This window comes from Bombina bombina, chromosome 7 (genome assembly GCF_027579735.1).
Source record: "Bombina bombina isolate aBomBom1 chromosome 7, aBomBom1.pri, whole genome shotgun sequence".
NCBI lineage: Eukaryota > Metazoa > Chordata > Amphibia > Anura > Bombinatoridae > Bombina > Bombina bombina.
Window position 1 is genome coordinate 204297512 of NC_069505.1, and position 72089 is coordinate 204369600.

The 72089-nt window shown below is 42.7% G+C and overlaps 1 protein-coding gene across 2 annotated transcripts; it reads right to left on the reverse strand.

The window, feature by feature from the left end:
- Window positions 1-40143: 40143 nt before the first annotated feature.
- On the reverse strand, window positions 40144-58587 carry FGF4 (fibroblast growth factor 4). Of its 2 annotated transcripts, XR_008403208.1 has the most exons (4): window positions 58037-58587; window positions 53072-53175; window positions 44391-44888; window positions 40144-40460 (listed from the first exon to the last, which is right to left on the reverse strand). XR_008403208.1 is itself a non-coding variant. In XM_053720568.1 (3 exons), exons 1-3 carry the CDS (start codon window positions 58332-58334, stop codon window positions 44712-44714), a joined length of 579 nt encoding a protein of 192 aa, XP_053576543.1. In that variant the 5' UTR covers window positions 58335-58587; the 3' UTR covers window positions 42801-44711. The 2 variants fall into 2 exon arrangements, 1 of the variants encoding a protein (XP_053576543.1); XM_053720568.1 differs by lacking the exon at window positions 40144-40460 and having other exon boundaries at window positions 42801-44888.
- Window positions 58588-72089: the final 13502 nt, after the last annotated feature.

The window sequence follows — 72089 nt, forward strand, 5'->3', positions numbered from 1 at the left end:
GCCCTTCTCCTCCCTGTGACTGCAGTTTCACACAAGATAACCTGCAGTCAGTACTTATCAAGCCCTTCTCCTCCCTGTGACTGCAGGTTTGCACAAGAGAACCTGCAGTCAGGATTTATCAAGCCCTTCTCCTTCCTGTGACTGCAGTTTCACACAAGAGAGCCTGCTGTCAGGATTTATCAAGTCCTTCTACTCCCTGTGACTGCAGGTTTGCACAAGAGTACCTGCAGTCAGGATTTTTCAAGCCCTTCTCCGCCCTGTGACTGCAGGTTTGCACAAGAGAACCTGCAGTCAGTACTTATCGAGCCCTTCTCCTCCCAGTGACTGCAGGTTTGCACAAGAGAACCTGCAGTCAGGATTTATCAAGCCCTTCTCCTCCCTGTGACTGCAGGTTTGCACAAGATAACCCGCAGTCAGTACTTACCAAGCCCTTCTCCTCCCTGTGACTGCAGTTTCACACAAGAGAACCTGCAGTCAGTACTTATCAAGCCCTTCTCCTCCCTGTGACTGCAGTTTCACACAAGAGAACCTGCAGTCAGTATATATCAAGCCCTTCTCCTCCCTGTGACTGCAAGTTTGCACAAGAGAACCTGCAGTCAGTACTTATCAAGCCCTTCTCCTCCCTGTGACTACAGTTTCACACAAGAGAACCTGCAGTCAGTACTTATCAAGCCCTTTTCCTCCCTGTGACTGCAGTTTCACACAAGATAACCTGCAGTCAGTACTTCTCAAGCCCTTCTCCTCCCTGTGACTGCAGTTTCACACAAGAGGACCCGCAGTCAGGATTTATCAAGCCCTTCTCCTCCCCGTGACTGCAGGTTTGCACAAGAGAACCTGCAGTCATGATTTATCAAGCCCTTCTCCTCCCTGTGACTGCAAGTTTGCACAAGAGAACCTGCAGTCAGTACTTATCAAGCCCTTCTGCTCCCTGTGACTGCAGGTTTGCACAAGAGAACCTGCAGTCAGTACTTATCAAGCCCTTCTCCTCCCTGTGACTGCAGTTTCACACAAGAGAACCTGCAGTCAGTACTTATCAAGCCCTTCTCCTCCCTGTGAATGCAGTTTCACACAAGAGAACCTGCAGTCAGTATATATCAAGCCCTTCTCCTCCCTGTGACTGCAGGTTTGCACAAGAGAACCTGCAGTCAGTACTTATCAAGCCCTTCTCCTCCCTGTGACTGCAGTTTCACGCAAGAGAACCTGCAGTCAGTACTTATCAAGCCCTTTTCCTCCCTGTGACTGCAGGCTTGCACAAGAGAACCTGCTGTCAGGACTTATCAAGCCCTTCTCCTCCCTAGGACTGCAGGTTTGCACAAGAGAACCTACAGTCAATACTTATCAAGCCCTTCTCCTCCCTAGGATTGCTGTTTGACACAGGAGAACCTGCAGTCAGTACTTATCAAGCCCTTCTCTTCCCTGTGACTGCAGGTTTGCACAAGAGAACCTGCAGTCAGGATTTATCAAGCACTTCTCCTCCCTGTGACTGCAGGTTTGCACAAGATAACCTGCAGTCAGTACTTACCAAGCCCTTCTCCTCCCTGTGACTGCAGTTTCACACAAGAGAACCTGCAGTCAGTACTTATCAAGCCCTTCTCCTCCCTGTGACTGCAGTTTCACACAAGAGAACCTGCATTCAGTATATATCAAGCCCTTCTCCTCCCTGTGACTGCAAGTTTGCACAAGAGAACCTGCAGTCAGTACTTATCAAGCCCTTCTCCTCCCTGTGACTACAGTTTCACACCAGAGAACCTGCAGTCAGTACTTATCAAGCCCTTTTCCTCCCTGTGACTGCAGTTTCACACAAGATAACCTGCAGTCAGTACTTCTCAAGCCCTTCTCCTCCCTGTGACTGCAGTTTCACACAAGAGGACCCGCAGTCAGGATTTATCAAGCCCTTCTCCTCCCCGTGACTGCAGGTTTGCACAAGAGAACCTGCAGTCAGGATTTATCAAGCCCTTCTCCTCCCTGTGACTGTAAGTTTGCACAAGAGAACCTGCAGTCAGTACTTATCAAGCCCTTCTGCTCAATGTGACTGCAGGTTTGCACAAGAGAACCTGCAGTCAGTACTTATCAAGCCCTTCTCCTCCCTGTGACTGCAGTTTCACACAAGAGAACCTGCAGTCAGTACTTATCAAGCCCTTCTCCTCCCTGTGAATGCAGTTTCACACAAGAGAACCTGCAGTCAGTATATATCAAGCCCTTCTCCTCCCTGTGACTGCAGGTTTGCACAAGAGAACCTGCAGTCAGTACTTATCAAGCCCTTCTCCTCCCTGTGACTGCAGTTTCACGCAAGAGAACCTGCAGTCAGTACTTATCAAGCCCTTCTCCTCCCTGTGACTGCAGTTTCACACAAGATAACCTGCTGTCAGGATTTATCAAGCCCTTCTCCTCCCTGTGACTGCAGGTTTGTACAAGAGAACCTGCAGTCAGGATTTATCAAGCCCTTCTCCTCCCTGTGACTGCAGTTTCACACAAGAGAACCTGCAGTCAGTACTTATCAAGCCCTTCTCCTCCCTGTGACTGGAGTTTCACACAAGATAACCTGCTGTCAGGATTTATCAAGCCCTTCTCCTCCCTGTGACTGCAGGTTCACACAAGAGAACCTGCAGTCAGGATAAATCAAGCCCTTCTCCTCCCTGTGACTGCAGGTTTGCAGATGAGAACCTGCAGTCAGTATTTATCAAGCCCTTCTCCTCCCTGTGACTGCAGGTTTGCACAAGAGAACCTGCAGTCAGTACTTATCAAGCCCTTCTCCTCCCTGGTACTGCAGGTTTGCACAAGAGAACCTGCAATCAGTATGTATCAAACCCTTCTCCTCCCTGTGACTGCAGTTTCACACAAGAGAACCTGCAGTCAGTACTTATCAAGCCCTTCTCCTCCCTAGGACTACAGTTTTGCACAAGAGAACCTGCAGTCAGAATTTATCAAGCCTTTCTCCTCCTTATGACTGCAGGTTTGCACAAGAGAACCTGCAGTCAGTATTTATCAAGCCCTTCTCCTCCCTAGGACTACAGTTTTGCACAAGAGAACCTGCAGTCAGTACTTATCAAGCCCTTCTCCTCCCTGTGACTGCAGTTTCACACAAGAGAACCTGCAGTCAATACTTATCAAGCCCTTCTCCTCCCTGTGACTGCAGTTTCACACAAGATAGCCTGCAGTCAGTACTTATCAAGCCCTTCTCCTCCCTGTGACTGCAGGTTTGCACAAGAGAACCTGCAGTCAGGATTTATCAAGCCCTTCTCCTTCCTGTGACTGCAGTTTCACACAAGAGAGCCAAGCCCTTCTACTCCCTGTGACTGCAGGTTTGCACAAGAGTACCTGCAGTCAGGATTTTTCAAGCCCTTCTCCGCCCTGTGACTGCAGGTGTGCACAACAGAACCTGCAGTCAGTACTTATCAAGCTCTTCTCCTCCCTGTGACTGCAGGTTTGCACAAAAGAACCTGCAGTCAGTACTTATCAAGCCCTTCTCCTCCCTGTGACTGCAGGTTTGCACAAGAGAACCTGCAATCAGTATTTATCAAGCCCTTCTCCTGCCTGTGACTGCAGGCTTGCACAAGAGAACCTGCAGTCAGTACTTATCAAGCCCTTCTCCTCCCTGTGACTGCAGGTTTGCACAAGAGAACCTGCAGTCAGTACTTATCAAGCCCTTCTCCTCCCTGTGACTGCAGTTTCACGCAAGAGAACCTGCAGTCAGTACTTATCAAGCCCTTCTCCTCCCTGTGACTGCAGTTTCACACAAGATAACCTGCTGTCAGGATTTATCAAGCCCTTCTCCTCCCTGTGACTGCAGGTTCACACAAGAGAACCTGCAGTCAGGATAAATCAAGCCCTTCTCATCCCTGTGACTGCAGGTTTGCAGATGAGAACCTGCAGTCAGTATTTATCAAGCCCTTCTCCTCCCTGTGACTGCAGGTTTGCACAAGAGAACCTGCAGTCAGTACTTATCAAGCCCTTCTCCTCCCTGGTACTGCAGGTTTGCACAAGAGAACCTGCAATCAGTATGTATCAAACCCTTCTCCTCCCTGTGACTGCAGTTTCACACAAGAGAACCTGCTGTCAGGACCTATCAAGCCCTTCTCCTCCCTAGGACTGCAGGTTTGCACAAGAGAACCTACAGTCAGTACTTATCAAGCCCTTCTCCTCCCTAGGATTGCTGTTTGACACAGGAGAACCTGCAGTCAGTACTTATCAAGCCCTTCTCCTCCCTGTGACTGCAGGTTTGCACAAGAGAACCTGCAGTCAGGATTTATCAAGCCCTTCTCCTCCCTGTGACTGCAGGTTTGCACAAGAGAACCTGCAGTCAGTACTTATCAAGCCCTTCTCCTCCCTGGTACTGCAGGTTTGCACAAGAGAACCTGCAATCAGTATGTATCAAACCCTTCTCCTCCCTGTGACTGCAGTTTCACACAAGAGAACCTGCTGTCAGGACTTATCAAGCCCTTCTCCTCCCTAGGACTGCAGGTTTGCACAAGAGAACCTACAGTCAGTACTTAGCAAGCCCTTCTCCTCCCTAGGATTGCTGTTTGACACAGGAGAACCTGCAGTCAGTACTTATCAAGCCCTTCTCCTCCCTGTGACTGCAGGTTTGCACAAGAGAACCTGCAGTCAGGATTTATCAAGCCCTTCTCCTCCCTGTGACTGCAGGTTTGCACAAGATAACCTGCAGTCAGTACTTACCAAGCCCTTCTCCTCCCTGTGACTGCAGTTTCACACAAGAGAACCTGCAGTCAGTACTTATCAAGCCCTTCTCCTCCCTGTGACTGCAGTTTCACACAAGAGAACCTGCATTCAGTATATATCAAGCCCTTCTCCTCCCTGTGACTGCAAGTTTGCACAAGAGAACCTGCAGTCAGTACTTATCAAGCCCTTCTCCTCCCTGTGACTGCAGTTTCACGCAAGAGAACCTGCAGTCAGTACTTATCAAGCCCTTCTCCTCCCTGTGACTGCAGTTTCACACAAGATAACCTGCTGTCAGGATTTATCAAGCCCTTCTCCTCCCTGTGACTGCAGGTTCACACAAGAGAACCTGCAGTCAGGATAAATCAAGCCCTTCTCATCCCTGTGACTGCAGGTTTGCAGATGAGAACCTGCAGTCAGTATTTATCAAGCCCTTCTCCTCCCTGTGACTGCAGGTTTGCACAAGAGAACCTGCAGTCAGTACTTATCAAGCCCTTCTCCTCCCTGGTACTGCAGGTTTGCACAAGAGAACCTGCAATCAGTATGTATCAAACCCTTCTCCTCCCTGTGACTGCAGTTTCACACAAGAGAACCTGCTGTCAGGACCTATCAAGCCCTTCTCCTCCCTAGGACTGCAGGTTTGCACAAGAGAACCTACAGTCAGTACTTATCAAGCCCTTCTCCTCCCTAGGATTGCTGTTTGACACAGGAGAACCTGCAGTCAGTACTTATCAAGCCCTTCTCCTCCCTGTGACTGCAGGTTTGCACAAGAGAACCTGCAGTCAGGATTTATCAAGCCCTTCTCCTCCCTGTGACTGCAGGTTTGCACAAGAGAACCTGCAGTCAGTACTTATCAAGCCCTTCTCCTCCCTGGTACTGCAGGTTTGCACAAGAGAACCTGCAATCAGTATGTATCAAACCCTTCTCCTCCCTGTGACTGCAGTTTCACACAAGAGAACCTGCTGTCAGGACTTATCAAGCCCTTCTCCTCCCTAGGACTGCAGGTTTGCACAAGAGAACCTACAGTCAGTACTTAGCAAGCCCTTCTCCTCCCTAGGATTGCTGTTTGACACAGGAGAACCTGCAGTCAGTACTTATCAAGCCCTTCTCCTCCCTGTGACTGCAGGTTTGCACAAGAGAACCTGCAGTCAGGATTTATCAAGCCCTTCTCCTCCCTGTGACTGCAGGTTTGCACAAGATAACCTGCAGTCAGTACTTACCAAGCCCTTCTCCTCCCTGTGACTGCAGTTTCACACAAGAGAACCTGCAGTCAGTACTTATCAAGCCCTTCTCCTCCCTGTGACTGCAGTTTCACACAAGAGAACCTGCATTCAGTATATATCGAGCCCTTCTCCTCCCTGTGACTGCAAGTTTGCACAAGAGAACCTGCAGTCAGTACTTATCAAGCCCTTCTCCTCCCTGTGACTACAGTTTCACACCAGAGAACCTGCAGTCAGTACTTATCAAGCCCTTTTCCTCCCTGTGACTGCAGTTTCACACAAGAGGACCCGCAGTCAGGATTTATCAAGCCCTTCTCCTCCCCGTGACTGCAGGTTTGCACAAGAGAACCTGCAGTCAGGATTTATCAAGCCCTTCTCCTCCCTGTGACTGCAAGTTTGCACAAGAGAACCTGCAGTCAGTACTTATCAAGCCCTTCTGCTCCCTGTGACTGCAGGTTCACACAAGAGAACCTGCAGTGAGTACTTATCAAGCCCTTCTCCTCCCTGTGAATGCAGTTTTACACAAGAGAACCTGCAGTCAGTATATATCAAGCCCTTCTCCTCCCTGTGACTGCAGGTTTGCACAAGAGAACCTGCAGTCAGTACTTATCAAGCCCTTCTCCTTCCTGTGATTGCAGTTTCACACAAGATAACCTGCTGTCAGGATTTATCAAGCCCTTCTCCTCCCTGTGACTGCAGGTTTGTACAAGAGAACCTGCAGTCAGGATTTATCAAGCCCTTCTCCTCCCTGTGACTGCAGTTTCACACAAGAGAACCTGCAGTCAGTACTTATCAAGCCCTTCTCCTCCCTGTGACTGCAGGTTCACACAAGAGAACCTGCAGTCAGGATAAATCAAGCCCTTCTCCTCCCTGTGACTGCAGGTTTGCAGATGAGAACCTGCAGTCAGTATTTATCAAGCCCTTCTCCTCCCTGTGACTGCAGGTTTGCACAAGAGAACCTGCAGTCAGTACTTATCAAGCCCTTCTCCTCCCTGGTACTGCAGGTTTGCACAAGAGAACCTGCAATCAGTATGCATCAAACCCTTCTCCTCCCTGTGACTGCAGTTTCACACAAGAGAACCTGCAGTCAGTACTTATCAAGCCCTTCTCCTCCCTAGGACTACAGTTTTGCACAAGAGAACCTGCAGTCAGAATTTATCAAGCCTTTCTCCTCCTTGTGACTGCAGGTTTGCACAAGAGAACCTGCAGTCAGTATTTATCAAGCCCTTCTCCTCCCTAGGACTACAGTTTTGCACAAGAGAACCTGCAGTCAGTACTTATCAAGCCCTTCTCCTCCCTGTGACTGCAGTTTCACACAAGAGAACCTGCAGTCAGTAATTATCAAGCCCTTCTCCTCCCTGTGACTGCAGTTTCACACAAGATAACCTGCAGTCAGTACTTATCAAGCCCTTCTCCTCCCTGTGATTGCAGGTTTGCACAAGAGAACCTGCAGTCAGGATTTATCAAGCCCTTCTCCTTCCTGTGACTGCAGTTTCACACAAGAGAGCCAAGCCCTTCTACTCCCTGTGACTGCAGGTTTGCACAAGAGTACCTGCAGTCAGGATTTTTCAACCCCTTCTCCGCCCTGTGACTGCAGGTGTGCACAAGAGAACCTGCAGTCAGTACTTATCAAGCTCTTCTCCTCCCTGTGACTGCAGGTTTGCACAAGAGAACCTGCAGTCAGTACTTATCAAGCCCTTCTCCTCCCTGTGACTGCAGGTTTGCACAAGAGAACCTGCAATCAGTATTTATCAAGCCCTTCTCCTGCCTGTGACTGCAGGCTTGCACAAGAGAACCTGCAGTCAGTACTTATCAAGCCCTTCTCCTCCCTGTGACTGCAGGTTTGCACAAGAGAACCTGCAGTCAGTACTTATCAAGCCCTTCTCCTCCCTGTGACTGCAGTTTCACGCAAGAGAACCTGCAGTCAGTACTTATCAAGCCCTTCTCCTCCCTGTGACTGCAGTTTCACACAAGATAACCTGCTGTCAGGATTTATCAAGCCCTTCTCCTCCCTGTGACTGCAGGTTCACACAAGAGAACCTGCAGTCAGGATAAATCAAGCCCTTCTCCTCCCTGTGACTGCAGGTTTGCAGATGAGAACCTGCAGTCAGTATTTATCAAGCCCTTCTCCTCCCTGTGACTGCAGGTTTGCACAAGAGAACCTGCAGCCAGTACTTATCAAGCCCTTCTCCTCCCTGGTACTGCAGGTTTGCACAAGAGAACCTGCAATCAGTATGTATCAAACCCTTCTCCTCCCTGTGACTGCAGTTTTACACAAGAGAACCTGCAGTCAGTACTTATCAAGCCCTTCTCCTCCCTAGGACTACAGTTTTGCACAAGAGAACCTGCAGTCAGGATTTATCAAGCCTTTCTCCTTCTTGTGACTGCAGGTTTGCACAAGAGAACCTGCAGTCAGTATTTATCAAGCCCTTCTCCTCCCTAGGACTACAGTTTTGCACAAGAGAACCTGCAGTCAGTACTTATCAAGCCCTTCTCCTCCCTGTGACTGCAGTTTCACACAAGAGAACCTGCAGTCAGTACTTATCAAGCCCTTCTCCTCCCTGTGACTGCAGTTTCACACAAGATAACCTGCAGTCAGTACTTATCAAGCCCTTCTCCTCCCTGTGACTGCAGGTTTGCACAAGAGAACCTGCAGTCAGGATTTATCAAGCCCTTCTCCTTCCTGTGACTGCAGTTTCACACAAGAGAGCCTGCTGTCAGGATTTATCAAGCCCTTCTACTCCCTGTGACTGCAGGTTTGCACAAGAATACCTGCAGTCAGGATTTTTCAAGCCCTTCTCCGCCCTGTGACTGCAGGTGTGCACAAGAGAACCTGCAGTCAGTACTTATCAAGCTCTTCTCCTCCCTGTGACTGCAGGTTTGCACAAGAGAACCTGCAGTCAGTACTTATCAAGCCCTTCTCCTCCCTGTGACTGCAGGTTTGCACAAGAGAACCTGCAGTCAGTACTTCTCAAGCCATTCTCCTCCCTGTGACTGCAGTTTCACACAAGAGGACCCGCAGTCAGGATTTATCAAGCCCTTCTCCTCCCCGTGACTGCAGGTTTGCACAAGAGAACCTGCAGTCAGGATTTATCAAGCCCTTCTCCTCCCTGTGACTGCAAGTTTGCACAAGAGAACCTGCAGTCAGTACTTATCAAGCCCTTCTGCTCCCTGTGACTGCAGGTTTGCACAAGAGAACCTGCAGTCAGTACTTATCAAGCCCTTCTCCTCCCTGTGACTGCAGTTTCACACAAGAGAACCTGCAGTCAGTACTTATCAAGCCCTTCTCCTCCCTGTGACTGCAGTTTCACACAAGAGAACCTGCAGTCAGTATATATCAAGCCCTTCTCCTCCCTGTGACTGCAGGTTTGCACAAGAGAACCTGCAGTCAGTACTTATCAAGCCCTTCTCCTCCCTGTGACTGTAGTTTCACGCAAGAGAACCTGCAGTCAGTACTTATCAAGCCCTTTTCCTCCCTGTGACTGCAGGCTTGCACAAGAGAACCTGCAGTCAGGATTTATCAAGCCCTTCTCCTCCCTGTGACTGCAGTTTCACACAAGAGAACCTGCAGTCAGTACTTATCAAGCCCTTCTCCTCCCTGTGACTGGAGTTTCACACAAGATAACCTGCTGTCAGGATTTATCAAGCCCTTCTCCTCCCTGTGACTGCAGTTTCACACAAGAGAACCTGCAGTCAGTATATATCAAGCCCTTCTCCTCCCTGTGACTGCAAGTTTGCACAAGAGAACCTGCAGTCAGTACTTATCAAGCCCTTCTCCTCCATGTGACTACAGTTTCACACAAGAGAACCTGCAGTCAGTACTTATCAAGCCCTTTTCATCCCTGTGACTGCAGTTTCACACAAGATAACCTGCAGTCAGTATTTCTCAAGCCCTTCTCCTCCCTGTGACTGCAGTTTCACACAAGAGGACCCGCAGTCAGGATTTATCAAGCCCTTCTCCTCCCCGTGACTGCAGGTTTGCACAAGAGAACCTGCAGTCAGGATTTATCAAGCCCTTCTCCTCCCTGTGACTGCAAGTTTGCACAAGAGAACCTGCAGTCAGTACTTATCAAGCCCTTCTGCTCCCTGTGACTGCAGGTTTGCACAAGAGAACCTGCAGTCAGTACTTATCAAGCCCTTCTCCTCCCTGTGACTGCAGTTTCACACAAGAGAACCTGCAGTCAGTACTTATCAAGCCCTTCTCCTCCCTGTGAATGCAGTTTCACACAAGAGAACCTGCAGTCAGTATATATCAAGCCCTTCTCCTCCCTGTGACAGCAGGTTTGCACAAGAGAACCTGCAGTCAGTACTTATCAAGCCCTTCTCCTCCCTGTGACTGCAGTTTCACGCAAGAGAACCTGCAGTCAGTACTTATCAAGCCCTTTTCCTCCCTGTGACTGCAGGCTTGCACAAGAGAACCTGCTGTCAGGACTTATCAAGCCCTTCTCCTCCCTAGGACTGCAGGTTTGCACAAGAGAACCTACAGTCAGTACTTAGCAAGCCCTTCTCCTCCCTAGGATTGCTGTTTGACACAGGAGAACCTGCAGTCAGTACTTATCAAGCCCTTCTCCTCCCTGTGACTGCAGGTTTGCACAAGAGAACCTGCAGTCAGGATTTATCAAGCCCTTCTCCTCCCTGTGACTGCAGGTTTGCACATGATAACCTGCAGTCAGTACTTACCAAGCCCTTCTCCTCCCTGTGACTGCAGTTTCACACAAGAGAACCTGCAGTCAGTACTTATCAAGCCCTTCTCCTCCCTGTGACTGCAGTTTCACACAAGAGAACCTGCAGTCAGTATATATCAAGCCCTTTTCCTCCCTGTGACTGCAAGTTTGCACAAGAGAACCTGCAGTCAGTACTTATCAAGCCCTTCTCCTCCCTGTGACTACAGTTTCTCACAAGAGAACCTGCAGTCAGTACTTATCAAGCCCTTTTCCTCCCTGTGACTGCAGTTTCACACAAGAGGACCCGCAGTCAGGATTTATCAAGCCCTTCTCCTCCCCGTGACTGCAGGTTTGCACAAGAGAACCTGCAGTCAGGATTTATCAAGCCCTTCTCCTCCCTGTGACTGCAAGTTTGCACAAGAGAACCTGCAGTCAGTACTTATCAAGCCCTTCTGCTCCCTGTGACTGCAGGTTTGCACAAGAGAACCTGCAGTCAGTACTTATCAAGCCCTTCTCCTCCCTGTGACTGCAGTTTCACACAAGAGAACCTGCAGTCAGTACTTATCAAGCCCTTCTCCTCCCTGTGAATGCAGTTTCACACAAGAGAACCTGCAGTCAGTATATATCAAGCCCTTCTCCTCCCTGTGACTGCAGGTTTGCACAAGAGAACCTGCAGTCAGTACTTATCATGCCCTTCTCCTCCCTGTGACTGCAGTTTCACGCAAGAGAACCTGCAGTCAGTACTTATCAAGCCCTTCTCCTCCCTGTGACTGCAGTTTCACACAAGATAACCTGCTGTCAGGATGTATCAAGCCCTTCTCCTCCCTGTGACTGCAGGTTTGTACAAGAGAACCTGCAGTCAGGATTTATCAAGCCCTTCTCCTCCCTGTGACTGCAGTTTCACACAAGATAACCTGCTGTCAGGATTTATCAAGCTCTTCTCCTCCCTGTGACTGCAGGTTCACACAAGAGAACCTGCAGTCAGGATAAATCAAGCCCTTCTCCTCCCTGTGACTGCAGGTTTGCAGATGAGAACCTGCAGTCAGTATTTATCAAGCCCTTCTCCTCCCTGTGACTGCAGGTTTGCACAAGAGAACCTGCAATCAGTATGTATCAAACCCTTCTCCTCCCTGTGACTGCAGTTTCACACAAGAGAACCTGCAGTCAGTACTTATCAAGCCCTTCTCCTCCCTAGGACTACAGTTTTGCACAAGAGAACCTGCAGTCAGGATTTATCAAGCCTTTCTCCTCCTTGAGACCGCAGGTTTGCACAAGAGAACCTGCAGTCAGTATTTATCAAGCCCTTCTCCTCCCTAGGACTACAGTTTTGCACAAGAGAACCTGCAGTCAGTACTTATCAAGCCCTTCTCCTCCCTGTGACTGCAGTTTCACACAAGAGAACCTGCAGTCAGTACTTATCAAGCCCTTCTCCTCCCTGTGACTGCAGTTTCACTCAAGATAACCTGCAGTCAGTACTTATCAAGCCCTTCTCCTCCCTGTGACTGCAGGTTTGCACAAGAGAACCTGCAGTCAGGATTTATCAAGCCCTTCTCCTTCCTGTGACTGCAGTTTCACACAAGAGAGCCTGCTGTCAGGATTTATCAAGCCCTTTTACTCCCTGTGACTGCAGGTTTGCACAAGAGTACCTGCAGTCAGGATTTTTCAAGCCCTTCTCCACCCTGTGACTGCAGGCTTGCACAAGAGAACCTGCAGTCAGTACTTATCGAGCTCTTCTTCTCCCCGTGACTGCAGGTTTGCACAAGAGAACCTGCAATCAGTATTTATCAAGCCCTTCTCCTCCCTAGGACTGCAGGTGTGCACAAGAGAACCTGCAGTCAGTACTTATCAAGCTCTTCTCCTCCCTGTGACTGCAGGTTTGCACAAGAGAACCTGCAGTCAGTACTTATCAAGCCCTTCTCCTCCCTGTGACTGCAGGTTTGCACAAGAGAACCTGCAATCAGTATTTATCAAGCCCTTCTCCTCCCTGTGACTGCAGGCTTGCACAAGAGAACCTGCAGTCAGTACTTATCAAGCCCTTCTCCTCCCTGTGACTGCAGGTTTGCACAAGAGAACCTGCAGTCAGGATTTATCAAGCCCTTCTCCTCCCTGTGACTGCAGGTTTGCACAAGATAACCTGCAGTCAGTACTTACCAAGCCCTTCTCCTCCCTGTGACTGCAGTTTCACACAAGAGAACCTGCAGTCAGTATATATCAAGCCCTTCTCCTCCCTGTGACTGCAAGTTTGCACAAGAGAACCTGCAGTCAGTACTTATCAAGCCCTTCTCCTCCCTGTGACTACAGTTTCACACAAGAGAACCTGCAGTCAGTACTTATCAAGCCCTTTTCCTCCCTGTGACTGCAGTTTCACACAAGATAACCTGCAGTCAGTACTTCTCAAGCCCTTCTCCTCCCTGTGACTGCAGTTTCACACAAGACGACCCGCAGTCTGGATTTATCAAGCCCTTCTCCTCCCCGTGACTGCAGGTTTGCACAAGAGAACCTGCAGTCAGGATTTATCAAGCCCTTCTCCTCCCTGTGACTGCAAGTTTGCACAAGAGAACCTGCAGTCAGTACTTATCAAGCCCTTCCGCTCCCTGTGACTGCAGGTTTGCACAAGAGAACCTGCAGTCAGTACTTATCAAGCCCTTCTCCTCCCTGTGACTGCAGTTTCACACAAGAGAACCTGCAGTCAGTACTTATCAAGCCCTTCTCCTCCCTGTGACTGCAGTTTCACACAAGAGAACCTGCAGTCAGTATATATCAAGCCCTTCTCCTCCCTGTGACTGCAGGTTTGCACAAGAGAACCTGCAGTCAGTACTTATCAAGCCCTTCTCCTCCCTGTGACTGCAGTTTCACGCAAGAGAACCTGCAGTCAGTACTTATCAAGCCCTTCTCCTCCCTGTGACTGCAGTTTCACACAAGAGAACCTGCAGTCAGTACTTATCAAGCCCTTCTCCTCCCTGTGACTGGAGTTTCACACAAGATAACCTGCTGTCAGGATTTATCAAGCCCTTCTCCTCCCTGTGACTGCAGGTTTGTACAAGAGAACCTGCAGTCAGGATTTATCAAGCCCTTCTCCTCCCTGTGACTGCAGTTTCACACAAGAGAACATGCAGTCAGTACTTTTCAAGCCCTTTTCCTCCCTATGACTGCAGGTTTGCACAAGAGAACCTGCAGTCAGTACTTATCAAGCCCTTCTGCTCCCTGTGACTGCAGGTTTGCACAAGAGAACCTGCAGTCAGTACTTATCAAGCCCTTCTCCTCCCTGTGACTGCAGTTTCACACAAGAGAACCTGCAGTCAGTACTTATCAAGCCCTTCTCCTCCCTGTGACTGCAGTTTCACACAAGAGAACCTGCAGTCAGTATATATCAAGCCCTTCTCCTCCCTGTGACTGCAGGTTTGCACAAGAGAACCTGCAATCAGTACTTATCAAGCCCTTCTCCTCCCTGTGACTGCAGTTTCACGCAAGAGAACCTGCAGTCAGTACTTATCAAGCCCTTCTCCTCCCTGTGACTGGAGTTTCACACAAGATAACCTGCTGTCAGGATTTATCAAGCCCTTCTCCTCCCTGTGACTGCAGGTTTGCACAAGAGAACCTGCAGTCAGGATTTATCAAGCCCTTCTCCTTCCTGTGACTGCAGTTTCACACAAGAGAGCCTGCTGTCAGGATTTATCAAGCCCTTTTACTCCCTGTGACTGACTGCAGGTTTGCACAAGAGAACCTGCAATCAGTATTTATCAAGCCCTTCTCCCCCCTAGGACTGCAGGTGTGCACAAGAGAACCTGCAGTCAGTACTTATCAAGCTCTTCTCCTCCCTGTGACTGCAGGTTTGCACAAGAGAACCTGCAGTAAGTACTTATCAAGCCCTTCTCCTCCCTGTGACTGCAGGTTTGCACAAGAGAACCTGCAATCAGTATTTATCAAGCCCTTCTCCTCCCTGTGACTGCAGGCTTGCACAAGAGAACCTGCAGTCAGTACTTATCAAGCCCTTCTCCTCCCTGTGACTGCAGGTTTGCACAAGATAACCTGCAGTCAGTACTTACCAAGCCCTTCTCCTCCCTGTGACTGCAGTTTCACACAAGAGAACCTGCAGTCAGTATATATCAAGCCCTTCTCCTCCCTGTGACTGCAAGTTTGCACAAGAGAACCTGCAGTCAGTACTTATCAAGCCCTTCTCGTCCCTGTGACTACAGTTTCACACAAGAGAACCTGCAGTCAGTACTTATCAAGCCCTTTTCCTCCCTGTGACTGCAGGTTTGCACAAGATAACCTGCAGTCAGTACTTATCAAGCCCTTCTCCTTCCTGTGACTGCAGTTTCACACAAGAGAACCTGCAGTCAGTACTTATCAAGCCCTTCTCCTCCCTGTGACTGCAGTTTCACACAAGAGAACCTGCAGTCAGTACTTATCAAGCCCTTCTCCTCCCTGTGACTGCAGTTTCACACAAGAGAACCTGCAGTCAGTACTTATCAAGCCCTTCTCCTCCCTGTGACTGCAGTTTCACACAAGAGAACCTGCAGTCAGTATATATCAAGCCCTTCTCCTCCCTGTGACTGCAGGTTTGCACAAGAGAACCTGCAATCAGTACTTATCAAGCCCTTCTCCTCCCTGTGACTGCAGTTTCACGCAAGAGAACCTGCAGTCAGTACTTATCAAGCCCTTCTCCTCCCTGTGACTGGAGTTTCACACAAGAGAACCTGCAGTCAGGATTTATCAAGCCCTTCTCCTTCCTGTGACTGCAGTTTCACACAAGAGAGCCTGCTGTCAGGATTTATCAAGCCCTTTTACTCCCTGTGACTGACTGCAGGTTTGCACAAGAGAACCTGCAATCAGTATTTATCAAGCCCTTCTCCCCCCTAGGACTGCAGGTGTGCACAAGAGAACCTGCAGTCAGTACTTATCAAGCCCTTCTCCTCCCTGTGACTGGAGTTTCACACAAGAGAACCTGCAGTCAGGATTTATCAAGCCCTTCTCCTCCCTGTGACTGCAGTTTCACGCAAGAGAACCTGCAGTCAGTACTTATCAAGCCCTTCTCCTCCCTGTGACTGGAGTTTCACACAAGAGAACCTGCAGTCAGGATTTATCAAGCCCTTCTCCTTCCTGTGACTGCAGTTTCACACAAGAGAGCCTGCTGTCAGGATTTATCAAGCCCTTTTACTCCCTGTGACTGACTGCAGGTTTGCACAAGAGAACCTGCAATCAGTATTTATCAAGCCCTTCTCCCCCCTAGGACTGCAGGTGTGCACAAGAGAACCTGCAGTCAGTACTTATCAAGCTCTTCTCCTCCCTGTGACTGCAGGTTTGCACAAGAGAACCTGCAGTAAGTACTTATCAAGCCCTTCTCCTCCCTGTGACTGCAGGTTTGCACAAGAGAACCTGCAATCAGTATTTATCAAGCCCTTCTCCTCCCTGTGACTGCAGGCTTGCACAAGAGAACCTGCAGTCAGTACTTATCAAGCCCTTCTCCTCCCTGTGACTGCAGGTTTGCACAAGATAACCTGCAGTCAGTACTTACCAAGCCCTTCTCCTCCCTGTGACTGCAGTTTCACACAAGAGAACCTGCAGTCAGTATATATCAAGCCCTTCTCCTCCCTGTGACTGCAAGTTTGCACAAGAGAACCTGCAGTCAGTACTTATCAAGCCCTTCTCGTCCCTGTGACTACAGTTTCACACAAGAGAACCTGCAGTCAGTACTTATCAAGCCCTTTTCCTCCCTGTGACTGCAGTTTCACACAAGATAACCTGCAGTCAGTACTTCTCAAGCCCTTCTCCTCCCTGTGACTGCAGTTTCACACAAGACGACCCGCAGTCAGGATTTATCAAGCCCTTCTCCTCCCCGTGACTGCAGGTTTGCACAAGATAACCTGCTGTCAGTACTTATCAAGCCCTTCTCCTCCCTGTGACTGCAGGTTTGCACAAGATAACCTGCAGTCAGTACTTATCAAGCCCTTCTCCTTCCTGTGACTGCAGTTTCACACAAGAGAACCTGCAGTCAGTACTTATCAAGCCCTTCTCCTCCCTGTGACTGCAGTTTCACACAAGAGAACCTGCAGTCAGTATATATCAAGCCCTTCTCCTCCCTGTGACTGCAGGTTTGCACAAGAGAACCTGCAGTCAGTACTTTTCAAGCCCTTCTCCTCCCTGTGACTGCAGTTTCACGCAAGAGAACCTGCAGTCAGTACTTATCAAGCCCTTCTCCTCCCTGTGACTGCAGTTTCACACAAGATAACCTGCTGTCAGGATTTATCAAGCCCTTCTCCTCCCTGTGACTGCAGGTTTGTACAAGACAACCTGCAGTCAGGATTTATCAAGCCCTTCTCCTCCCTGTGACTGCAGTTTCACACAAGAGAACCTGCAGTCAGTACTTATCAAGCCCTTCTCCTCCCTGTGACTGGAGTTTCACACAAGATAACCTGCTGTCAGAATTTATCAAGCCCTTCTCCTCCCTGTGACTGCAGGTTCACACAAGAGAACCTGCAGTCAGGATAAATCAAGCCCTTCTCCTCCCTGTGACTGCAGGTTTGCAGATGAGAACCTGCAGTCAGTATTTATCAAGCCCTTCTCCTCCCTGTGACTGCAGGTTTGCACAAGATAACCTGCAGTCAGTACTTATCAAGCCCTTCTCCTTCCTGTGACTGCAGTTTCACACAAGAGAACCTGCAGTCAGTACTTATCAAGCCCTTCTCCTCCCTGTGACTGCAGTTTCACACAAGAGAACCTGCAGTCAGTACTTATCAAGCCCTTCTCCTCCCTGTGACTGCAGTTTCACACAAGAGAACCTGCAGTCAGTACTTATCAAGCCCTTCTCCTCCCTGTGACTGCAGTTTCACACAAGAGAACCTGCAGTCAGTATATATCAAGCCCTTCTCCTCCCTGTGACTGCAGGTTTGCACAAGAGAACCTGCAGTCAGTACTTTTCAAGCCCTTCTCCTCCCTGTGACTGCAGTTTCACGCAAGAGAACCTGCAGTCAGTACTTATCAAGCCCTTCTCCTCCCTGTGACTGCAGTTTCACACAAGATAACCTGCTGTCAGGATTTATCAAGCCCTTCTCCTCCCTGTGACTGCAGGTTTGTACAAGACAACCTGCAGTCAGGATTTATCAAGCCCTTCTCCTCCCTGTGACTGCAGTTTCACACAAGAGAACCTGCAGTCAGTACTTATCAAGCCCTTCTCCTCCCTGTGACTGGAGTTTCACACAAGATAACCTGCTGTCAGGATTTATCAAGCCCTTCTCCTCCCTGTGACTGCAGGTTCACACAAGAGAACCTGCAGTCAGGATAAATCAAGCCCTTCTCCTCCCTGTGACTGCAGGTTTGCAGATGAGAACCTGCAGTCAGTATTTATCAAGCCCTTCTCCTCCCTGTGACTGCAGGTTTGCACAAGAGAACCTGCAGTCAGTACTTATCAAGCCCTTCTCCTCCCTGGTACTGCAGGTTTGCACAAGAGAACCTGCAATCAGTATGTATCAAACCCTTCTCCTCCCTGTGACTGCAGTTTCACACAAGAGAACCTGCAGTCAGTACTTATCAAGCCCTTCTCCTCCCTGTGACTGCAGTTTCACACAAGAGAACCTGCAGTCAGTATATATCAAGCCCTTCTCCTCCCTGTGACTGCAGGTTTGCACAAGAGAACATGCAATCAGTACTTATCAAGCCCTTCTCCTCCCTGTGACTGCAGTTTCACGCAAGAGAACCTGCAGTCAGTACTTATCAAGCCCTTCTCCTCCCTGTGACTGGAGTTTCACACAAGATAACCTGCTGTCAGGATTTATCAAGCCCTTCTCCTCCCTGTGACTGCAGGTTTGCACAAGAGAACCTGCAGTCAGGATTTATCAAGCCCTTCTCCTTCCTGTGACTGCAGTTTCACACAAGAGAGCCTGCTGTCAGGATTTATCAAGCCCTTTTACTCCCTGTGACTGCAGGTTTGCACAAGAGTACGTGCAGTCAGGATTTTTCAAGCCCTTCTCCGCCCTGTGACTGCAGGTTTGCACAAGAGAACCTGCAGTCAGTACTTATCGAGCTCTTCTCCTCCCCGTTACTGCAGGTTTGCACAAGAGAACCTGCAATCAGTATTTATCAAGCCCTTCTCCCCCCTAGGACTGCAGGTGTGCACAAGAGAACCTGCAGTCAGTACTTATCAAGCTCTTCTCCTCCCTGTGACTGCAGGTTTGCACAAGAGAACCTGCAGTAAGTACTTATCAAGCCCTTCTCCTCCCTGTGACTGCAGGTTTGCACAAGAGAACCTGCAATCAGTATTTATCAAGCCCTTCTCCTCCCTGTGACTGCAGGCTTGCACAAGAGAACCTGCAGTCAGTACTTATCAAGCCCTTCTCCTCCCTGTGACTGCAGGTTTGCACAAGATAACCTGCAGTCAGTACTTACCAAGCCCTTCTCCTCCCTGTGACTGCAGTTTCACACAAGAGAACCTGCAGTCAGTATATATCAAGCCCTTCTCCTCCCTGTGACTGCAAGTTTGCACAAGAGAACCTGCAGTCAGTACTTATCAAGCCCTTCTCCTCCCTGTGACTACAGTTTCACACAAGAGAACCTGCAGTCAGTACTTATCAAGCCCTTTTCCTCCCTGTGACTGCAGTTTCACACAAGATAACCTGCAGTCAGTACTTCTCAAGCCCTTCTCCTCCCTGTGACTGCAGTTTCACACAAGACGACCCGCAGTCAGGATTTATCAAGCCCTTCTCCTCCCCGTGACTGCAGGTTTGCACAAGAGAACCTGCAGTCAGGATTTATCAAGCCCTTCTCCTCCCTGTGACTGCAAGTTTGCACAAGAGAACCTGCAGTCAGTACTTATCAAGCCCTTCTGCTCCCTGTGACTGCAGGTTTGCACAAGAGAACCTGCAGTCAGTACTTATCAAGCCCTTCTCCTCCCTGTGACTGCAGTTTCATGCAAGAGAACCTGCAGTCAGTACTTATCAAGCCCTTCTCCTCCCTGTGGCTGCAGTTTCACACAAGATAACCTGCTGTCAGTACTTATCAAGCCCTTCTCCTCCCTGTGACTGCAGGTTTGCACAAGATAACCTGCAGTCAGTACTTATCAAGCCCTTCTCCTTCCTGTGACTGCAGTTTCACACAAGAGAACCTGCAGTCAGTACTTATCAAGCCCTTCTCCTCCCTGTGACTGCAGTTTCACACAAGAGAACCTGCAGTCAGTACTTATCAAGCCCTTCTCCTCCCTGTGACTGCAGTTTCACACAAGAGAACCTGCAGTCAGTACTTATCAAGCCCTTCTCCTCCCTGTGACTGCAGTTTCACACAAGAGAACCTGCAGTCAGTATATATCAAGCCCTTCTCCTCCCTGTGACTGCAGGTTTGCACAAGATAACCTGCAGTCAGTACTTATCAAGCCCTTCTCCTTCCTGTGACTGCAGTTTCACACAAGAGAACCTGCAGTCAGTACTTATCAAGCCCTTCTCCTCCCTGTGACTGCAGTTTCACACAAGAGAACCTGCAGTCAGTACTTATCAAGCCCTTCTCCTCCCTGTGACTGCAGTTTCACACAAGAGAACCTGCAGTCAGTACTTATCAAGCCCTTCTCCTCCCTGTGACTGCAGTTTCACACAAGAGAACCTGCAGTCAGTATATATCAAGCCCTTCTCCTCCCTGTGACTGCAGGTTTGCACAAGAGAACCTGCAGTCAGTACTTATCAAGCCCTTCTCCTCCCTGTGACTGCAGTTTCACGCAAGAGAACCTGCAGTCAGTACTTATCAAGCCCTTCTCCTCCCTGTGACTGCAGTTTCACACAAGATAACCTGCTGTCAGGATTTATCAAGCCCTTCTCCTCCCTGTGACTGCAGGTTTGTACAAGACAACCTGCAGTCAGGATTTATCAAGCCCTTCTCCTCCCTGTGACTGCAGTTTCACACAAGAGAACCTGCAGTCAGTACTTATCAAGCCCTTCTCCTCCCTGTGACTGGAGTTTCACACAAGATAACCTGCTGTCAGGATTTATCAAGCCCTTCTCCTCCCTGTGACTGCAGGTTCACACAAGAGAACCTGCAGTCAGGATAAATCAAGCCCTTCTCCTCCCTGTGACTGCAGGTTTGCAGATGAGAACCTGCAGTCAGTATTTATCAAGCCCTTCTCCTCCCTGTGACTGCAGGTTTGCACAAGAGAACCTGCAGTCAGTACTTATCAAGCCCTTCTCCTCCCTGGTACTGCAGGTTTGCACAAGAGAACCTGCAATCAGTATGTATCAAACCCTTCTCCTCCCTGTGACTGCAGTTTCACACAAGAGAACCTGCAGTCAGTACTTATCAAGCCCTTCTCCTCCCTAGGACTACAGTTTTGCACAAGAGAACCTGCAGTCAGGATTTATCAAGCCTTTCTCCTCCTTGTGACTGCAGGTTTGCACAAGAGAACCTGCAGTCAGTATTTATCAAGCCCTTCTCCTCCCTAGGGCTACAGTTTTGCACAAGAGAACCTGCAGTCAGTACTTATGAAGCCCTTCTCCTCCCTGTGACTGCAGTTTCACACAAGATAACCTGCTGTCAGGATTTATCAAGCCCTTCTCCTCCCTGTGACTGCAGGTTTGTACAAGAGAACCTGCAGTCAGGATTTATCAAGCCCTTCTCCTCCCTGTGACTGCAGTTTCACACAAGAGAACCTGCAGTCAGTACTTATCAAGCCCTTCTCCTCCCTGTGACTGGAGTTTCACACAAGATAACCTGCTGTCAGGATTTATCAAGCCCTTCTCCTCCCTGTGACTGCAGGTTTGTACAAGAGAACCTGCAGTCAGGATTTATCAAGCCCTTCTCCTCCCTGTGACTGCAGTTTCACACAAGAGAACCTGCAGTCAGTACTTATCAAGCCCTTCTCGTCCCCATGACTGCAGGTTTGCACAAGAGAACCTGCAGTCAGTATTTATCAAGCCCTTCTCCTCCCTGTGACTGCAGGTTTGCACAAGAGAACCTGCAGTCAGTACTTATCAAGCCCTTCTCCTCCCTGTGACTGCAGTTTCACGCAAGAGAACCTGCAGTCAGTACTTATCAAGCCCTTCTCCTCCCTGTGACTGCAGTTTCACACAAGATAACCTGCTGTCAGGATTTATCAAGCCCTTCTCCTCCCTGTGACTGCAGGTTTGTACAAGACAACCTGCAGTCAGGATTTATCAAGCCCTTCTCCTCCCTGTGACTGCAGTTTCACACAAGAGAACCTGCAGTCAGTACTTATCAAGCCCTTCTCCTCCCTGTGACTGGAGTTTCACACAAGATAACCTGCTGTCAGGATTTATCAAGCCCTTCTCCGCCCTGTGACTGCAGGTTCACACAAGAGAACCTGCAGTCAGGATAAATAAAGCCCTTCTGCTCCCTGTGACTGCAGGTTTGCAGATGAGAACCTGCAGTCAGTATTTATCAAGCCCTTCTCCTCCCTGTGACTGCAGGTTTGCACAAGAGAACCTGCAGTCAGTACTTATCAAGCCCTTCTCCTCCCTGGTACTGCAGGTTTGCACAAGAGAACCTGCAATCAGTATGTATCAAACCCTTCTCCTCCCTGTGACTGCAGTTTCACACAAGAGAACCTGCAGTCAGTACTTATCAAGCCCTTCTCCTCCCTAGGACTACAGTTTTGCACAAGAGAACCTGCAGTCAGGATTTATCAAGCCTTTCTCCTCCTTGTGACTGCAGGTTTGCACAAGAGAACCTGCAGTCAGTATTTATCAAGCCCTTCTCCTCCCTAGGGCTACAGTTTTGCACAAGAGAACCTGCAGTCAGTACTTATGAAGCCCTTCTCCTCCCTGTGACTGCAGTTTCACACAAGATAACCTGCTGTCAGGATTTTTCAAGCCCTTCTCCTCCCTGTGACTGCAGGTTTGTACAAGAGAACCTGCAGTCAGGATTTATCAAGCCTTTCTCCTCCTTGTGACTGCAGGTTTGCACAAGAGAACCTGCAGTCAGTATTTATCAAGCCCTTCTCCTCCCTAGGGCTACAGTTTTGCACAAGAGAACCTGCAGTCAGTACTTATGAAGCCCTTCTCCTCCCTGTGACTGCAGTTTCACACAAGATAACCTGCTGTCAGGATTTATCAAGCCCTTCTCCTCCCTGTGACTGCAGGTTTGTACAAGAGAACCTGCAGTCAGGATTTATCAAGCCCTTCTCCTCCCTGTGACTGCAGTTTCACACAAGAGAACATGCAGTCAGAACTTTTCAAGCCCTTTTCCTCCCTATGACTGCAGGTTTGCACAAGAGAACCTACAGTCAGTACTTATCAAGCCCTTCTCCTCCCTGTGACTGCAGGTTTGCACAAGAGTCTGCAGTCAGTACTTATCAAGCCCTTCTCCTCCCTGTGACTGCAGGTTTGCACAAGAGAACCTGCAGTCAGTATTTATCAAGCCCTTCTTCTCCCTGTGACTGCATTTTCACACAAGAGAACCTGCAGTCACTATATATCAAGCCCTTCTCCTCCCTGTGACTGAAGGTTTGCACAAGAGAACCTTTAGTCAGTATTTATCAAGCCCTTCTCCTCCCTGTGACTGCAGTTTCACACAAGAGAACCTGCAGTCAGTATTTTTAAGCCCTTTTCCTCCCTATGACTGCAGGTTTGCACAAGAGAACCTACAGTCAGTACTTATCAAGCCCTTCTCCTCCCTGTGACTGCAGGTTTGCACAAGAGTCTGCAGTCAGTACTTATCAAGCCCTTCTCCTCCCTGTGACTGCAGGTTTGCACAAGAGAACCTGCAGTCAGTATTTATCAAGCCCTTCTCCTCCCTGTGACTGCAGTTTCACACAAGAGAACCTGCAGTCAGTACTTATCAAGCCCTTCTCCTCCCTGTGACTGCAGGTTTGCACAAGATAACCTGCAGTCAGGATTTATCAAGCCTGTCTCCTCCCTGTTACTGCAGTTTTACACAAGAGAACCTGCTGTCAGGATTTATCAAGCCCTTCTACTCCCTGTGACTGCAGGTTTGCACAGGAGTACCTGCAGTTAGGATTTTTCAAGCCCTTCTCCTCCCTGTAACTGCAGGTTTGCACAAGAGAACCGGCAGTCAGGATTTATCAAGCCCTTCTCCTCCCTAGGACTGCCGTTTCACATAAGAGAACCTGCAGTCATTACTTATCAAACCCTTCTCCTCCCTGTGACTGCAGGTTCACACAAGAGAACCTGCAGTCAGGATAAATCAAGCCCTTCTCCTCCCTGTGACTGCAGGTTTGCAGATGAGAACCTGCAGTCAGTATTTATCAAGCCCTTCTCCTCCCTGTGACTGCAGGTTTGCACAAGAGAACCTGCAGTCAGTACTTATCAAGCCCTTCTCCTCCCTGGTACTGCAGGTTTGCACAAGAGAACCTGCAATCAGTATGTATCAAACCCTTCTCCTCCCTGTGACTGCAGTTTCACACAAGAGAACCTGCAGTCAGTACTTATCAAGCCCTTCTCCTCCCTAGGACTACAGTTTTGCACAAGAGAACCTGCAGTCAGGATTTATCAAGCCCTTCTCCTCCTTGTGACTGCAGGTTTGCACAAGAGAACCTGCAGTCAGTATTTATCAAGCCCTTCTCCTCCCTAGGACTACAGTTTTGCACAAGAGAACCTGCAGTCAGTACTTATCAAGCCCTTCTCCTCCCTGTGACTGCAGTTTCACACAAGAGAACCTGCAGTCAGTATTTATCAAGCCCTTCTCCTCCCTGTGACTGCAGTTTCACACAAGATAACCTGCAGTCAGTACTTATCAAGCCCTTCTCCTCCCTGTGACTGCAGGTTTGCACAAGAGAACCTGCAGTCAGGATTTATCAAGCCCTTCTCCTTCCTGTGACTGCAGTTTCACACAAGAGAGCCTGCTGTCAGGATTTATCAAGCCCTTCTACTCCCTGTGACTGCAGGTTTGCACAAGAGTACCTGCAGTCAGGATTTTTCAAGCCCTTCTCCGCCCTGTGACTGCAGGTTTGCACAAGAGAACCTGCAGTCAGTACTTATCGAGCTCTTCTCCTCCCCGTGACTGCAGGTTTGCACAAGAGAACCTGCAATCAGTATTTATCAAGCCCTTCTCCTCCCTAGGACTGCAGGTGTGCACAAGAGAACTTGCAGTCAGTACTTATCAAGCTCTTCTCCTCCCTGTGACTGCAGGTTTGCACAAGAGAACCTGCAGTCAGTACTTATCAAGCCCTTCTCCTCCCTGTGACTGCAGGTTTGCACAAGAGAACCTGCAATCAGTATTTATCAAGCCCTTCTCCTCCCTGTGACTGCAGGCTTGCACAAGAGAACCTGCATTCAGTACTTATCAAGCCCTTCTCCTCCCTGTGACTGCAGGTTTGCGCAAGAGAACCTGCAATCAGTATTTATCAAGCCCTTCTCCTCCCTGTGACTGCAGGCTTGAACAAGAGAACCTGCTGTCAGGACTTATCAAGCCCTTCTCCTCCCTAGGACTGCAGGTTTGCACAAGAGAACCTACAGTCAGTACTTATCAAGCCCTTCTCCTCCCTAGGATTGCCGTTTGACACAGGAGAACCTGCAGTCAGTACTTATCAAGCCCTTCTCCTCCCTGTAACTGCAGGTTCACACAAGAGAACCTGCAGTTAGGATTTATCAAGCAATTCTCCTCCCTGTGACTGCAGGTTTGCACAAGAGAACCTGCAGTCAGGATTTATCAAGCCCTTCTCCTCCCTGTGACTGCAGTTTCACACAAGAGAACCTGCAGTCAGTACTTATCAAGCCCTTCTCCTCCCTGTGACTGCAGTTTCACACAAGAGAACCTGCAGTCAGTATATATCAAGCCCTTCTCCTCCCTGTGACTGCAAGTTTGCACAAGAGAACCTGCAGTCAGTACTTCTCAAGCCCTTCTCCTCCCTGTGACTGTAGTTTCACACAAGAGGACCCGCAGTAAGGATTTATCAAGCCCTTCTCCTCCCCGTGACTGCAGGTTTGCACAAGAGAACCTGCAGTCAGGATTTATCAAGCCCTTCTCCTCCCTGTGACTGCAGGTTTGCACAAGAGAACCTGCAGTCAGTACTTATAAAGCCCTTCTGCTCCCTGTGACTGCAGGTTTGCACAAGAGAACCTGCAGTCAGTACTTATCAAGCCCTTCTCCTCCCTGTGACTGCAGTTTCACACAAGAGAACCTGCAGTCAGTACTTATCAAGCCCTTCTCCTCCCTGTGACTGCAGTTTCACGCAAGAGAACCTGCAGTCAGTACTTATCAAGCCCTTCTCCTCCCTGTGACTGCAGTTTCACACAAGATAACCTGCTGTCAGGATTTATCAAGCCCTTCTCCTCCCTATGACTGCAGGTTTGCACAAGATAACCTGCAGTCAGGATTTATCAAGCCCTTCTCCTCACTGTGACTGCAGTTTCACACAAGAGAACCTGCAGTCAGTACTTATCAAGCCCTTCTCCTCCCTGTGACTGCAGTTTCACACGAGATAACCTGCTGTCAGGATTTATCAAGCCCTTCTCCTCCCTGTGACTGCAGGTTTGTACAAGAGAACCTGCAGTCAGGATTTATCAAGCCCTTCTCCTCCCTGTGACTGCAGTTTCACACAAGAGAACCTGCAGTCAGTACTTTTCAAGCCCTTTTCCTCCCTATGAGTGCAGGTTTGCACAAGAGAACCTGCAGTCAGTACTTATCAAGCCCTTCTCCTCCCTGTGACTGCAGGTTTGCACAAGAGAACCTGCAGTCAGTACTTATCAAGCCCTTCTCCTCCCTGTGACTGCAGTTTTCCACAAGAGAACCTGCAGTCAGGATTTATCAAGCCCTTCTCCTCCCTGTGAGTGCAGTTTCACACAAGAGAGCCTGCAGTCAGGATTTTTCAAGCCCTTCTCCGCCCTGTGACTGCAGGTTTGCACAAGAGAACCTGCAGTCAGTACTTATCGAGCTCTTCTCCTCCCCGTGACTGCAGGTTTGCACAAGAGAACCTGCAATCAGTATTTATCAAGCCCTTCTCCTCCCTAGGACTGCAGGTGTGCACAAGAGAACTTGCAGTCAGTACTTATCAAGCTCTTCTCCTCCCTGTGACTGCAGGTTTGCACAAGAGAACCTGCAGTCAGTACTTATCAAGCCCTTCTCCTCCCTGTGACTGCAGGTTTGCACAAGAGAACCTGCAATCAGTATTTATCAAGCCCTTCTCCTCCCTGTGACTGCAGGCTTGCACAAGAGAACCTGCAGTCAGTACTTATCAAGCCCTTCTCCTCCCTGTGACTGCAGGTTTGCGCAAGAGAACCTGCAATCAGTATTTATCAAGCCCTTCTCCTCCCTGTGACTGCAGGCTTGAACAAGAGAACCTGCTGTCAGGACTTATCAAGCCCTTCTCCTCCCTAGGACTGCAGGTTTGCACAAGAGAACCTACAGTCAGTACTTATCAAGCCCTTCTCCTCCCTAGGATTGCCGTTTGACACAGGAGAACCTGCAGTCAGTACTTATCAAGCCCTTCTCCTCCCTGTAACTGCAGGTTCACACAAGAGAACCTGCAGTTAGGATTTATCAAGCAATTCTCCTCCCTGTGACTGCAGGTTTGCACAAGAGAACCTGCAGTCAGGATTTATCAAGCCCTTCTCCTCCCTGTGACTGCAGTTTCACACAAGAGAACCTGCAGTCAGTACTTATCAAGCCCTTCTCCTCCCTGTGACTGCAGTTTCACACAAGAGAACCTGCAGTCAGTATATATCAAGCCCTTCTCCTCCCTGTGACTGCAAGTTTGCACAAGAGAACCTGCAGTCAGTACTTCTCAAGCCCTTCTCCTCCCTGTGACTGTAGTTTCACACAAGAGGACCCGCAGTAAGGATTTATCAAGCCCTTCTCCTCCCCGTGACTGCAGGTTTGCACAAGAGAACCTGCAGTCAGGATTTATCAAGCCCTTCTCCTCCCTGTGACTGCAGGTTTGCACAAGAGAACCTGCAGTCAGTACTTATAAAGCCCTTCTGCTCCCTGTGACTGCAGGTTTGCACAAGAGAACCTGCAGTCAGTACTTATCAAGCCCTTCTCCTCCCTGTGACTGCAGTTTCACACAAGAGAACCTGCAGTCAGTACTTATCAAGCCCTTCTCCTCCCTGTGACTGCAGTTTCACGCAAGAGAACCTGCAGTCAGTACTTATCAAGCCCTTCTCCTCCCTGTGACTGCAGTTTCACACAAGATAACCTGCTGTCAGGATTTATCAAGCCCTTCTCCTCCCTATGACTGCAGGTTTGCACAAGATAACCTGCAGTCAGGATTTATCAAGCCCTTCTCCTCACTGTGACTGCAGTTTCACACAAGAGAACCTGCAGTCAGTACTTATCAAGCCCTTCTCCTCCCTGTGACTGCAGTTTCACACGAGATAACCTGCTGTCAGGATTTATCAAGCCCTTCTCCTCCCTGTGACTGCAGGTTTGTACAAGAGAACCTGCAGTCAGGATTTATCAAGCCCTTCTCCTCCCTGTGACTGCAGTTTCACACAAGAGAACCTGCAGTCAGTACTTTTCAAGCCCTTTTCCTCCCTATGACTGCAGGTTTGCACAAGAGAACCTGCAGTCAGTACTTATCAAGCCCTTCTCCTCCCTGTGACTGCAGGTTTGCACAAGAGAACCTGCAGTCAGTACTTATCAAGCCCTTCTCCTCCCTGTGACTGCAGTTTTCCACAAGAGAACCTGCAGTCAGGATTTATCAAGCCCTTCTCCTCCCTGTGAGTGCAGTTTCACACAAGAGAGCCTGCTGTCAGTATTTATCAAGCCCTTCTACTCCCTGTGACTGCAGGTTTGCACAAGAGAACCTGCAGTCAGTACTTATCAAGCCCTTCTCCTCCCTGTGACTGCAGGTTTGCACAAGAGAACCTGCAGTCAGTACTTATCAAGCCCTTCTCCTCCCTGTGACTGCAGGTTGAGAACCTGCAGTCAGTAATTATAAAGCCCTTCTCCTCCCTGTGTCTGCAGGTTTGCACAAGAGAATCTGCAGTCAGTACTTATCAAGCCCTTCTCCTCTCTGTGTCTGCAGTTTCACACAAGAGAACCTGCAGTCAGTACTTATCAAGCCCTTCTCGTCCCCATGACTGCAGGTTTGCACAAGAGAACCTGCAGTCAGTATTTATCAAGCCCTTCTCCTCCCTGTGACTGCAGGTTTGCACAAGAGAACCTGCAGTCAGTACTTATAAAGCCCATCTCCCCCCTGTGACTGCAGGTTTGCACAAGAGAACCTGCAGTCAGTATTTATCAAGCCCTTCTCCTCCCTGTGACTGCAGTTTCACACAATAGAACCTGCAGTCAGTACTTATCAAGCCCTTCTCCTCCCTGTGACTGCAGGTTTGCACAAGAGAACCTGCAGTCAGTATTTATCAAGCCCTTCTCCTCCCTGTGACTGCAGTTTCACACAAGAGAACCTGCAGTCAGTACTTATCAAGCCCTTCTCCTCCCTATGACTGCAGGTTTGCACAAGAGAACCTGCAGTCAGTATTTATCAAGCCCTTCTCCTCCCTGTGACTGCAGATGTGCACAAGAGAACCTGCAGTCAGTAATTATCAAGCCCTTCTCCTCCCTGTGACTGCAGATGTGCACAAGAGAACCTGCAGTCAGTATTTATCAAGCCCTTCTCCTCCCTGTGACTGCAGGTTTGCACAAGAGAACCTGCAGTCAGTACCTATCAAGCCCTTCTCCTCCCTGTGACTGCAGATGTGCACAAGAGAACCTGCAGTCAGTATTTATCAAGCCCTTCTCCTCCCTGTGACTGCAGGTTTGCACAAGAGAACCTGCAGTCAGTACTTATCAAGCCCTTCTCCTCCCTGTGACTACAGGTTTGCACAAGAGAACCTGCAGTCAGTAATTATCAAGCCCTTCTCCTCACTGTGACTGCAGGTTTGCACAAGAGAGTCTGCAGTCAGTAATTATCAAGCCCTTCTCCTCACTGTGACTGCAGGTTTGCACAAGAGAACCTGCAGTCAGTACTTATCAAGCCCTTCTCCTCCCTGTGACTGCAGTTTCACACAAGAGAACCTGCAGTCAGTACTTATCAAGCCCTTCTCCTCCCTATGACTGCAGGTTTGCACAAGAGAACCTGCAGTCAGTATTTATCAAGCCCTTCTCCTCCCTGTGACTGCAGATGTGCACAAGAGAACCTGCAGTCAGTAATTATCAAGCCCTTCTCCTCCCTGTGACTGCAGATGTGCACAAGAGAACCTGCAGTCAGTATTTATCAAGCCCTTCTCCTCCCTATGACTGCAGGTTTGCACAAGAGAACCTGCAGTCGGTACCTATCAAGCCCTTCTCCTCCCTGTGACTGCAGATGTGCACAAGAGAACCTGCAGTCAGTATTTATCAAGCCCTTCTCCTCCCTGTGACTGCAGGTTTGCACAAGAGAACCTGCAGTCAGTATTTATCAAGCCCTTCTCCTCCCTATGACTGCAGGTTTGCACAAGAGAACCTGCAGTCGGTACCTATCAAGCCCTTCTCCTCCCTGTGACTGCAGATGTGCACAAGAGAACCTGCAGTCAGTATTTATCAAGCCCTTCTCCTCCCTGTGACTGCAGGTTTGCACAAGAGAACCTGCAGTCAGTACTTATCAAGCCCTTCTCCTCCCTGTGACTACTGGTTTGCACAAGAGAACCTGCAGTCAGTAATTATCAAGCCCTTCTCCTCCCTGTGACTACAGGTTTGCACAAGAGAACCTGCAGTCAGTAATTATCAAGCCCTTCTCCTCCCTGTGACTACAGGTTTGCACAAGAGAACCTGCAGTCAGTAATTATCAAGCCCTTCTCCTCACTGTGACTGCAGGTTTGCACAAGAGAACCTGCAGTCAGTACTTATCAAGCCCTTCTCCTCCCTGTGACTGCAGGTTTGCACAAGAGAACCTGCAGTCAGTCCTTATCAATCAGGGGTCATCAGACTGCTGCTTCCTTACCCTGTTCTCCACCTCTTAGGTGGAGATTTTTAATCTTCCTTGCTTCCTCCGACCGGGGAGATTGATAGCTCCTACCCGCGCGTGATTGACTGTGTGCAGGCAGGGGGTGAGGTTGCACGCAAGTGCAAAGTAGCGCTCGTGTGCAATGTTAAATTCCGGCAATGGATTGCTGCCTGCCAGTGGAGAGCTTGGGTGTACAGGGGCAAATGTATTCGCCCTTATACGCCATGGATTGATAAATCAAGCTCTTTGGGGTCTATCTATCAAGCTCCCAAAGGAGCTTGACGGCCCATGTTTCTGGTGAGTCTTCAGACTCGCCAGAAACAGCGGTTATGAAGCAGCGTTCACAAAGACCGCTGCTCCATAACCCTGTCCGCCTGCTCTGAGCAGGCGGACAGGAATCGCAACAATCGATCGTACTCGATCGGGTTGATTGACAGCTCCGAGTCTGCAGGGGGCGGCGTTGCACCAGCAGCTATTGTGAGCTGCTGGTGCAATGTTAAATGCGGAGAGCATATTGTTCTCCGCATTCAGCAATGTCTTGCGGACCTGATCCGCACTATCGGATCAGGTCCGCAAGACATTTCTTAAATATGCCTCCCTGTGTGCTCTCCACGTATGTCTGGTTATTTACCTTATGGCCAAGGCAACTGAGATCCACGTTATCTTGGTTTTTAGGTAAATAACAGTGCATGAGCAGCATGACTGGAATATAGAGGAATTCGATGCTAGTGGTCGCTTTCTGGTTGGTAAATTATCCACAGCAAACCAGATGAAAAAGCTGCAGTCATGTGAACGGACTGGAGACCCGAGTGAGAGACAAAAGAAAAGGTTCATTTATAATAAAGCATTTAGGATTACTATTTACAGTACTTTTCTATAGTTCATGGTTAAGTTTAACTATGCATGCGGGAACATGTAAACACTGACTGTCTCTTTAATACCCCTTTAATTGGTGATATAGCATAAACACAATTAATTTGATGTCCCTTTAAACCATGTCTTTATGGTAGTATATCCATATTATATGTACATTATCAAAGACTAAGGTTTCCCTGCAAACTTTATTTTAAGGGGGGGGGGAGTAGTTTGACCAATAGCTGTGATTCCTGGAAAGCGTTTATTTGTGTGTCTGTGGGAAAAACAGTGAAGATGACACAGAGAAGAGATTTTTCATTTATTTGTATCCAAGGGGAGGAACTGTTTGCTCTCACTGTGAGTTTGTCAGGACACCACTAAAAACCCAAAAAACAAATCATGTGTGAAACACAGCAGCATTCCCTACTGTGAGTATTGTTTGTTTTTGCTATTGATTTAATTACAAATGAAAAGTCGTAGACTTCCTGCCAGCACAGTGCCCAGGTGGCTACTGCTCAATATCCTTGATCTACTTAGCTTATTTAAAGGGACATAAAGCACCTTGAAATTGTAATAGAAAATGTGTCATTATGTGTAAGAAAGAAAAATAAAAAACCTTGAACCATAGTTGAATTATTTATTTTTTACTTGTTTTTCAGTAAATTAACTCTGCAAAATTGGAAATGCACACTGCAGACTTCACAAGCCCTAGCCATTCTACATATGTCCCTGATTGGCCAAAGCAAAGGTAATAAGATATGATACGGCAAAACAATGCAGTTCTTGCTAACAAAATGACAGTGGCTAACCTTACCTACTTCGGTAACAATTCTGTACTGGCTCCTCCAAATAAGACAAGTGGTGAGGAGAGTTTGATATTTGAAAATCAACTGCAGAAAACAAGGGGGTAATGTATTCTGAATATTTAAAAACTTGACTAATATGTTAATCTTTTACAAGACAGCAGAGAAGTCTTGTAATTCCAAATATTTTTAAGTCCATCTAAACATATTGATATGGTTAAATATAAAGAATCCACAATATCTGACATCCATCTTCAAGTTCAAATACAAAAATATTATAGTATTTTAAATTAAAGCACAATTTCATGTAATGTTATCATTTGCCCTACAAATCAGATGAACAAAATACTTAACACTAAGGGGCTGATTTATCAAGTGTCTGGCGGACATAATCCGCTGTAGCGATCATGTCCGCCCGACAGACAATGCTAAATGCTGACAGCACACACTGTTGGCATTTATCATTGCACAAACAGTTCTGGTGAACTGATTGTGCAATGCTGCCCCCTGCAGATTGGCTAGCAGATTGGCTAGCAGGGGGTGTCAATCAACCCGATCGTATTCGATCGGGCGGATTGATGTTCGCAGCTGCTTCTTAACTCCTGTTTCCGGTGAGCCTGAAGGCTCGCGTGGAAACAGTGGTATACGGCCCCATTCAGTTTGTGATAAATCAGCCCCTCAGTATTAAGAATACCCTTAGAATTCAACATGCAATCATAGTAATTTTCATTAATCATTTATCTTTTTTTTGGGGGGGGGGTTTCATAATAATGACAATCTTAGTTATTTCATAATAATGACGATCTTAGTTATGTCCTAACAGGAAGAAAATACAATTTGACAAATAATTATGGGATTGCTTAAGGATACAAACATCATTCAGTTCACTTGCTGCAATCTGTATATACATGTCTTGTAGATATCCCACTGATTTGACTAATACATGTAAAAACGAATTTGGCTATTTGGCTGCTGCTAATTGTTAAGTCTTTTTTTCTTTTCTTTATAGGTGGTTGTAAGGCAAGGGTTACATCTGTTGTAGCATTGCAGGGGTTAATAAGCAGTCACACTTCATTATCACCCAATGAGAAGATTTATTTTTGCTACTATAGACCCCTGAACATTTAATACATTGTTTACTCAGGCTTTGCACACTAATACAGCACTTTTCTTTGGTTTTGCTCCCTAGAGTCAAGAACAATATGTTCTGCGAATATGTTGTCTGTATTGCACTGTCTAATGCTACTTTGATATTAATAAGAAGCAGGAAACTTCCACAAAGGACAAACTTAATTTTAAAACAGTAACTTTTTCTAGCGTAAATTTACTTCTATTATAAAATTGATGTTATAGAATCATTTGTTGAAAATAAATACATAGACTTGAGATTAGCAATGCACCACTGGGAGCTAGCTGCTACACACATATACCTCTTTCCGTTGCCTCGCCAGGTGTGTTCAGGTAGGTCCCTGTAGTGCTTTCTGTTATATGTTTTAATTCCTTGTGCAGCGGTCACAAAAAAACAATAGTGCAAAAATAAAATGTTCCAACACATTTTGCTTTTTGCCCTTTTAAGGAAGATAAGTCATAATAACCATGTAACAGATTTGTGATACAGCTGTAGGTTGTATGCGCATTCATGTGTCCCCACTCTTGATATGAGTGCCAATTACATTAAACAGAACATTACAGGTAATATTTGGAGCAAATGTGCATGTTTGAACCTTGCAAGCATATTGGCAGCAGATCACATAGATGTTAAAGGGGCAGTAAAGTCAAATTTCAATTTTTATGGTTTAGATAGCTGGTTTTCAAACCTGTCCTCAGGCCACATTTTGAGGATATATGAACTGGAGCACAGCTGATTAGTAATTAGCACTGTCTAGCTGTTGTGCAAGATTTAAAAAGCACTGAGATAAGGGGTGGCCTGCTAGGGCTTAGAAACAGGCAAACTTAGAGGTTATAAAGTATATTAATATAACAATGTTGGTTATGAAAAGCTGGAGAATGGGTAGTAAAAGCATCATCTATCTTTCTTTATCAACTTCTATTATCTAATTTGCTTAATTCTCTTGGTATCCTTTGTTGAAGAAGCAGCCTTGCATTACTGGGAGTTAGCTGAATGCATTGGGTGAGCCAATAACACAAGGTAAATATATGCAGCCACCAATCAGCAGCCCCTGAACCTGCCTAGGTATACTTTTCAGCAAGGGATATAAAGAGAACAAAATAAAATAGATAATTGATGTAAATTGTACAGTTGTTTAAAATCTCCTGCTCTATCTGAATCACAAAATAAACAAAAATTGTGTTCTATGTCCCTTTAATATAACTTTTTTTATATATATTATACAAAATAGGTTAGAAATATTGTTGTAAATGTTTTGTTTTTCTGCATAAACCTCACACAATGTGAAATAACCAAGCTCTAACTGTCTTAGTACTCAAATAACCAAGGAATATACTCAGTATTTTTGTTTTGTTTCATTTATTTGCATTGCAGTTAGATGAAAAGGTGTCAGAAATAATCGGGATATTTAAGTGTATAAATCCCATGAATCTAGGAATGAGTATGGCAGCATCTTGCTAAGTAGAACCAAACGACACAGAGATGAATACAGAAGCTAGGAAGGCGCTGTTCTTATCTAAAGCACTGTGTTATCTACTGAGTTAGCAATCATTATCCCTTAAATTAGACAGCAATTACAGTTAATGGAACAGATAAATTGTGATGTGTTAGACCACACTGGTTAACACATTATCTTGCTGGAGATGTATAAATGCGTTTCACCTCTCTTCCCAAAAAAGGAGAATACCTTGTAAAAGAGAGAATCCATGTTATATAGTATCCGTCATTTCTTGGTACTAAACATTTCCTCTGTATACGTAAAGGGAAAACATCAAATGTGTTAGGTAACTTTATCTTAAAGGGACACTCAAGTCAAAATGAAACTCTCATGGTTCAGATAAAGCAGCAATTTTAAACAACTTTACAATTTGCTTCCATTAACAAAATGTGCACAGTTGTTTTATATTTATACTTTTTGAGTCACCAGCTCCTCCTACTGAGCATGTGCAAGAAATCACAGTATATACGTATATGCATTTGTGATTGTCTTTTTTTTTTCATGTATTTGTTTATCATGCAAATCTACTGTATTTACTGTTCCTTTAACTAGGAGTTTATCTCCTGCAAAGAGGTTAAACACATAGGGGCATATTTATCAAGCTCTGTATGGAGCTTGAAGCCCCGTGTTTCGCCAGACACACAAGTTATGAAGCAGCGGTCTAAAGACCGCTGCTCCATAACCTGTCTGCCTGCTCTGAGGCAGCGGACAGACATCGTGGAGAATCAACCCGATCCAATATGATCGGGTTGATTGACACTCCCTACTAGCAGCCTAGTCACGCTCCAAGGATTAAATTCACTTATTAAAAGTCCAGCGAGTGCCTCCTTCTATCCACATATATATAAATGTATATAAATCATATCTGCCAAAAGGGCACCTACCATTTGTGTATTAAGGAGGAAACAGTTCTACATGGTTTTAAGTATAGATTTTCTACAGCATTGACAAATAATCATAAATACACTGCTACTAAAAAAATGTGTTTTTATGGACCCCTGGCCCCACCATACAACTACCACACTGAAGTTACAATCCAAAATTTCACAAAGAAATAAAAAACATTTACTAAGTAAGTCCTACCTACTCTGCAAATGAAAGTGATCTGCCGTCTGACTCAGGGACACACTGTACAAACTGGGCCCCTGACAGGAGTCACCCCTTTCACCCCCTGATGGTGGCCCTGCTTGTCATTGGCTCACCTAATGTGTTCAGCAAGCTCCCAGTAGTGTAGCGCTGCTTCTTCAACAAAGTATACCAAGAGAATGAGGCACATTTTATAGCAAATTGGATGGTTGTATAAAATTGTACGCTCTGGATCATGAATCGTGAAAGAAAACATTGGGTTTCTCTAAGATAATAGAAATAAATCAGAAAGTTGTTTTTAATTGTATGTTCTATCTGAATCATGAAAGAAAATGTGAGTTTCATGTTAAACTGCAATTTTTTTTACAAAGAATCACTCACAGTAAGAATATTCGCTTAGATAGAATTGTACTTAGCTTTTTCTTCTCACACTTTACCAGAGTGATTGACAATCAGTGCACTTTCTTTTTATATTCCTATTGCTTTTTTATCCTGGAGATCTACTGAATCCTTTGCACATGTAAATGCTGCAGTGTCACCTCTTGTGTGCTGTACGGTAGCTGTTTTGTAATTACCCCATATGCAGTGCAGGTTCATTTAACACTCTCCCCAGATTAAAGAAAGGGTTTTAGCAACATGTCACACAATTAACATACGTACTTAATAAACTAGTTGCTAATTGCATTATCTCTAAAGAACGGGTCATCAGTTTTCATCATGACCTGCAAGGTGTTTACCAATTTGTGCCCTAATACTGAGTATCTGTACCCTGAAGTAAAATAGTTTTTGTTACACTATAGATGGGGACTTAGTTTGCTTACAAATAATGTTCACACTTTACTGAAATCTACACTCTTGTATTAAAGTCAAATGGAAGCCAAATACTTTTTTGATTAAAGGAACATGAAACTCTTTTTTTTCTTTTATGATTCAGAGCATACAATTTTAAACAATTTTCCAAATTTGCCTCACTCTTTGGGTACCCTTCATTGAATGCAATGCACTACTGGGAGCTAGCTGAACATATCAGGTGTGCCAATGACAAGAGGCACATATGTGCAGCTACCAATCAGCAGCTAGCTCAGAGTAGTGCATTACTGCTGCTGAGCATACCTAGAATACCTACAAAGAATACCAAGAGAACAAAGCAAATTTGATGATAAAAGTAAATTGGAAAGTTGTGTAAAATCACTAACCCATCTGAAACATGAAAGTCTAAGTTTGACTAGACTGTCCCTTTAAACATTTTAGGCTAGATTACAGTTTGAGCAAAAAAAAAAATAACTGTTGTGCATTAGTCTTGCTCGAGCACATTGTTAAAGCGATAGTCTAGTCTACATGATGGATAACGTATCTTTGTGAAATCCTCACTTAACAGACTTCTATGGTAGTGTGCAAAATAAAAATCCATGTTGGATATCGCTTAAAGGGATATGAAACCCAAATTTTTTTCTTTCATGATTCAGATAGAGCAGGCAATTGTTAAGCAACTTTCTAAAATCCTATTATCAATTTGTCTTTTTTCTGTTGGTCTCTTTATTTGAAAAGCAGGAATGTAAGCTTAGGAGCAGACCAATTTTTGTCTCAGCACCGGGGTAGCGCTTGCTGATTGATGGCTAAAGGACAAGTCAACACAGTAGATTTGCATAATCAACAAATGCAAGATAACAAGACAATTGCAATAGCACTTAGTCTGAACTTCAAATGAGTAATAATTTTTTTTCTGACAAAAGTTAAAGCAATGGGAGCTGCCATATTGTAACTTAGGTTTCTTTTTCTGCTCAGGCCAATTAGAGACGGGTATAAATAGGTCACTAGAGTGTGCAGCCAATGGCTGTGTGGAATATAACAGTGTTCTGCACTTGGATTTAAAACAGGAACTGAAAAGCACGCAATTTTCAAAATGAAATTACAGGAAAAGGGGACAAAATCAATAATTAAAATGTATTGCAATTTTTTTTATAAACAGTTTATCATTTTATATTACCATCTAAAAATGTTTAATGTCCCCATTTATGTTCAGAAATCATTAAAGGCATGTATTACTTCCATCTTGTTTTCAACCCCAAACATTGTTGCAAACACAGTCGTCATATAGTCCTCAAGCGATGTGCACACTCCTGAGATTACCTCAGTATGCTGTCATGGAAAGGAGTTTCGTTTAACCCCTTAATGACCAAGGACGTGCTATGTACTTCCTCAAAAAGACGTCCGTTAATGACCAAGGACATACATAGCACGTCCTCAGTCAAATTGAGCGCTGGAAGCCATCTGTGGCTCTCTCTGCATTGACCAGCGATGGTGCTGATCGTTGGTGGCGTGGGAGGGATAGGAGGGAGGCGGGTGGGCGGCCCATAACTGGAGGGGGCGGGAGGAGGTGTGGGTGGGGCCGCTATGCTGCCAGTACCTAACATGGCGGCTAATAGGTAGAAGGGGGGATGGTTAAAGAGCTTTTTGGGGGTGATCAGGGAGGTTGTTTAGTAAGGGGGGATCCTACATTGCAGAAAATATGTATAAAAAAACTTATTTTTATACTGGCAGACTTTATGCCAGTACTTAAGATGGGGGTGACCTTTGGGGGCTGGGGGACGGAAGAGAGCCGTTTGAGCGGGGTCAGGGAAGGATCAGGGGGTGGGATGTGTCAGGTTGGTGACTGATCTCTACACTAAAGCTAAAATTAACCCTACAAGCTACCTAATGAACCCCTTCACTGCTGGGCATAATACAAGTGTGGTGCGCAGCAGCATTTAGCGGCCTTCTAATTACGAAAAAGCAGTGCCAAAGCTATCCATATATGTCTGCTATTTCTGAACAAAGGGATCCCAGAGAAGCATTACAACGCTTTTTTGCCATAATTGCACAAGCTGTAAATAATTTCAGTGAAAAACCTAAAGTTTGTGAAAAAGTTCAACATTTTTTTTTTTTATTTGATGGCATTTGGTGGTGAATTGGTGGCATTAAATATATACCAAAATGGGCCTAGATCAATACTTTGGGTTGTCTACTAAAAAAAAAAAATATACATGTGAAGGGTTATTCTGGGATTCCTGACAGATATCAGTGTTACCATGTAACTATCGCTAATTTTGAAGAAAAAAAATGCATTTTTTCTTCAAAATTAGCGATAGTTACATTGTAACACTGATATCTGTCAGGAATCCCAGAAAATAGTACTTATTGCCCTATAACTTGAAAAAAAAGCAAAGAACCTGTAAACATTGGGTATTTCCAAACTCAGGACAAAATTTAGAAGCTATTTAGCATGGGTGTTTTTTGTGGTAGCAGATGTGTAACAGATTTTGGGGGTCAAGGTTAGAAACAAAACATGTTTTTTCAATTTTTTCATCATATTTTATAGTAAATTATATGATATGATGAAAATAATGCTATCTTTAGAACGTCCATTTAATGGTGAGAAAAATTATATATAGTATATGTGGGTACAGTAAATGAGTAAGAGGAAAATTACAGCTAAACAAACACTGCCAAAATGTAAAAATAGCCCTGGTCCTTAATGGAAAATGGTCTGGTCACTAAGGGGTTAAGAGACGATTACAAAGAGAGAGGTAAATTTGATTACTAAATAAATTGGTGTTTTTTTTAACTATATGTCTTTGAAAGTTTAAGGTTGGCTTCCATATCCCTTTAATAAGTGTACATTACACAAATTCCCCTGTATTGTTTAACAAAAACAAAACAAAAAACACAAAGATACCAAGAGAAAGTGGTAAATAGACATCATTTTTTTCTATTTTAAGATCTATCTGAATATTTTAATGAGGCAGTAAAGTCAATATGAAACTTTTTCTGATTCATGTAGAGAGGTAGACGATGCAATTTAAAAAAAAAAAAAAAAACTTTTCAATTTACTTCTTTTATCAATATGTGCGCAGTCTTTTTATACGAACATTTTCTCCTACTGAACATCTGCTTGAGTGTAACAGTATGTATATGTATTTTGTGATTCGCTGATGGCGTCACATGATACAGGGGAAGGGAAAATGGAATTAACTTTTAAGTTTACCAGAAAAAAAATCTATTACTCATTTGAAATTGAACATAAGTGCTATTGTATTGTCTTTTTATGATGTATCTATAACTTACGCAATTCTGCAATACTTAATGGTCCACTAATTCTAGTTTCTATGTTCCCCCCTTTGCCTCCTTTTTATTAAGGAATTACGTGTGTTGTGACACCTTAGACGATGGCCATTTACACTTTCCACGGAAACAATAGACAGGATGCAGTCTAGTTTGCATACACACGTCTAGGTTAAACAAGGGTTGATAGCATCTTACTCAGAGTTGCAATGCAAAGCTGTTTTATGGGGGTCATTTTTATCCTTCTAGTAAGGAATGCTTTAATCTCTGTATGAATAAACACCAACATACAAGTTACATTTACCTTGTTTATTATACATTTCATTGTGCACAGCACATACATCACAGTATTGAAGGATACCTGTATAAAACTACAGACAAAGAACAGACAAACTGCTTCCCATTTAAAGGAATATTATATCTATTGAAAGAGCAGCAATTACACATGTTGAAATATTATTAATAAAAAAAAGATTTACGGAAAAGCAGTTTAAATTTGAATTGAAACTTGCAGTAAATGCATGTTGCATACTTAGGTATTCAATGCTCACTGGCTGATAGGAACAGCTTCCCAAGCTGTGGTTGGCGGAGAGGGGAAAGCCTCCATAAGCCTGACAAGAACAAAAAACTAGGTTTATTCAGCATAGGAACAACTCATTTTCACACAAAATAAACTGTAAAACATTTTAAATTACCTTCTTTCGGCTTGAACAAAGTAAAAACTTGCGTTCAATGTCCCTTTTAAGTGTCAATCCTGTAAGTGGAGTTACTAAGTGCAGTTATCAACTCTAAGACCTGAAAAAGCTTTGTATAGGACACAGAATCTGAGCAATTCTAAATCCAACCTGATCAATCCACATAAACAATTGGTTGGACATTTGCTTTAAACGTTGTCACTGTTTGTAGGATTGATTATTGGAAAAGGATACAAAAGGAATGTAAACAGGATTTTAGCTATTAATTATGGGGATCACAGATAGGAAATCTTTTTCATAATATCAATAAATTAGAGCCTTAGGTACTGAAATGATTAATTAATGATGGCACTTATAGGAGAAATCATTTTGTCTCGTTCTTTGGGTGTATTTTTCTGCCTGTAGTTATTTCATTGAGGCTTCTATAACATTGGCATTTGAAAAGTATATTATGAAAAAATATAGGATTACTTAATGACCATATAGTGCAGCTCAGCAGCTGCTTTGAAATATTTTTGTCATGATTATACTTACTAAAAGTAAGATGCTGGTAAAGATAGCTCAAACGTGACAGGGCTGAAGTGCACCGCAACCATTTCTGTGTTGAGTATATTTGGCCACATATGGAAAAATCCGAGGCCAACTCTTATGTGTTTTATGAGGAGATATCCTATGGGTTTTTGTGAGGTAGATGTAAAATAGCTTTAGTGGTGATAAATACCACATAGCAGCATAGATTTCCATATTCAAGGCTACTTATTCCCCTTACAATAAAGGGGAAAATAACTTTTAAAAATAGGACAAAAGGCCACTTCTGGTTGTGAAATGTACTGTTTGTGACGTATCAGGAGATGTGACAAGCATTTTGAAAGCAGTTTCTGGATAGTTATTAGGAACTCAGTAAATTATAATATTATTAGTTAGACGAGAGAGAGAGATCTTTTTTTTCCTGATGAATATAGGTGATATTTTAAACTTAATGAGATGCAATGGGGCCGATTTATCATTGTCTGACATGATACGCTGTAGCGTTTCATGTCCGACAGACATCGCTGAATGCCGACAGTATACGTTGTCGGCATTTAACATTGCACAAGCAGTTCTGGTGAGCTGCTTGTGCAATGCCTCCCCTTACAGATTTGCGGCTGCAAGCAGGGGGTGTCAATCAACCCGATTGTATAAGATCGGACGGATTGATGTCCGCAGACTCAGAGGCGGCGGACCAGTTAAGGAGCAGCGGTCTTAAGACTGCTGCTTCATAACTGCTGTTTTTGGAAGCCTGAAGGCTTGCGTGGAAACAGGGGCTTCGGCCCCAATGCATGTGAATGTATTTCAGAAAAGAAGATTTGATTTACAGAATAAGATGTTGATTGCCCTGTAACCCAAAATTTAACGGGATACGTTTTTGCTGTGTCTACTTATAAATGCCAATGAGGGAAAATCTGCTGACATCCAAGAGATAGTAAGGTAAGAATGTAAATGTCTATGTGTGCATTTAAATTTAAAATAGAAGCATTTTTTGCAAAATTCTTTCATACTTCCATTAGCAAAATGCTTCTAGTAACAGTTATTACTGTTTTATAGCGGCATACGCACGTATGCTGTGAGGGTCTGTTCCGTATTCAAACACTGCACCTTCTCAGAGAGTCGACACTGGCTTATATGACACAAATTACACAATGCACACCACCACCAGCTCTCTGAGTTTGAATACTGGTGCACGGGCCCTCACAGCATATGTATGTATGCCGCTGAAAAACTGCCGTACATTTTACTAGAATAATGTTTGCTAATGAAATGGTATCTAGCAAAAATGCTTCCATGTAAAACTGAAAGTCAACCGTCACATTTAAATTTTGACCTTTTTATCCTTTTAAAGTGAATGTCAATTTTGATGCTGAAGTGCCCATTTTTTAAAAATTCGATTAAAAACAGGGGCACTTTAATTCATCAAAATTTACATTTCACTCCTGATGAGAAAAAAAACTTACCTTTTTATCTTCACAGCAGCTCCAGCTTCCTCCGCCCGTCGCAAAGCCTCTTCCTGGGTCTAAAATGAGGAATCCGGCTTCCTCCAATCACGGCATTGAATCCGACACTGATTCCCCCGGGGGGGGAAGCCGTGATTGGAGGATGACCTATCCATCATTTCTGACGTCAGAAATGGCTTGCGACGACCGGAGGAAGCTGGAGCTGCTGTGAAGCTTAAAAGGTAAGTATTTTTTCACAATGAGTGAACTGTAAATTTTGATGAATTAAAGTGCCCCTGTTTTTAATCGAATTTTTGAAAACCGGGCACTTTAGCATTAAAATTGACATTCAATTTAAGTGTTCCTCAGACTTCCTATTAATAATGTATTAACACCTCTTTCTTAAAGGGATGTGAAAAGCAAATTGTTTCATTTTTGCAATGTATGTGCATATGTTCTGTTCACTCTCATTCAAATATCCCTTCTGCTCAGCGAGCCAGTGGTGGCGCGTATTCTTCATGATGATACAAACAGGCACCAATATGCTCTATGAGCAGGTAGCGTTTGAATGAGTGTGCACATGTGCTCTGTGTGCAGTAAAAGCTGTCACTGAAATATATTTTACCAGAAAAAATGTTTGTTAAAAGGACAGGAAACCCCAACATTTTCTTTCATGATTCAGATAGAACATACAATTTCAAACAACTTTCATATTTACTTCTATTACCAAATTTTCTTCATTCTCTTGTTATCCATTGCTGAAGGAACAGCATTGCACCACTGGCAGATTGCTGATCTAGTTAACCAATCACAAGAGACAAATGTGTGCAGGCACCAATCAGCAGCTAGTTCCCACTAGTGTAGGATATGTGCATATTCTTTTTCAACAAGGGATACCAAGAGAACAAAGCACATTTGAAAATAGAAATGAATTTAAAAGTGTCCTAAACTTATATGTTCTGTCATGCAAGTTTTAAATGTTGACTTTCCTATCCCTTTAATACATATTTATAGCAAGTATGCTTGTATTCAACATTGAAATGCATTCATGTTTGTGTTTTATGTCCCTTTAAAGGAACATTAAATATCTCTTGCTTTTGTGTAAAAATTGTGCTTTCTACCAAGCTCCATAGGGAGAAGAAACTGCTAAATCTGTAACTTAAAATGCTGTAAAATGCCTAAACATGCTATTTGGTTTGCAGCATTTGCAGGTTGCAGAGTTCTCTTTTTGGCCTTTAGGGACAAGCACTATTTTTACACAAAATCAAGAGGTATTTGCTATCCTTTTAAAGGATCATGAAACTTGAAAACTTGATTTTGTGATTTAGATAGAGCATACAATTTCCAACAACTTTCCATTGTACGTCTATTGTTTAATTTGTTTTGTTCTCTTGGCATCCTTTGCTGAAAATCATACCTAGGTAGGTTTAGGAGCTGGGGGATTGGTGACTGCACATATATGCCTCTTGTCATTGGTTTATCTACTGTATGTGATCAGCTACCTCACAGTAGTGCATTGCTGCTCATTCGTTAAAGAATACCTAGAGAATAAACCAAAATCGATAATAAACATAAATTGGAAAGCTGTTTACAACTTTATGTTCTAACTGAATCATGAAAGCAAAAAAATAGGGTTTCATGTCCCTTTAAGCATTTGTCCCTAGTTGCCGGTGCCCCCTTTTAACAGTGAAGTGGTTAAAATGAATGTTCTCCTTGGAGACATTAGAGAGAGATTGACTGCTGAGAAGTTCAGAGTTCAGCACTGACAGGTCTAAAAACAGATTGCCAATGACTCGTCTTGCACTGCACTTTCTGCACCAGCAGTAAACTGATACTAGAGGAAACATAGCAGGCTTTAACCCAACACTTGTCTCACCTTATCTGTGTGCAACTTGTAAACAGTACACAAATTGTATGAGAGCGGCATATGGTGTTTCTGCATTGCACAGGAACAGTTGCAGATCCTTCCAAAAAGATGCATCCAGTCTCAAAAGTCCTGAAGTATCGCCCACAAAATAAGGCATACAGTGTAACTCAACATATTACAAAAAAATGAGCTATAAATAAAAAAAAATCCTGACCATATATACAAACTTAAGTTATTAATTTAAATACATCAGCTCTTGCATTAAACTGTTGTAAAAAGTGCACCAGGTGGTTCCCTCCTGGCCTGTCCGGTGGATTTGTGAAGCAATTGTCAGATCCGTGGCAGGAAATGTGTCAGTGTCATTGTCGGAGAAACTCTGTTCCCCTTTTTGGTCCTTCCGTTTTTGCCAAGAGCGATGTACATCCCAGGGTATTTCCTGGATTCATATGCGTTGTAGTTGTTTGGTAATAAGGTTTCTTTAAATTTACATTCATCGTTGAAATGCCTCTGTAAGAAACAAAAAAAATAATAGATGAAATAGTTTCATATTAAAGTGACAGTAAAGACTTTGAGATTGTAATATAAATTACATAGTAAAACAACTTGGCAATATATTTTCATTATTTATTTTGCCCCCTTTTCCTTTAATTTAAATCTGCTGATCTGTTAATCTATTGGAAGACTGTAGAAAAATGTTCTAATGTCCTTTTAAAGGGACATTAAACCCAATTTTTTTCTTTCATGATTTAGAAAGAGCATGCAATTTTAAACAACTTTCTAATTTATTTTATGTTTAAAATTGTATTCTCTACTTTAATCATTTTGGGTTTAGTGTCCCTTTAAGTCATAGCTTAAAAGGGCATTAAACAGTAGATTTTTCTTTGCATAAATGTTTTGTAGATTATCCATTTATATAGCCCACACATGTTTTTTTTTTAAATGTACAGTTTTGCTTATTTTAAATAACATTGTGCTGGTTTTCAGACTCGTAAGCAAGCTCCAAAGTTTTAGATGTATACCGATGTCTACAGATTCCTGCGGCTCCTGTTTGTGTAAAGGGTCTTTTCATATGCAGGGGAGGGGGGAGTGTCTGCTCCTTTTGCTTTTCAGGCTATTTCACTGGGTGTCCCAGCCTAACCTTTTCAACAGGGCTAAACTGAGAGCTTCTAAGTAAGTTTTTTAAACAGTTTTATACTGGATTTTTAGTTCAGTATCTGTGCATCTTATTCTTTATAGTAGTGTCTATTACATGCAGTTGGTGTATACTGTCCCATCAGACATCAATGTACCTAAAGTCTTTAAGCGTTTTGCAAACTGTGTAAGGGGTACAGGTGTCAAATAGCAGAGAGTCAGGCAATTTACAGATTTATTTTCTTAGAGATATCAACTTATAATAAAATCTTCTTGTATTTGGAAATATGTTGTGGGTTTTATCTCTTTGTTACTGTTTCCTTATGTCACATGACTGGTTTAGTTTATTTGTATCCATGGGTGTCTTGCAGACAAGTTGCAGACATTTACAGTTGTTTTCATTACAATGCACGTACAAGTAACTGCTCATAACCTTCTTTGTAGTGTGGGTCCATGGCTTTAATTCAAATACATAATGCAACATGGCTATTATAGCTGGTAAAGTGTATACTTTATTTTTTTCATTTTTGTAATGCGTCTAGGGCTTGTTATAAACCGGTATAGGTCTCATTTTAAATGTAAACATATTTGATTTGCAAAAATGGCTTCAGATCCCTACATTAATTTCCCACTAACACAAGCAAGGGATAAATGCCCCCTCTTCCTGGATTTTAGTAATCTGTAGTCTTATTTCTGTGCATTGGCAGTAACAAAGTCCCTCAGAAACCTAGAGGGGCATATACAGAAAATCTCCTCTTTTATATTCGAGTTCTGTATGTCGTGTCAGTTTCTTAACCCAATAGACAGCTCTGAAACTACGGCTCTGTCTCAGCTATCATTATATAGTCATATTACATTTCATTGTAAAGAGAATTAGTTCCTTAAAGGGCAAGTAAAATCAAAATTAAACTTCCATTATTTAGATTGATTATGAATTTTAAACAATTTTTCAATTTATTTTTATTATCAAATTTGCTTTGTACTCTTGGTATCCTTTGTTAAAAAGTAAATCTAGCTGGGCTCATAGGAGCTGAGGAGTGTGCACATGTTTAAAAATCTATGGCAGCAGTGTATGCAACAATGTATAACACTGCTACAAACAATGTTGCAAATAGAGTTCTAAACACACGTGCACGCTCCTAAGCTGCTATGAGCCCAGCTAGATGTACTCTTCAACAAATGATACCAAGAGAGCAAAGCAAATCTGACAATAGATCTAGACCATGAACATGTAATTTTGACTTTACTGCCCCTTTAATAAATTAGGGGTCACATGACCCTTTAAATATCCCATGATCAATGTGAAAATAGCAGTTACCCAAACCATTATAGATCATATTTAGAGTGATTTAGGGGAAGGAGAGGAATCTGTGTATCAGCATCAGCCAAAAACAACTCAGTATATTCAGGAAACCCCACATTTAAAGGGACACTAACCCCAAAAATGAGTCAAGTAGAAAATGCAATTTTAAACAACATTCCAATTTACTTCTATAATCTAATTTGCTTCATTCTTTAGATATTCTTTGTTGAAGAAATATAAATGCACATGGGTGAGCCAATCACATGAGGCATCTATGTGCAGCCACCAATCAGCAGCTACTGATCTTATCTAGATATGCTTTTCAACAAATTATATCAAGAGAATGAAGCAAATTAGATAATAGAAATAAATTAGAAAGTTGTTTAAAATTGCATGATCTATCTGAATCACAAAAGAAAGAAAAAATTGGGTTTTATGTCCCTTTAAAGAGACCAGTGCCTTTTTCTCAGTAACGTGGCATTTTTTACATGAGTGATTAAAGACACAGAAGAGAGAAATCACCTGTGCTGCTCTCTCTACCAAAAATGAGCCCACATACACCTAATATATACATAACATATATACATAATGATGTATTCTATACAAAGATTAGCCTGAGAATAATCAGCAGATGCATTTTTTTAATGATATTAGTTGCTAAAATATTGAAGAAATAATTGTAAAGGTTCCGTTTCCATAAAATAATCAATGCTAACTTTTGTGTCCCTTTAAATAATACCTTACCTATCAGGGATGTTTATCCTGGTTTTAACTTTTGAATAATAAAGTATGAATGGTTTTACTTTAAATCCTAAATTAGAGTGAGAGTTAGTGCTATAGTAACCCCTTACTTTCCTGTCTTGTTTTTCCTTTAAATAATGGGTCATATGACTCTAGACATCTCATGGTTATTGAAAAGAAGATATTTACCTTGTGAGATGCTTTCTTTAGTTATAAAACTGTGACTATATATTGTGTGTATTATTAGTTCCCATTGCTATTATTATGGTTGGGACACTTTATTAGAATTCTGCCACTCTTATGGGGGTCTACGTCCACAAACCTATGCATATAGCAAAGTTTTCATGATTTGCTCCCTGCAGAGAGATGTATAGTAAGCTAAGCACAACTTTGCCGTTATTTACTTCATGATGTAGATGAGAGTGCTATGAAAATGTGTAGCCTTGTAGCATTAGTTCTTGAGGATAATAGGCACCAGCATACTGCTGTATATACACTTAGGTTCAAAGGCACATCACAAAGCTGCTTTCTTTGAAGTGGTTACGGGGAGGAGTTAAGCATTTCCTTTATCAGCACCGTAATAAAAACGATCATTTTATGGTTATTTGGGTTAAATTAACTTATTTGCTTCTAGCTTCAGTCTTATTAGCACAGAAAAAGCAATTGGATGAATTGCAATGCAAATTAAGTCCCGCAATTAAAGGGACATAAAACCCAAACATTTTCTCCCATGATTCATGTAGAACATACAATTTCAAACAACTATGCAATGTACTTGTATTTTCAAATTTGCTTAATTCTCTTGGTATTCTTTGTTGAAAGAGCAGTGATGCAATACTGGGAGCTAAGTGGACACAGTTGCATTTGTGCATTCACCAATCAGCATTTAGCCTCAAGTAGGGCATTGTGCTATGTAGCATATCTATGTATACCAAGAGAAAAAAGAAAATGAGATAATAGAAGTCAATTAGAAAGTTGTTTAAAATCACATGCTCTATCTAAATCTTGAAGGAAAAAATATTGGGTTTATGTCCCTTTAATTAGCAATCTGTTGATACATTGATAAGTATATTCATTATACAATGTGTTTTATATGAAAGGATCTTTGATGTAATAACACTTTTTAATTTCAGCGTCAACTAAATTATTTCAAAAGAACATTAATGTCCATGTATTCATAGACAGAAGCACATAGCAGAAGTGCCACTCTGGACTCAAAGAGAAAGAGAGAGGCGCCTCATGGGACAGTATCGTAACAACCAGATGAGGCAAACAATGAGGCAGCCCGTGATGGGGTATACTCACAAGGATAGCGGCATATGAGGATGCCTAGTAGAGCGGGACGGGACTTTAGGTCGCCCGACAGACATACACAGCAGTGCGTGGAGACGTCAGATCACGGGGTCCGTTCAGCCAATCAGCGGCCACAGAGAATCAGCATCAGACATCAGAGTTGTTCCGGGAGTAGCCAATGCTAAGCCTGAAGATCAGCGTCCCCAAAGAATGTCACTTCTTCGGCGGTCTCTTGGAGCGACCAGTTACCATCCCTTACTGTCTCTTGCAGCAAATGAAAGTGTTCTTAGCGGTCACTCAGTGTTTAAATGAACCGTATTCCATAAGTTATGATGGGGTCTCTGCGTCTGTCACCCAGCATTTGTATCACATCTCTGACTTTAACAGACGTTAGTTGTTTAATGTCCTCAATGATTATGTCAGGCACCTTGCTGTCCCCTGATGTCTCAGTGTATCAGCCCCTTTGCCCACGGTACCCCTAAAATGAGTACAGGAAGTCCCTTCTTCTCTCCTGGCTGCTGGCCTACTCCAGACACTTCTAACCACATATATCAGTAAGAATGTAGTGCGGCTACACTGCCAAATCACCCTGTTACAGTTGACTGTAACGGGGTGATTTGGCAGTGTAGCCGCACTACATTCTTACTGATATATGTGGTTAGAAGTATCTGGAGTAGGCCAGCAACAGCACAACCTAGAGGGAAGAGCTTGTGCTGGAATCGGCTGAGGACCACACCCCCTGCTGGCGATATACAGCCAGGAGAGAAGAAGGGACTTCCTGCACTCACTTTAGGGGTACCGTGGGCAAAGGGGCTGATACACTGAGACATCAGGGGACAGCAAGGTGCCTGACATAATCATTGAGGACATTAAACAACTAACGTCTGTTAAAGTCAGAGATGTGATACAAATGCTGGGTGACAGACGCAGAGACCCCATCATAACTTATGGAATACGGTTCATTTAAACACTGAGTGACCGCTAAGAACACTTTCATTTGCTGCAAGAGACAGTAAGGGATGGTAACTGGTCGCTCCAAGAGACCGCCGAACAAGTGACATTCTTTGGGGACGCTGATCTTCAGGCTTAGCATTGGCTACTCCCGGAACAGCTCTGACGTCTGATGCTGATTCTCTGTGGCCGCTGATTGGCTGAACGGACCCCGTGACCTGACGTCTCCACGCACTGCTGTGTATGTCTGTCGGGCGACCTAAAGTCCCGTCCCGCTCTACTAGGCATCCTCATATGCCGCTATCCTTGTGAGTATACCCCATCACGGGCTGCCTCATTGTTTGCCTTATCTGGTTGTTACGATACTGTCCCATGAGGCGCCTCTCTCTTTCTCTTTGATTCACAGGCACCCACCTTCACCATACAAGAGTGCTGCCTGCTTCTTCAGAAGATTCTGGGAACATCCACCTACTGAACGCCTTTCTGAACTTTGCGCACCTCATATAGAGACTTGATTTACTCTATATTTATTGTTTTTAAAACCACTCTGGACTCGCAGAGCACTGCAGGTCCTAAGTGAAAACTGATGCTGATCTAATCAGCAGCGCTATCTATACAGCTGCGTCATGTGACTACTGATGCGGATTGGATCAGTGGCAGTTTCCACTCAGGACCTGCTGTGCCCTGCAAACCCAAAGCGGTACTTCTACTGAGTGTTTAACCCCTTTGTGTGGGTTAAACACACAGTAGTGCAGGATCACTAGTCTTAAAGAGAAAGTCAAAACTGGAATCCACCTGGATGCATTTCAGCTTTAAATAGGAGCATTTTTGTAATATACATGTATTAGCAAAAATGCTTCTTATAAAAACTATAGCTGTTTCAAAACTGTATGCACGTGCACCAGCATTTTAAACACAGCACTTGCTCATAGAGGTTAAGATGCTTGTACCGTCTAATAATGACTCAATTTGTTAATTGCTGACATGATATAATCCTCAATGTCATTCTGAGCAGCTGTAGTACTTAAAATGCTGGTGCACTGAGAATATCTAGCTATGCTGCACGTGCGCGTGAATAGAAAAACGTTAACACTAAAACAGTGTTAACTTTTAGTAGAAGCATTTTTTGCAAATATGTTTCTATTCAAAGTTGTAATTAATCTGTGTGCTTTTAAATTTTGACCGGAATGTCCCTTTAAAAGTTGATGCTGTAACAAATTAGAGCATGCCATTTTTTTTTACTATACTGACTCTTTAATGGTCCTTTAACTATTTTACAATATATCAGGTGTTTAATAGTATTACGCAAATCTGTTTTTTCTTTCATTTTAATGGATTACTATTCTTTTAATCTGAAGAGAGAGCAGCTGCGCATGCACACCACTTGCCCTCTCGCCGTAATATAGTTGTAATGTACGAAACACCCAGTTTCCATTCTATATCAATGCTGCCTAAGGAGGAAGTTAGGAAGTGGCAGATGTTTGGCATCTTGTTTCCCTATTTAAATATTTTCCAAGTTTGTGGCCCTTTAAACCACATACTTCTGTGAAGACAGCCAGCGCAGAGAGACAGCCTGTGTGGGGCATTATGACAATTATTTACAAGCAGAATACTTATCATATTTTCTCACACAGCTTTCTTCAACATAGATGACTTTGTTCCATTCAGACCTATATTAGGACTGAGTAGTCTGCGGCATTCCCTTTTGTATTACATGAAGCTATTGCCTATCAGATTTAACTTAACAATCGCAGGTTCTAACGCCAGCAGGACCGGCTCAGTCTTTCTTCAGTTGTTAAATTGAGTATTGAGCAGTTTACTGTAAAATGAGTTTCTCTTTAAAGTGAAGGTAAAGTTACCTAGCTATGAAACTGTAATAAGATTTTTTGCCCAAAACGAGTTTCATTCATAATTTGTTTAAATTATTATTCTAAAGTAAGTTATCGCTGTTTGTACTGACGTTTTCTTTCTCGGCAAATGCAACCCATTTTTTAAGAGCCTATTGAAAATCTGGCCATTAGGCGGCCGTCAATCAACGTCATCCGCCTCCCAGATGATGTGCGCATGCTCTAAGGTTTATTGCTTCAGCCCAAAATCCATGTGCGCTCTCGTTTCGCGCATGCCTAGTAGTACTATTATGGAATTCCAATATTATGTTGCAAGAAAGTATAACGCATGCTCAGTTAATCGGAGGATCATGAACACGCTTTGGAAACATGTATAGAGCAGGTGGGACCGCTCTATATACGTCACTCACTAGAAAATAAGGAAATAGCGGATGGGAGGAGTAATGATCGAAATGGTAGGGAAATATAAATATGGTTTATTTCATAAATTTAGAAAAATTTTGGGGGAAAAGTTAGCGATTATTTTGTGTCTTCAACATGTTCCAACTTTTCCTTCACTTTAATTTGTTATACCAGCTGCAGCGATTAAAATGTATGGGGAAGTTCTCCTTAAGGTATATTTTTGTATATGAAATAACTACCTCTGCTAGTTAAAACCACAACCAAATTAAATGGGCTGAGCTCAGGGGAGAGCAGACCTCATTAGCTTATCTCTCTAAAGTTATGAAAAAATCCTCCATATGTCTCACTGTGTACACTAGGCATTGGCATCTGGCAGCTTTGTTCACTACAGAAAGGGAAAGTAGGCGGCCGCTTGTGGACTGCGGCCATTTTTGGTGCTGGATTTATGCTTGTGAAAGATCACCAAACTAACATCTGGATTTGCACAGATCTTAGTGGTGTGACCATTCACAAGAATCAATCCGGCCCCGAAAATAGCCAGAGTCCATGGTGGCCACTTACTTCCTCATTCTGTAGCGAACAAAGCTGACAAATGCCCATGCCTGGTGTACACAGTGAGACCAATACAATGAAAAATTAACATTTTTGTACCACTCTATATCCCCCAGCTGATAGAATAATGTTTTCTGTACCTTATTATTTGCATAGCTTTTTTAAAACCAGTATTTAGGTACTGAAATTATCAGTATACGTGAGGATACAATAGGTTAAATCAGCTATTTCAAATGTCAAAATAAAGGTAAATGAGCGATTTGTAAACAATTTGCTATACTTAAGCGGGTAAAATTGATCTTTGGGAGCTCATTAAAATTGTTAATAATCAGCTGTGGAGAACCAGTGTGGGAGCGTTGTGCCATTTTACATTACACCAATGAGAGAGTGAGTAAAGACTGCTAAACAATAGATTGGAGGAGTGTTCTATTTTTATACAACAAGGTACTCGTCTACAAAATATTACTTACAGATCCGTATAATTTTCCTTTTCCATTCATTGCAACAAAAAGTCCACTTTTAACACCATATAGGCTCACGATTCCCACCTCCACTGGTGAGATCTCCAACAAACCTGGAATATGAAGACAGTGTAATGTCAGAGCAGACAGGTGCATCTCACAGTACAACAAGCTATGGAACGTAGACAGTGCTTGACAAGCAATTAAGCACCATTTCATAAGTACATTTGTGAATATAACTGATAATTTATTTTTTCCCTGTTGCAGCCCTGCTTGGTCTACCGATTGCATATGATTCCCTATGCTAGTTAAGCCATTTTCTATTGTCTTTATCACTTGTGCTGTCATCCTGTGTCCAAACCAACAACTAAACTAAAGTGTGTTCACCCATGAACATGTTGGGTTTCTGTACATTGTTTAAAGTGACATGAAACCCAATCTTCTTCTTTCGTGATTTGGATAGAGTATACAATTTTAAACACCTTTCCAATTTACTTCTAATCTCAATTTTGTTTTATTCTATTGGTATCCTTTGTTGAAGGTGCAGCAATGCACTACTGGGTGCTAGCTGAACACAAAAGGTAAGAAAATGATAAGAGGCATAACTCCCAGTAAATCATTGCTGCTTCTGAGCCTACCTAGGTATGCTTTTAAACAAAGAACACTAAGAGAACAAAGCACATTTGATAATAGAAGTATATGGAAAGTTATACAAAGTTGCATGCTCTAACTCAATCATGAAAGTTTAATTTTGACTTTACTGTCCCTTTAATAGCTATATACTGCTTTTGGCTTTTTTAATTAAATTATCTTGGGATATATTGCCCTGATTCTATAGCACTTTCTGTGTGTGGCAAGTTTCTTCTGAAGAAGCTTAGTTTAGAAAACACTTGTACATGATAGTACAAGCACAAGGTTAGCACAGAACTGTGCATATTGACATCTTTCACTCCACAGGATGCAGGACAAGATTGGGGCAGGATTGCAGTAGGGGCTGCTCTTGGTGTTGGAATCAGGGCTGATGAAGAAGGCGCAGTGCCCAGCAGCCAATTTCTTTATACATACATATATATATATATGTGTGTGTGTGTGTATATATGTATGTGTGTGTGTGTGTGTGTATATATGTATGTGTGTGTGTGTGTGTGTATAAATTTATATATACACATATATATGTGTGTGTGTGTATGTATGTATGTATGTATGTATATATATATATATATATATATATATATATAGAGAGAGAGAGAGAGAGAGAGATATATATATATATATATATATATATATATATATATATATATAGACATACATATATACACACACATACACACATCATGCTTTCTGCCCCTATACTGCCCCAATAGTTAACAGAGGTACCATGAAAACAAAAAATCTGCAACAATTTTTTTTTAATGAAATATAACTTTTTCAAAGGGGGGGATTGATATAGATGGGCCACTAAGCTGTAATTGCCCCCAGGTCAAAAGTGGCCAGTCCTCCCCTAAGAGGATAGATCCTAGGACTGCACTGTTTTCTGTTATTTTGTTTCTTGTTATTATTATGACACTTATTATTATTATTATTATTATTATAAATGCATCCTAGCCTTGGTTCTGAAAACAAACCATATCCATAATACATCTTAGTCAATCAATGTATGTCATTTTGTTCAATTTATTGTATTTTACGTAATGATATTGTACTAATGGTCTACGCTTCTGAGTTTGTTATCATTGTTATATTTACAGTTTCACCTACACGTTTGCATTATCTGGTCAGACTGCACGTTCTGCACCTATCTTTTCACCTACACGTTTGCATTATCCGGTCAGACTGCACGTTCTGCACCTATCTTTTCACCTACACGTTTGCAGTATCCGGTCAGACTGCACGTTCTGCACCTAGCTTTTCACCTACACGTTTGCAGTATCCGGTCAGACTGCACATTCTGCACCTAGCTTTTCACCTACACGTTTGCATTATCCGGTCAGACTGCACGTTCTGCACCTAGCTTTTCACCTACACGTTTGCATTATCCGGTCAGACTGCACGTTCTGCACCTAGCTTTTCACCTACACGTTTGCATTATCCGGTCAGACTGCACCTAGCTTTTCACCTACACGTTTGCATTATCCGGTCAGACTGCACGTTCTGCACCTATCTTTTCACCTACACGGTTGCATTATCCGGTCAGACTGCACGTTCTGCACCTATCTTTTCACCTACACATTTGCATTATCCGGTTAGCCTGCATGTTCTGCACCTAGCTTTTCACCTACACGTTTGCATTATCCGGTTAGACTGCACGTTCTGCACCTATCTTTTCACCTACACGTTTGCATTATCCGGTCAGACTGCACGTTCTGCACCTATCTTTTCACCTACACGGTTGCATTATCCGGTTAGACTGCACGTTCTGCACCTAGCTTTTCACCTACACGGTTGCATTATCCGGTCAGACTGCATGTTCTGCACCTATCTTTTCACCTGCACGGTTGCATTATCCGGTTAGACTGCACGTTCTGCACCTATCTTTTCACCTGCATGGTTGCATTATCCGGTTAGACTGCACGTTCTGCACCTATCTTTTCACCTACACGTTTGCATTATCCGGTTAGACTGCACGTTCTGCACCTATCTTTTCACCTACACGTTTGCATTATCCGATTAGACTGCACGTTCTGCACCTATCTTTTCACCTACACGTTTGCATTATCCGGTTAGACTGCACATTCTGCACCTATCTTTTCACCTACACGTTTGCATTATCCGGTTAGACTGCACATTCTGCACCTATCTTTTCACCTACACGTTTGCATTATCCGGTTAGACTGCACATTCTGCACCTAGCTTTTCACCAACAAGTTTGCATTATCCGGTTAGCCTGCATGTTCTGCACCTAGCTTTTCACCTACACGTTTGCATTATCCGGTTAGCCTGCATGTTCTGCACCTATCTTTTCACCTACACGTTTGCATTATCCGGTTAGACTGCACGTTCTGCACCTATCTTTTCACCTACACGGTTGCATTATCCGGTTAGACTGCACATTCTGCACCTAGCTTTTCACCTACACGGTTGCATTATCCGGTTAGACTGCACATTCTGCACCTAGCTTTTCACCTGCACGTTTGCATTATCCGGTCAGACTGCACATTCTGCACCTATCTTTTCACCTACACGGTTGCATTATCCGGTCAGACTGCACGTTCTGCACCTATCTAACAAAAACACTAATAAAATGGTGCATTTTCAGCTGCACTCAGTTTATGCCAATCAAAGAAGCTGTGTTTTATATGTAGATATTTTAGAATACATTTTAAAGGGAATCAGTGGAGTAACGCTTACTCCCCTTTCTAGATCATGTTCTGGAATTTTATTGGGTCAAAAAATGACCCCCCAAAAACCTTTAATACAGGCGCTACATAAAATGACTTCTTTTCATAACCAGACCCCTTTTTATTTCAGGATGTACAACTTTAACCCTTGCAACCCATGTCACATTTATATTGTGCAGCAAAGTCATTTCAGGGTTGATTGACTTTGGCATTTGTCTTGGTGTTGTCTAATCCTAAATCCTATTGTTTCAGTTGGGTATCAAATAGTGCTTCAGGGCACAAGGTTAAGTCACTAACAGATGTATTTAAATCACACACAAAGATTTAACCACTTGGGGGCTAGAGAGGCTGAAACACATTGCCTTTCTCTTTTGCAGGAAAATAATTTAACAAATACTTTGGCATGACAGTTGAAGTTATTCATTAATACTGACAGTTATGAGAGTATTATTTTTTAACATTATATTAAAATCTGCAAATACGTTTCACTTATTGATGCTGAACAAAATATCTATAAATTAATTCAGTCTACTTTATGGCTCTACCTAATCCCTGGAATTGTACTATCTTATCTATCTATCTATCTATCTATCTATCTATCTATCTGATCTATCATCTATCTATCTGATCTGTCTATCTATCTATCTATCTATCTATCTGATCTATCTATCTGATCTATCTATCTGATCTATCTATCTATCTATCTATCTATCTATCTATCATCTATCTATCTGATCAATCTATCATCTATCTATCTGATCTATCTATCTATCTATCTATCTATCTATATGATCTATCTATTTATTTGTATATATTATTATTTTCAAATATATCATTTTTATTTTTATGTAACAGCCCATGGTAACCAGATTTGTTATTTAAACATGGAGAATTTAGACTTGTGATAAGTAAATACAAAAAATAGCTCTGCCCACCTACCAGATATATTCTAAAATAAGGCACCTGACAACAACTATGACTAAGAAATTCGCTGCCAGAAACAGGAGCTCTGTAAATCATTTAAGCAATTAATTGCCACTACTTTAGAACCCTTAATTAGTTCCTCTTGATAAAATCCAAATAAATACAGTTTTCCTAAGAGTACTGAGATAATTCCCACTTTATTTTCTAAAGCGCTGTTGAATGAGAAAGGAAAGATCCCATTTTCAGTGACACTAATCTAGCTGCACATGTGTTTATCCCACCGAGCAGAACACAAGCTGTACTGAGCTCTGTCATTTCCCTGGCACAACTTTATAGCTAATTATACAGATTAACTTTGACTTGAGCTTCACTTATTTCATGTAAATTTTAGTGACTCTAAAAGTGCTTTTCCATGAACAGTAAAATAAATAAATGCATTGAAAAATAATCAGAATATATTATTTGAAAGGTTATTGCTTCTTATAAAAAAATAAATGGTTAAATAATATTTTAAAACATTGTTACCATTATTTATACAATGCAGTGTTTAATTTTTTATAGAAACAAGATTAACAATACTATTTATTTTAGGTAATATAAATTTGGTTCCATATTAGTTTCTGACATGTTCATGACAGAAAATGCCATTTCGCTTTATTTGACAAATGTTCAATAAATCTTTTTGAGTAAATGCAATAAATGAAATGCTTACTGTATCGATTTTCATTATGCATCCCATTTATTCTGCCATCTGGTAAAATCTGGATATGAAATCCGATGCCCACATTGCAGTAAAGACGTCGCAACCTCTTGATGCCTAGCAAATAGTCACTTTCCCGATTCCCTTCTTTTTTCTCTCCTGGCATCCTGGCCATAGACCTAGAAAAAAGTGTTTCCCAACGCCGGTCCAATGTATCATTTCTCTGGGACGATGCGAGCGATATACAATGCACCAAACCCGAAACCAGCCCCAGGAACAGGATTGGCACAAGGGCAGATTGAACAGTCATCCTGATCAACGTGGGCACACGTGGTTTAAGGAGTCAATTGCTCTAAAAATACCTCAACTCCAGATCCACTTATACTTAGATCAAAGAACCAACTGGTTAGTTCCAAAAGGAGGTGTGGTTTGGTCTATTAACTTGCATGGAGACTTTTCTTAAAGGGGTTGACTTAAAGAAAGTTTTTTTCGAACTTGATCTCCACTTGTTGTTAGTTGCTGTGGACTTGTCTGAAGTGTTGATCTTCTCCAGCAGCTCAGCCATAGCTCTTTACCCCCAGCCACGGTATTTATATCCATCTGCCTGATACTTATTACATCACCACCTCCTGCTCATCTCAAAGCAGAAACTGTCAGTCCAGACATCACACTGAATAGTAAGGAAAGAAAGAGGAGTGTTTGGGAATCACTTTGCAAAGTCACACTACTTAGTGCTTGGATGTAGAACTTACAAATAGATTAATAGAATGCATGCAGCACACTTTGTGCACAATGTATGGAATTCAGTCTTTTTCTTGTAACCAGGCGACATAGTTTAGTTTGCAATGTGAAAAACACTCCATTCATTAAAAGCCAAAAGAGCTTATGGAAAATCTCAGAAACAAATATAAGATGAAAATAATGCATGGTTGCAGTAAAATAAATAAATATCACTTATTATGCAAGTTAAATATTACTGTCCTTTTAGATGCTCCTTAAACTATAAACTCAAATCATGGCAGTGAAAATGTAACATGCAAAAAATATAAGTAATAAAAAAAATCATACTGACCTGTGCTTTGCATTTTCATTTTAAACTCAGACCTGAATTATGTACAGCCTTGATTAGGAAATATGATGGCTATTTAAAAGTGCAGCATTATTATTAGCCTTTTTTATTATATTGATATTTATCAAATGGTTTAGCAAAAATTCTCCTTAGAAAATATTCAAACTCAAGTGAAGTATCTTTATTTGATAAAAGAATAACCATAAAAAAGAGCTGAGAGATGAAATGTATTCTTTAAATCAGACAGAATCCACAAGTATGTGTCCACTGAGGTGACTGGAAAGGGCTGCCCAAAGCAAATTTACAGCATGTATAGGTGTGAACCCCTAGGGCCTTCCTCAACTTAAACAAACACAGCATTCACAAGTCTGGATACCTAATCCACATTTACTTACTGTCATTGGCTACACTTCATTCTATCCCAGAAGTAACCACTTTATTGCCCTTTGTAATAGAACATTGGACTCCCAAAGTTTGAGTATAGACTTAATAGTACTTTACTAATAGCAGATGTAGAGAAAAGAGACTTGGAAGTTATTATTGCAGAGGATTTAAAAGTAGGGAAGCAAAGAAGCAACACAGCAGGAAAAGTCAGCAGGATTCTTGGTTGTATGAACAGCATTAGTAGATACTAATGGCACTTTATAAATCAGTAGTCAGTCATCACCTAAAATGTTATGTATAACTCTGGGGACTTTATTTTTTATATATATATATATATATATATATATATATATATATATATATATATATATATATATATATATATATATATATATATATATATATATACTGTATATAATGTGAAAACTACTGAAAATATTTCACAGGCTCTACATGTAAAACTTGAAGGGACTGTCTACTCCAGAATTTGACATATTTGCATTTTAGCCAATCATTGCCCTCTCATAAGTAACTCCATGGGCGCAAGCACAATGTTATCTATATTGCACACATGAACTAACTCCCTCTTGCTGTGAAAAACTGTCAAATGCTTTGAGATAAGATTCGGCCTTCAAGGGCTTAGAAATTAGCATACGAGCATATCTAGGTTTAACTTTCAACTAAGAATAGCAAGAGAACAAACCAAATTTTATAATAAAAGTAAATTGGAAAGTTGTTTAAAATTGCATACCCTTTATGAAAATTAATTTTGATTTTATTGTCTCTTTAAAGGGATATACAAGTGTGTAAAGAAAAGACCGTAATGTATTAGATCCTTTTATTATTGCCCTATTGCTTGCTTATATGTGTTTAACTCCTGCAAAGGGGACCTAGTTGAACACCACTGGTGAGCCAATGACAAGAGGCATATGTGTGTAATCGCCAATCACTAGCAAGCTCCCAGTAGGGCATTACTGCTCCTGAGCATACCTAGTTATGATCTCCAATAAAGGATACCAAGATAACCATGTCACACCCTCAGTTACTGTATGTGAAAGAGAGATACATACAGTATATCACAATATAGTGTTCAATAAAATGAGTGTTTTAAAAAGAGTATTGTAAGTACAATGTAAATATGATAAAGTATGCATTAAAAATCGAATTACTAATATGTGTTACCTATTAATCAAAAGTATGCATCATATTTAATGTTCAATCCAATTTTAAAATTCAAACCATAATTTATTTTTCTGTTATAAAAAGAGTCTTGTAACATTGGAAAATGGGCTAAATAGGTTACCTTGGACGTGTTTGAAGGTTTCTTAGAAGGTCTCATTATATTCTCAATGCATATTGCACCTGCAGGTATCACAATATATAACCTGGAGAGGTTGCCTAAAACAAGCTATGTGCTTATTGCATTGGTAGGAAAAGACATATTTGTGAAACTAGAAGCAAATGCAAAGTGTTCTGAAAACAGCATCATTTTATTTGTATGTAGATGAGAAAAAAATGATGTTTTCAATGCTGGGTGGGCCCTGTCCCTTTTGCTCTCACCTGTGAGATTTGCCATTCGCTCACCTTTTGCTGAGGCTTTTAGTGGATTTTGGTCTGACCATGTGAGGGTTGGCATCATGATTTCACTCCATGATAGTGAACTTTAGAGAATTGGCTCCTAAGTCAATTCTGGATACCAAATAGTTTAAAAAATTGTCTAGAATTTTATAAATATTGCAACTGCACAGTACATTACCACAAATGATTGAATAAACAAAAGATGGAAAAAACTTAGCATATCAATGTAAGTCTGCCCTAAACAAAAGTCTCGCCCTGAAATGTCAGTCAATTCTCCTCTGGACAAGCTGCAACACCAAACCCCAGTCATATGTTTCTGCCTCTCTAAATTTTGCCTTAAAGGGACAGTCAACACCAGAATTTTTGTTGTTTTAAAAGATAGATAATCCCTTTATTACCCATTACCCAGTTTTGCACAACCAACACTGTTATATAAATACACTTTTTACTTCTGTGATTACCTTGTATCTAAGCATCTTCTGACAGCCTCCTGATCACATGACATTTTATTTATTATCTATTGACTTGCATTTTAGCCAATTAGTGCAGTGTCTGCCACAATCAACGTGATCACAGTGTTAAAGGGACACCCAAGTCAAAATTAAACTTTCATGATTCAGATAGAGCAGCAATTTTAAACTACTTTCCAATTTGCTACCATTAAGAAAATGCTCATAGTCTTCTAATATTTACATTTTTTGAGTCACCAGCTCCTACTGAGCATGTGCAAGAATTCACAGAATATACGTATATGCATTTGTGATTGGCTGATGTCTGTCACATGATACAGGGGGTGTGGAAATAGACATAGCTTTGACATTTTCAGAAAAAAATCTACTAATCATTTAAAGTTCAGACTAAGGGCTAGATTTATCAAAGCTGAGGCGGACAGGGGCGCGTATACGCGCCCCTGTACGCCTCAGCTCGCCTGTGGCAGGGCAAAATTACCCGCAGATAATCACCATTGCACATGAGCGCAATTTTTTTTTCTGTAAATCTCCTCGGTCGGACTCGACCGCGGAGATTGAATTTCGCCACCTTAGAGGTGGCGAAGAGGTTAGGGAAGCGGCGGTCTGGTGACCGCTGCTTGTTAAATTACGGCGGACAAGTTCTTGTGAGAACTTGCAGCCATAGGGCTTTGATAAATCGAGCCCTAAGTGCTATTGCATTGTCATTTTATCATGCATTTGTTGATTATGCAAATCTACCGTATTTACTGGTCCTTTAACTATATGGTTTACATGAACTAGCTCTCCCCTTATGGGAAAAGCAAATAAAAAAGCATGTGATAAGAGGCGGCCTTCAAGGGCTTAGAAGTTTTCATATGAGCCTTCCTAGGTTTAGCTTTCAACTAAGAATACCAAGAGAACAAAGCAACATTGGTGATAAAAGTAAACTGGAAAGTTGTTTAAAATGACAGGCCCTATTTGAAACATGAACATTTTTGTTTTACTTGACTGTCCCTTTAATAAAAAGACCCATTATCAGCCTAACTAGTATATATATATATATATATATATATATATATATATATATATATATATATATATATCTAGCCCTATGAATCTAATAACGAGTCCACTTCAGATTTCCCCTTGTTACTCCCAGGGTGACTACACCGAGATTAATTTGCATTGACACACTAAACTGAGAATGTAAAAAACATGGAAACAAATCTGTACTCAGGGACTGCACTATGCACTGGTATATGTAAATTATTCTGAGTGTAGTCGCCCTAAGAGTAATAAGGGAAAACCAGACATTGACTCCCTAGATGGATTCAACTGCATCTCATTGACCAGGCAGGGTGACCTGACATCTACTTCTGGACTTAATTGATTTGTCTTGTTCAGAGAAGAGTTTCCTTGTGTTATGGGGCTGGACATGTCTTTAAGAACATGATCAGAGTGGTATCCCTTCTTGTTGTTGCAAGCTGATATTTGCAAGGTATTAAGAGATATACATAGTGTAACACTGTATGTTAGAAAGAAACTGCTTACTTGAGTCTTGAGAAATGGTGGATTTGGGGGGCTGAAGCACGTAAATGGATAGCTATTTTATGTTTGTGGATCACACACTTTGGTAAGCCTTAACCGCTTATACCCTGTGGATTGAAGCAACATAAGGAGGCACTATGTGGCAGTAAATGTTCTAAATTCACTCTTGGATCTACATAATTTGGAACTTTTTTTTATTTTTTACAACCCACCATCCTCCTCATATAGTTTAAAAGACAACCCCACCACCTTAACTTCATATAGATTAGAAAACAAGAAAATAGGACCAGCACACCTTTAAACACAAATGTCCAGAAAAGTATCAAGGTGGGTGCAGACTAAATCAGAGCAAAACCCTTTGCTCCAAAGTATCCATAGAAATGTTCTCGGGTGTGAAAAAGTGAAATAAACCTTTATTAGGTAGACAGCAACGTTTCGGGGCACCTGCCCCTTTGTCAAGCTAAACACATAGTGCACATACAGACAATATATAGCAATACTAAAAAAACAAGGACCAATGAGAACACATATCATAGGCGGGGTTACAAAAATCACATGTGAACCAAGAAAAGCAACATATTAACCCTTTTGATGCCCTTTTAAAGTGTCCCAGAGGACCAAGATTAAAAACAACCTGAAAAGGAAGCACATAGCATAGTCACAGTATAATTCACAACCATATTAGAAATATATATACCACATATCATTACCAATTTTAATTTACACAGTTTGTATTATAGCCTATTGTATATAAACAATAAATCTACAAAATTGGATTAAGGTCAAACTCCCTATTCATACCTTTGGGGTATAATGTGTCCAATTTCCATATCCATTTGGCCTCCTTGTAAAGGAGGTCCCTCTGTCTATCTCACCCCCCCAGGTTTTCTTTTAGCTTGATCTAATACCATCTTGGTGGCTCTGTCCAGATCATTTGTCCCGAGGGACATCCTTCTTAAGACCATCCTGGGAGATTGTGACTACGCACACAAGCCTATCAGGATGGCGGGCTGTTTGGGGTGCCAAGAAGGGCCTGTGGATTCAGGAGGAATGCTCCCTCCCGATCAACATTCTGGAACTTCAAGCAATCTTCAGTGCTCTGAAGGCTTAGCCCCTTCTGGGTTCATCCCAGTTTATCAGATTCCAATCAGAATATAACCTTGGTGGCTTACATCAACCATCAGGGTGGAATGAGAAGCTCCCTAGCAATGAGGGAAGTATCTCGGATTCTGGAGTGGGCGGAGGCCCACAGCTGTTTGCTGTCAGCGATCCACATTCCAGGTGTGGACAACTAGGAAGCAGATTTTCTCAGCAGACAATCCTTTCATCCGGGGGAATGGTCTCTCCATCCCCAAAGTGTTTGCGGAGATATGCAACAGATGGGGAAAGTTTGAGATAGATCTCATGGTGTCCCATCTCAATACCAAGCTACCCAGATATGGGTTGAGGTCCAGAGATCCTCAGGCGGAGCTAATAGATGCATTAGCAGTGCTTTGGAGGTTCAGTCTAATTTACCTTTTCCCACCGTTACCACTCCTTCCTCGTGTAGTGGCCAGGAGCGGGCATCAGTGATACTGATTACTCCATCGTGGTTGTGAATAATGTGGTTCGCGGATCTGGTGGGGATCATCTCCTCCATGGAAATTACCTTATTGCAGGGATCTGCTGGAACAAGGTCCTTTTGTTCATCAAAATCTAGATTCTCTGAGGCTGACTGCGTGGAGATTAAACGCTTAGTCTTAGCCAAGAGAGGTTTTTTTTGAGAGAGTTATTGATACTCTCATTCAAACTCGTAAACCAGTTACTCGTCGCATCTAATATAAGGTGTGAAGAGCCTACTTATTCTGGTGTGAAGAGCGTGGATTTTCCTGGCATAAAGTTAAGGTTGCCAGGATCCTATCGTTTCTCCAGGATGGACTGGAGAAGGACCTTTCTGCCAGTTCCATGAGGGGACAGATTTCAGTCCTGTCTGTTTCACTGCCAAAGAGGCTCTCTGAGCTTCCAGATGTACAGTCCTTTGTTAAGGCTCTGACTAGGATAATACCTGTTTAGATCTAAGGCTCCTCCTTGGAGTCTAAATCTTCTTCCTAAGGTTTTGCAACAGGCTTCGTTTGAGCCTATGCATGAGGTTGACATTAAATTGTTGTCCTGGAAGGTTCTTTTTCTACTGGCTGTTGCTTCTGCGCACAGAGTATCTGAGATTGCAGCCTTGCAATGTGAGCCTCCTTATCTGGTGTTCCATTCTGATAAGGCTGTCCTACGTACTAAGTTAGGTTTTCTTCCTAAGGTCGTCTCAGACCGCAACCTCAATCAAGAGATTGTGGTTCCTTCCTTGTTTCCCAATCCTCCTTCTTCGAAGGAACGTTTGCTTCATAATTTTGGATGTGGTTTGCGCCTTAAAGTTTTATCTATTTGTTTGTTGTCTATTCCGGGAAGCGTAAAGGTCAGAAGGTCTTATCTTTTTGGTTAAGGAGTGTTATCCGCTTTGCGTATGAGACAGCGGGAAAAAAGCCTCCTTAAAGGATTACAGCTCATTCTACTAGAGCAGTGGCTTCCTCTTGGGCCTTTAAGAACGAGTTCTCTGGATCACATTTGTAAGGCGGCTACCTGGTCTTCCTTACATACTTTTTCTAAATTTGACAAGTTTGATGTTTTAGCTTCGGCTGAAGCAGCTTTCGGGAGAAAGGTTTTGCAGGCTGTGGTGCCCTCAGATTAGGGTCTGCCTCTATTTTTGTCCCTCCCGTTATCATTCAGTGTCCTCTAAAGCTTGGGTATAGTTTTCCCAACAGTAAGGAATGATGCCGTGAACTCTCCTTATATTAAGAAGGAAAACATAAATTATGCTTACCAGATAATTTCATTTCCTTCTGTATCTCGGATGGGCAGCCCTCTAAATTATATTTTTCTTCTGGCACCATTTATACCCTGATATTTCTCCTACTGTTTCTTGTTCCCTTGGCAGAATGACTAGGGGATGGGGGAAGTGGGAGAGGTATTTAAAAGGACACTGAACTCAAATTTTTTCTTTCGTGATTCAGATATAGCATGCAATTTTAAGCAACTTTCTAATTTACTCTTTACTCCTATTATCAAATTTTCTTCATTCTCTTGGTATCTTTAATTGAAAAGCAAGAATGTAAGTTTAGATGCCGGCCCATTTGTTCTTGCTGATTGATGGATTGATTTAACCAACCAATAAACAAGTGCTGAACCAAAAAAACAACTTAGATGCAAATAAAGATAGCAAGAGAACGAAAAAATTTTTTTATAATTTTTAAATTAGAAAGTTGCTTAAAATTGCATGCTCTGTCTGAATCACGAAAGAAAAAATTTGTGTTCAGTGTTCCTTTAAGCTTTTGGCTGGGGTGTCTTTGCCTCCGCCTGGTAGCCAGGTTCAGTATTTCCCAACAATAAGGAATGATGCCATGGACTCTCCTTATACAGAAGGAAATGAAATTATTTGGTAAGCATAATTTATGTTTTCCACATATACTTCACAATAAAACCACACCTTATATAGTTTAGAAGTTGTCACCACCATCTTTAATCTTCATAGTTTCAAAAATGAACCACACCATGCTCACCCATTACAATAAAGATATCACCATCATCTTTATCCTCTATAGTTTTTTTAAAGATCTCACCATTCAAAGTTTAGAAGACAACCCCCAATATCCTTACCCTATATATATTTATTATAATGTTTGAGGGGTTATTATTGTTATTTTCATTTATACTCAAAGTGCTACTGTATTCTGTAGCGCTAGTGGTTTACAACCATAATTATCATGAGTTAAAAGGGCAAGAAAGTCTAAATTAAACTATGCAATTTTAGGAGACTTTTCATTTTACTTACTCTTGGTTTCCTTTGTTGAAACGCATACTTAGATAGGCTCAGGGGCAGCAATGACCTACTGGGAGCTAGCTGGTGATTGGTTGCTACACACATAGGCCTTTTGTCATTGGCTCACTAGAAGTGTTTAGCTACGCCCCAGTTGCTACTCTAGAGCTGACTTTAGCTATGTTATTTTCACTTTTGCAGGGGTTAAACACATAGGTTTTTGCAAGCAATGGAGCAATAATTAAATGCTCTAAAAAATTAGCAAATTTTCTTTTTTAACTTGTATGCCTCTTTAATGCTGGGAAAGATCGTTTGAATATGAGTTTGAGATGGCTCTGAACTAGAAACAAACAATGCCAAAAGTTTATTGAGATGACTGGAATATACCTAACTATCCTATTGGGCTCCTGCCTCAGCATTCCTCCACGTGGAACGCTGAGATCTTTCTTCAGCAGTGGCTGCTTCTTCTCCCTAGGTGTGCGTGGCTTTACACTGCACTGGTTTAAAGGGCCATGCACAATTGTAGGAATACCCACCTAAATGGATCCAGGTGTAGGAGTTCCTATATAAATCCAATAAGGCCATCACTCTGGGCTGAGTTATTGTGATATGCACCTAGTTCATGTGCCTGCTGAGTCCCAAGCTGGTTTACTTACCTTGTTCCTGTGCCTGCTGAGTTTGCAGCTGTTACTTACCTTCAGCCTGTGGTTGCTGTACCAGTGGCAGCTTACCTGAATCCTGCTGTACCCGCTGCTATCCTGTGGCATCCTCATCAACAGTACTCGCTGGGTATCCTGTGCTACAGAGTCTCCTGTGCTTACTATATCTGTGGCAGCTTATCTAAATCCTGCTGTACCCACTGCATCTATCTTGTATCCTGTGGCAGCCTTATCAACAGTATCCTTTGGGTATCGTGTGCTTGCTGAGTCTCCTGTGCTTGTTGTACCAGTGGCAGCTTAACTGTATCCTGCTATACCCACTGCACCTACCTGGTATCCCATGGCAGCCTCACCAATAGTGCCTGCTGGATATCCTGTGCTTACTGAGTCTTCTAGTGATGTGCCAGTAGCAGCTTACCTGAATCCGGTTACCACTACTGCATCTATCTGGTACCCTGTGGCAGCCTCACCAATAGTACCTGCTGGGTATCCTGTGCTTACTGAGTCTCCTGCTAGTGATGTGCCAGTGGCAGCTTACCTGAATCCGGTTATCACTACTCCATCTATCTTGTATCCTATGCTAGCCTATCCATCTATACCTACTAGACCACTTGCTTTTATTAGCACTAATGGCCAGATTACGAGTGGAACGCAAAATCACGCTTATGCGATATTTCCGCTCCACTCAGTAATACCGGTGCATGCAAATGTGCGTTGGTATTACAGGTTCAGTGCAATGCGAACTTGACCTTGCGTTCACATTACAGGGAAGCTTTGCGCTCATGAGAGCGCGATTCCATAGGCTCCAATGGGCGCCTCGTTCTCATGCCATGAGACATGGCAGAGAACCTAGCGCAGCGAAGGCAGTAAGTCGCACAATGCTGGGCAGCAAATTTTAAATATATATATATATATATGCTTCGTGCAGTAATTATTTACAAAAATAAAGATGCTGATATTTTTTTATTTTGTACAGTAACTATCTACTGTATTTTAAGGGAAATTTGGAAAAATTTTGTGAATTAACCAGAGGTCTTACCTCTGGTTAATTTAATGAGCGCTAAGTGCTACCACAAGCTCATTTATTGTGCACCCGTAAATGGGCGAATTTGCACAATAAATTAGCACTCCGCTTATAATCTAGCCCTAAATGGTTTATCACAATCTATAGTTTGATAAAAAAAATTATTGGCACCACTTTTTTCATTATTGTTTTGGTGAAAAATGGGCCCTAAATGTAACGTGCTAGTCCTGTTTTAATTGTCACAATCCAAATTCTTCACTGCTAAACCTAACAGCTCTGGTTGCCCATGGCACTGCTCATTTTTTCAATGAGTTGACGTTTCCACCTCTTAGCCAATAGCCGTACGTGCCAATAGCCGTACGTGCCAATCGGAAAAAGACCACTGCTTCTTAACTCCTGTTTCCGGTGAGCCGAAAGGCTCGCGCGGGAACTGCTGCATTCACAGCATCATAAATCGGCCCCATAGTATAATTTTATGAGAAAAAAAACACATTTGGCCTATTGCTTTAGAAATGAATTAAAGAAGCTAAATTGGTTAAAGATCATAGTTATCCCCAGAAATCTAAAAAAACCAAAACACATTTGGCCTGTTGCTTTAGAAATTAATTAAAGAAGCTAAATTGGTTAAAGATCATAGTTATCCCCAGAAATCTAAAAAAAAACAAACATATTTGACCTTGCACTTTCTGGGGATGACTATTTGCCTTATTTTATTAATTTCCTATTATTAAAGGGATATAAAACTAAAATGTTTTCTTTCATAGATAGAGCAACTTTCTAATGTGCTCCTATTATAATTTTTTCTTAATTTGCTTGGTATCTTTTTTTGAAAAGCTGTAAGGTAAGCTTAGGAGCTTTCCTATTTTCGGCCAGCACGTAAGTAGCGCTTGGTGGCTAAAAATGTGGGTTTCATATACCTTTAAGTTTTTTCTCCACTTTTTTTTTTTGCGGGTGGTGGGGGGGCTTCATGAATTCTTGCACCAGGGCCCTGAGCTTTCTAGTTGCACCTCAGTTGTGCACATGACCTATTAGCATAAATACACACTATTAAAAAGGATCAATCAACATACAGGCCCTTTAACCTGTGATGTCATTGCTAAACACCCCAAATCGCCATTTTGTTTGTCATTAATCGTGAACATTTGATTATAGGTTTACAAAATTGTTAGAGTAATGATGCAGAAAATGGTTTCTTGTTACTTTTGGGAAATAATAATTCTGAGCTTGAGGGGTATTAATGGAAGAATTTTAGGATTGTGATCACTGGGAGAACACACTGACAGTACTGCCCACCATTCAGAAATCGTTATCTGCTAAAACGAGCACAAGATTTTGATCAACTCCATAGTCCCTTGTAACTAACATATAACAATCAGTCTGATAAAAAATCAAATTTATTTCTATTATCAATATTTCTTGTTCTCTAGTTATTTTTTGCTGAAAAGCAGGTAGTTAAGCTTAGGACTCAGAGACGGCCCATTTCTGGAGAACTATTTAGCAGCAGTTTTGCAAGAATGTTATTCATTTGCAAGAGGATTAGATGGCAGTGCTGTTTCCTACCATGTAGTGCTCTAAATGCCTATTTAGGTATCACTTTAATACAGAATATCATGAGAAGAAGCACATCTGATAATAGAAGTCAAATGGAAACCTTTTTCTAAAATGGTACGCTCTGTCTAAATCACAAATACATTTTTTTAGGTTTCATATGCCTTTAATAATATTTGGGCATTTCTGCAGGGTGTCTGTTGGTTGCTAGTTGGATCTCATGGAGTGGAGGTTTCTTGAGTGCTGGGCTGGTGTTTAAAGGGACGCTAAAGTCAAATTTAAACATTCATAATTCATATAGCTCATTCTATTTCCAGTTTACTCCCATTATTATAATATGCACAATCTATTTATAAGCACACTTTCTGAGGTAACAGCTCATACTGAGTATGTGCAGGAGGTAATCCATTTGTGATTGGTTGGTGGTTGTCACACGATACAGGGGCCAGAGAAAATGCTAGTAGCTTTTAAATTTGTCAGAAAATAATCTAACGCTCATTTGATTGTTATTTCAGTGTCTTTTTATTATGTATTTATTGATTTTGCAAATCGACTGTATTTATTGGTCCTTTAAGTGAGGACCAAAATATTGAGTGGTGTGGGTCACTTGGGGTGACCATTATTTGTGATAAGGGACCATTAAATTTAATTATTATGGATGTTTTAAGGACCGGACCACTGTGGGTCCTATGGTTCATTCACGGCTTAAAGGGACACGAAACCCAAACATTTTCTTTCAACATTTAGAAAGAGCATGTGATTTTAAACAACTTTCCAATTTACTTATATTATTCAATTTATTAAATTTGCTTCAGTCTCTTGGCATCCTTTGTTGAAGGAGCAGCAACACACTACAGGGAGCTAGGTGAACATATCTGGGAAACCAATGTCAAAAGGCATTTATGTGCAGTGACCAATGAAAAGCTAGCTTTCAGTAATGCGCTGTTGCTTCTGAGCCTACCTAGGCATGCGTTTCAACTAAGGATACAAAGAGAACTGAGCAAATTAGATAATAGAAGTAATTTGGAAAGTTGTTTAAAATCACATGCTCTGTCTGAACCATGAAAGAGTCGGCCCATATTTGGTTCAGAACCTGGGTAGCACTCTCTGATTGTTGGTTAAATGCAACCCCCAATCAGCAAGCGCTATCCAGGGTGCTGAACCAAAATTGGCCGTCTTGTAAGCTCACATTCCTGCTTTTTCAAATAAATATATCAGGGGAATGAGGAAAAATTGAAAATAGGAGTGAATTAGAAAGTTGTTTAAAATTGCATGCTCTATCTGAATCATGAAAGAAAACATTTGGGTCCAGTATCCCTTTAATATTGGCAAACATTTTAGCCGGGTGATCAGTAAAATTAGCTGTGTGGTACACCCGCTAAAAAGGTCCCACTGTGTATTTATGTGTATATATGTCTGTTATTACATAAATACACACACACACACACACACATATTTGTGCAGCTGCCTGTGAGTGCTATTAAGCACTCAGGGCTGTGCATTTTGCAGGGTCATAGGATGTGTACCGGGTCCAGTTTGAGAGTTCAGTACACTTCCGTGTTTTGTATGTGTCTAAGGAGATTACATAAGCCTGTGCAGTTTGTTTGATTGAGAGCTTGCATTTGTTTGGCTGTATTAGGGACCCAGGTTGGAAGAGACCTTGACGTTGTTCCTGGGTTTGATCCATTTGTCCAGATGCGGTAACTAACTCTTGCATTTTTGCTTTTAATGTTAACTGTGTACTTGCAAGTGAATGCCAGACTTCCTCTGTTTGTTGTATTCATTTTGTAATTTTACCTATGGGCTTTGCACCCAGACTTGTCTGGGGTTAACTGCTTCAGTCTCTGGGGGCTGTGCAGCTACCTGTGAGTGCTATTATGCATTTTGCAGGGTCATAGGATGTGTACCTGGTCCAGTTTGATTGTGCAGTCCACATCCGTGTTTTCTATCTATCTATCTATCTAT

Coding starts and splice junctions, on each gene's coding strand:
- FGF4 (XM_053720568.1), bottom strand. CDS start 58,334: ATGACTGTTCAATCTGCCCTTGTGCCAATCCTGTTCCTGGGGCTGGTT. Junction 53,176..58,036: donor GCATAATGAAAATCGATACA/GTAAGCATTTCA, acceptor TTCATATTCCAG/GTTTGTTGGAGATCTCACCA. Junction 44,889..53,071: donor AAGGAAAATTATACGGATCT/GTAAGTAATATT, acceptor TGTTTCTTACAG/AGGCATTTCAACGATGAATG.